Genomic DNA, 69,271 nt, shown 5'->3' with positions numbered 1-69,271 from the left:
CTGTCATGGAGAAAGTCAGATCTAATAGTTACTGTACATTGTCAAAGTTATGGCGCGGTGCACGTGTTGACATAGGTTTTATAACCAGTAAAACATATTGGCATGTTCCTGTCCCATTCAAAACCATTACAACTGATTAACAAGCAAATGTTATACACACTTTTAGCAACACATTTCTTACTTGAAATCGTTCAGAAGTGTCCAAATAAAAAACATTGTAGTAAGTTCTGCATTTGGAGCTTCTGCGTGTTTGTAGCCATATTAGAAATGCGAAAGGATGTTGCGGGGTAACGGAGCACTCTCGTAGGTAAAACAATAAAACCTGGCAATCGTTCTTTGCCGCTTAAAGGAAGAGTTTAACGAAACTTTAAGAGTAACAACAGCAAAAGTATCGATCAAGATAAGCATTTTTCCGCATCAACGCAACCAAAAGCTAACACTTAGACCCTGGTACAAGTTTGTCAAATATTTACATGCAGAACAAATGTAGACTCTAGCTATTAAAGAATGACAAATGTGTACAAACCTGACACGACCAGGTAAAGTTTCTAAAGCGAAGAGATCATTTGTTCGGTGGCGAGACGTTCGGAAACGGGCGAAAAGAACGCGCTACGGTAGCAGCCAGTTCTTCGTTTGCCTTCCTACACTAGAGTATGTGATGGCGGGTTTAACTCATTTCCTGAACGTTCAGCCCATGAGAAACTTTTTCCTGGTCCTATAAAAAGCCCACACTGCGTATAAACATCCTCCGGCGAGGTTGCGAGGTTCAGCACAAACGTACCTCACTCGAACCCATATTAAACTGTTTTCCGCTGTCTTTTGATTTAGTTCAAGGATTGGATACTTGAGCAGATGTGTGGCATGAATCGCTTTTATTGATCTTGCACTCAAGTCAGTTGCGGGAACGTTGATAGTGACTGTGTAACATCATCATCATCATCGTCATCAGCGCCGTAAGACTAGCACATTTAAAACCGATCGTTTATTCTGCCACCGCAACCATGACTGTCACTAATAATCAGAATGACATTTATCCAATTGCCGTGATAACAATAATGAAGATTGTTTGTTTGTTTTTCATATACAGAGTGGGGATTATTTGTTTGGTTTCAAAACTTACATTTTTATACAAAAGAGAGCGTCATGTGGCAAACATAGTAAATATTATTAACTGGAGTAGAATTTTGATTAGAATGGAAAAATGTAAATGTAGAATTTCACATTCTTTCTAATCTTGGGCCTTGGTCCATGGCTTTCGTCAGAATAGACTGAAACTGAAATTGTGATTGCACTTCTGTTTTGATTTTTTTTTTTTTTTTACCATATTGTTATAGGCTAAAAGGCTTTTCTGAGACACTGAAGAAGTGTTTAAAAAGTGTTCATCTGCCTAAGCCTTTCTGAAGTCTGGCTAAAGCACACGGCCTTTCTAAACTGTTGCCCGCTACCTAACTAAAATAGGTGTGGTTAGGCTTGGTTAGAGCTTGGGAGACCTCCCAAGAAAACAATGTTGCTGCCGGAGGTAGCTCTCGTTTGCCAGTAGAGGGCAGTATTTAGATCCATCCAACATTATCATTGTCATTATTATAAACATCGTCATAAACACAAACATAAACCTCCCAAAGCCAGTGGGAAAAAGGTGTAAAATGTCTCCTTCTTATGCATGGTGATCATCCAAATGGTCTGGCTGCATCCATTTTATTGTAATCTCAAACAAATACAAATAAACAAGTTGCATGTATCTTTGCTGTCCAGTTCCAGTGATAGTCTTTTTTTTTTTCAGAAAAAAACCCTCGACAACAATACAAACAATTACACTTAGAGCTTCAATTATTTTTTTTTTTACTTTATTGTTCAATCAAGTGGGTCATCAGCAACGCATTCAACCACCAACAATCCCTTAGATATATTCATGTTTGTCAATTCAGATTCCAGACTTTAGACAATACTAAACTAATTTACCTCTGAGATTGTTTGTGTCTAAATAAATAAATATAAATGTAAATGTAAAATTGTTTGTGTCTGGTAGGTGGGTATGATAAGTGATTTCCTTCAGTGACAACATGTTTATTTCACAGGAAGGGTCAGTTTCAAAAGATTATCGTTTGTTCAGGGTTTACCTCACATTCATTTCATAATTTTACCACTAGATGGCGGGATAATGTAAATTCAGGATAAATTTTGCAACCTTCGGAGAGAGGGTCTAGCTATGGAGTCTCCAAGTGCACGGCAATATTAAATACTGGAACGGAAGAAACAAAATATTTGTGTGACGTCAAACGTCATAAACCTAGGTGATGTAACTATGTTTTCTTACACCCAGCAATGTACTTTTACAAGATCATATGTACGGACATTAATGGTGAATACAAAGTTTTCCTTTTTTATTCCAGACTGTAAATATTATATCGTTTACGTGTATAAATATGTAGTTAGTATATGTGTATCCATATATTTTAAAGCCAAATACAGAGAAGAAAGAAATAAAAGATTTTATATACCCCTTTCCCCTTAATTTTAGTGAACTAAATTTCCAATCCCTCATCGAACTGGAGTTGAGTATGCTGTGCCCTTCTGGAAGCTGGAATTGGTGAGATGTCAGATATTTGAATAGAAGAGATGTAGGTGGAGCCTCTCCCAGCAAGTAAAGGTGTAATGTTAGACTTGCCCGGTCACTGATAGAAGACTACTTTTGCGTAGCTATATATCTGAAGCTTGCCAAACAGCTTTTGGATGCGTTCATTTCAACATTATGAAGGAATAATATGGAATCAATTTTACATTTCCATGGAAAGATTTGAACGGTACAGTGAGTCCCATAGATCACATTTTACAATTGCTTGAACTTGGGACATATCTATTCATATTCATTATAAAAACTGCATTGTTGAAACCATTTTCTTCGTCTGTATATACTATGTATACACAAATTATTCGCCTAAGTAGTCGAGTAGACACTGTTACAATATTAGTCTAGAATTACCATAACTGAGGTAACTAATTGAAACCGTATTCATCAACCTGTAGCGTGTTTACAATACACCATGGATCGCTTGAAATTAGTCTTGCAATATTTCCAATCAAACTCAGAATCTATTTCAAACGGCATCTGTGTTATACTGGCCTTGATCAGCGTTAAGCTGTACACCAGCTTCGACTTTAACTGCCCTTGCATTCCGCAGTACAACAAAATATATGCCTTGGGTGTCATGTTCGTCCCGCCGATAATATTGTTTTTACTGGGCGTATTAATCAATCGGCACACGGGGGTGATGATGGAGGAATGGCTCCGGCCAGTTGGAAGGAGGACAAAAAATCCAGCCGTTGTCAAGTAAGTCCTACATACTGTATTTAAACATGCTTGCAATATTTCATGTCTTTGGTTGGAGTTGGTCGCCTGAAAACAGCATTCACAGCTGAAGAAAATAGCTGTATTAATATTTTAGGATAAAAAAATGCCGTTTGGACCGAATAAAAGGTAAACTGGTATGTACCAGCAATATATGAATTTAAGTTTTAATTCTAGTGCAGTAGACCCTATATTAAAAAAAATCAGACTTATTTTGCGTGCAAACATTAGGCAGATAAGAGTTTGGTTCATATGCCACCAAACCGGTGTTCCCTAGCGTGAATAATAGGAATTCAAACACAGTCTATGGTATTGTTAAACATGTGTATGCTTCTTGATGGTAGAAAGAGTCCGCAAACAAACACTTACAAAAGCTTTAGTAGACAGCTGCCTTTCGTATTGTTCTAAATACGCAAATGCCCGGTGTAATTTTTGGCAGAAAATGTATCTTGAAAGTCTGGAGCAGGTCCACCAAAATAAATACATTTTCTCTCAGGTGTGTATGATCAAACAGCCTTGTATATTTATGTCTGGAGAGAAAAAAAAGGGTTAAGCTGGGTTCAGTGAGATAAAAGATTTAGCTTGTTCTAGCTGGTTGGGTTAGGTCTGATCAAACCTCTTTGTCCATAAACTTTCCCAGTCAAGTCAGGGCATAAATTGTCCTTTTGCTATCTGAGTCCTGTTGAAGGGTTCCCACGTGAATGCTGAATGCTGTCCCGTAAATTTACAGTAAGAGTACCACCATGACTGTGTGGCTCCTGCAGGTACTTGTGTTCGGCCATGACGCAGAGAGCTCTTCTCGCCCCGATGGTGTGGATCCTGGTGACCCTGCTGGATGGGAAGTGTTTTATCTGTGCATTCAGCATGAGCGTGGACCCTGTGCATTTTACTGGCATTCCCAACAACACCGGCCTGGACATGGTCAAAATCATGGCCAAGGTGCCCTGCAAGGAGGACGCCATCTTCAGGAACAACACCTTCCGCAAGGCTGTGTCCCGCTATGTCCGCTGCTACTCGCAGGTGAATCCCGCCTGCCTCAGGGACGTGTGCGTGTGATGTTTCTCACATAACCTTACATATATGTGGCCAACACAAATTTAGATGGTTCGTCTTTTCCTGTTTCCCATCCACAAACCCTTTGTGAGAACGGTGGAAAAGTACAAACCAACCCTATGGAGGTGTGTGAATAAGTGGGCTTTATGTTTTGTGAATGAATGTATAGCTTGCCACAGGGTGGGTAAATGAATGGTTATTATGACTATAATGGCTAACGACTAATGGAAAAATATATGGCTGTGCATAAAGGTGGCCTCATTGTGTGTAATGTCTTTCCCCTTTCCTGTCTGTTGGCAGGCCATTGGCTGGTCCATCCTGCTCTTCCTCATTCTTTTGGGCGCGGTGGGGCGTGTCATTAAGCCCTGCTTCGACCACGCCACCTTCCTGCAGACGCGCTACTGGAGCAACTACCTGGACATCGAGCAGAAGCTCTTCGACGAGACCTGCGTCCTGCATGCCCGCGTTTTCGCCCGCAAGTGCGTGGTGCAGTTCTTCGAGGGCATGCGCGATGACGTGTGGCTCAGGCTTCCCCGCCCCCCCGTCAGGACCGAGGAGGAGGAGGAGGAGGAGGAGGAAGAGCAGGAGCGCCTGCACGGCATCACCAGGCAGGAGCAGGTGGACCACATCCTGCACACCTGGTACCTGTGCAAGCCGGAGCTGGATGTGACCAAGGTGGCCTACCGGCCCAGGGTGTACGTCACCTGGGAGGACCGAGAGGGAAGGACCCTCTACACAGATGTGTAGAGAATGAGGTGGAACTCCACCTTGATCCAATAGAGGAAAGCATATGGAGGGGTCATTGTTCCCTGAAAGTCTTGTCTGTTTTAGCAAAAAAATGCTTTATGAATAATTTCATATGTAAGAAAACTTTATAGGGACATTGCAGGTGTGATTGTTGTTGACCTGAAACCTCTTTAATGATGAATTCAGATTGTTGAATAGATTCTACTTTCTGTAAATGAACTATAAAACATCATATCCTGTTACACAAAATGTGAATTTGCTGGATGCTGTCATTCTGCATGGCTTTTTCTGCATGTCCCCTGAGTGATGTTACTCTCTGCACTTCAAAATCTGTTCTGGAATCATCAGCAAGCATTTGACTTGGGCTTTTGATTATTTGAATACGCTGGGATTTTTTTACCTACTTTTGCATGCCTTACTTAGCATAACTCATCTCCATGGATACTGCAGGTTTGCAGATAACTTTGATGTCTCTTTTCCTTGAGCTAATGGAAAAATCAGTTACACAATGTATTTGAAATAGCTCACTCGTGCATTGATTCACAAACATATTTTTCTTGCATTTTTAATTCCAGCATAGTGAAACATTTACACATCCAATAATAAACAGTGATTCCTCTTTTATCGCACTACCTTTTTTACTTGCTACAGTGACTGTTTAAACATGAGGACGGCAAACAAGACAGTCCCACAATACAACCTTTCAGCAGATCAGTCTGTTCAAATAAGCTTTCAATATTCATCATTTCAATGTGTTCTGTAAAAACAAAAAAAACTACACTGACACGTACCTTCACATTCCTAGACCTCCCCCGGACAGGAGGGTAATAATCTTTCAGTGGAGAAGAAAGCATCTGAATGCTGTAACAAGGGGCAGGGTTAAACCATAAACATGTGCAGATTGATGATAATGACATATGATGAACTTGCGTTCAGCTCATTTGGTTTAGTTGCAATGACAAGTCATCTTACAAGTCATCTTACAATTGTTATTAACTTTAGCATGACATGTGCTGTTAATGAAAAGCACATATACAAACTACTATTATTTCTACAGCTGCTGCTGCTAACATTATTGTTACTATTAACAGTATAAATGTGTGTATACTACATATAAATATATGTTTACACCTATATAATTCAGTATCTGCTCGATCTGGACACTGGAGTTTTTATTTCAAATTCTGAAATGTAAAAGAAATATTTAACATACAGACTTAGACTTTTTTGTTATCAGTTGGGTTTTTTTCTGAAATCAAAACGCAAGAAAAAGGTGGCACAGGCTCATAAAAGTTCAGTGCTAGAACATGAATATCAAATACTTAGGCCTACTATAAAGCCATAATTCCTCATACACGCATATATTATATATACTTATAATTATTTTCGCTATACCTCGTGCTTTTGCGGAGGACTTCTGTTGGTACATTTTATGCGGTTGTTCATATTTTGAGAGGTCACGGCATGTTCGTGCTCACTGTTGCAACACAATTGTCAGTCAACCGCGAATAGCCTTAGAATACCTGAGAGATGGATGAGACCGGAGCAGGTGCCTTCCGAAGGCGTGGCATCAAACACACTGTTTCTCCCATCTCTGTCCATACCAGAGGGACTTAGCGTGCGTATATCCAGTTTTTTCTCCACATCCTTACCAAGTTTTTTTCTGATATAGGCCTACATCGGTTAATTACACCTTGGATCGAGCTAAACGGTAAGTGAAGAACGTTTTGTAGGATTGTCTCGAATTGTGTTATATGTGTTTGGAGCAGACAAGAAAGTAAAACGGTAAAGTTCGTGGTGTCATATGCTAAGTTTGAACGTTTAAAACAACAGCTTTTGACCTGTCAAACGGGATGTTTTGTTTGCTTCTCAGAAATGCTTTAGTCGCAGAAATGTGAATGGGGGACATTATGCATGTGAAAAGCTTATGAGCTCATGATACAACATGGGTATGGAGTAGCACATGGCGTTTCCAGATAGTATATGAAATTATAATAAACTGGAATTGTTGTTGACAATTAGAAATATCTGAAGATCGTGTTTATTTATAGTTGTGTTATAGTTGTTATGGCCGTGAGTTTTTTTTCTTCACATGACATCCTTTTTCTTTTATCGTTAGAAGACACACAAGATTTCTAAATATGGATAAATTTCGGATGATGTTCCAGTTTTTACAGTCCAATCAAGAATCTTTCATGAATGGTATCTGTGGGATAATGGCCCTGGCCAGCGCTCAACTATACTCAGCGTTTGAATTTAATTGCCCTTGTTTACCGGAGTACAATTACGCGTATGGGATCGGGATTTTGGTCATTCCTCCCATCTGGTTCTTCTTACTCGGATTTGTGTTGAACAATAACGTATCCATGCTGGCGGAGGAGTGGAGACGACCGACGGGAAAGCGGAGGAAGGACCCGACCGTGCTGCGCTACATGTTCTGCTCAATTGCCCAACGGTCCTTGATTGCGCCCGCAGTGTGGATATCAGTGACGCTAATGGATGGAAAGAGTTTCCTCTGCGCGTTTAGCATCGAGCTGGACATAAATCAGTTCGGAAACAGCAGCGGTCGCGCACTGTCGGACGCTGAGCGCGTCAAATTACTGGCCAAAATTCCCTGTAAGGACATATTTGATGGCCACGAAGTTATATCACGAGAAGCTGCTACCAGGTACCTTCGCTGTATATCGCAGGTAAGGAATGACTGGTTACGTAATAATAGAAAGAACTGGCAAATAACAAAGACAACCGTACAGAAAATTAATTAATTTTAGCTATTTATATCAGCTAAATATATTCTAACCACACAACGATGTGTCTACAGAAAAGTGATTTTTGCATTTATCAGTCTGTATGAAAGACAGTGAAATTTAGGGAGAACTCTTCTTGATATTATGTCTCATCACATCCAATACAGCCCTGTTAACAATGTGATATTTAGTAACATAAAATTATGCCATATATATCATTTTTTAATGTATACGCCAGAAGTTTGACATTGTTCAATCTCAGAGTAATGTTGATAGGCACCTAGCCGCTTAGCTTGGGTAAATGCAATTCCATGCATCTCACAGGCCTTTGGCTGGTTCTTCTTATTGCTGATGACCTTCACGGCCTTCCTGGTGAGAGCCATCCGACCATGCTTCACACAAGCCGCTTTCCTCAAGACCAAGTACTGGTCCCACTACATAGACATCGAGCGCAAGATGTTTGACGAGACCTGCACCGAGCACGCCAAGAGCTTCGCCAAGGTCTGCATCCAGCAGTACTTCGAGAGCATCAGCGGGGAGATGCACAGCTTCCACGGCCACCATTCCGGCAAAACGGACGAGGAGGAGGAGGACGGCAAACACAAGAGCGAGGAGGAGAAGCTGTTGGGCATCCGGGCCCAGGACGACATGAACAAAGTCCTGTGGAACTGGCACACCTGCAAGCCCCCTCTTAACCTGAAAAAGGACCAGCTGCCCAACGGAGACAGTAATGGGAAAATAAACGGCCTCACAAATGGCTATCACTCGCATGCCACGCCGAAGAAAGAATGGGTGGCCTACTACAGCAAGGTGTGAGCATTTCAAGTGGTACAGGCTCGGTCAAAGACCATGAGGAAGGGCCGGCCCTGCCTGGTAGCTGGATAAAGAGAGTAGGACTTGGTATTTATGTTGGCGTGTAGTGTTACATGAATTTCTCTGGCCTTAAAGACTGAAGTACAAGCTTGGAAAAATCTGGTGATGTTACATAGATTTGTTTCCCTTGTGGAAATCTAGAAGTGTGGTTGTTCGTGAGTCTGATGTAGCTGGCTCAACTAATATGTGTTTGTGATAAAAAAAAAAATGTATGAACACTTTACCTCATGCTGCTTCATGTCACTTTACCATTAGAGCACAAGAATTTGGTTCAGAGCACTGATGACCAGATCAGATCACATAACAGACAGATGGGGCTTCTCCTGTACAGCATGCCCCGAGGATAATGAAGGAGCTAGCACATCACTTATTTTAATATCGAAGTTAATGTGTGAACGATCTGCAATGTTCAATGTTTACTATACTGTGATAACTTTTCCAGCCTTAAAAAAAAAAAAAAACATAACCGCCAGTACACTAGTAACCAAGAACAGATTCATTAACCAGTATCCTCTGTTTTAGCCCACAACAGTGTAAAAAGTACTTATACATTCTGACATAGTCTAAACTGTAGTCTACAAACGTGTCTTACGATGGTTCTAAGCACAATTTGTTAAATACTACAGCTTTCTGGATCATGATATAGGAATGTGAATTGGATACTCTGGAAACTGATTGTTTGGTTATCCATTTTGCTGTCCACTTTGCTTGAAAACATACAAAGTTGTGATCAAATGATTAAAACAAATAATGTCCAGTAGATGGATGTGTTTTTCTTAAAGAAAGAGTAGTGTGTAATGTAGGTAAGTTGAACTAGGCCTACTGTAAGTGCCGTAAAATGTTTTCACAATGCATACACGTGATTTGAATCGTTCATATATCAATTGACATTTTCATAAATGGCATTTCAGTTAATTTTTTCTTTGATGCATGTTAGTATTGATAAGTAAGGCAGAGGTTAGAGGTAAAGGGGACCCTAGCTCACAAGTCTTTCAAATGCAAGTAAAAAATTGCTGACTAACCTTGCTCTTTGTGTTGATTGCTTTGCTTTCCTCTACTTTATCACTTCTTCTACTTTCAACCTTTTGTAAAGCTTCACATTTATTAACATTATTGCCATTTAGCAGATGCCCATATCCAGAGCAATTTACATAGATTACAATTCTTACATGTTACCCATTTATACAGCTGGATGTTTACTGAGGCAATTCTGGGGTAAGCATGTGTACAGCAGTAGTGCCCCAGCAGGAAATCAAGCCAGCAACCTTTTTGTGTAAGCACTGCTCCTTAACACTATACTACAGTGCTACTCAGTTACCTTTTTTAAGCACCAGCTGCCTCACAACACTTTAGTTTATGTTTCATTCATGTTCATGCCATATTGATAGTTTTTCTTGCCCAAACCGCCATGTTCATAGTCCCTCTTGCCTGCGAGAGTTTGTTGGCTCTCAGCCAGACTGGTTCCATGTTAAAGACGCTGTCCACTCCAAAATCAATAAACCTTTTAATGGCTTTCTGTTTCTGGGTGTGGTCCTGGGCTTTGTGTGCCTCCATTCATACATTGTCAGCACGAGTATGCCACTGCCCCACTCTTTGATTTCTCCATAGCAACGGTTTCACCTCCTGGCTGATACTGTCATGCTGGAAGAATCTCCGGGACAGTGGATGAGCAAGTGATTCCCCGAATTTCTTGATTCATCGACTCACATCTTTCTTTATTCTTTTTTTTTTCATTACAGCGGTCGTACTGGCTGTTAAATATGATTCCGGCCTTCTGAGATGTCGACTTTAGAGAGGGCAGTAATGATAAGAATAAATATTAGAAATTAATAAAGATCTATAAGACAAATGTAAAAATGTTTTAATTTGTTTGAAATTGTTCGAAAAAAGTTAGAACGACATCTAATGTCAGGTGACACATTAAATACCAATTAATCATTTTGGATGATATTTAATCCTAATGATTATTAGCATAGCCATAAAACACATTTTTGTTAGTGTAAGTACTAATTTCATGTTAGGTTTATATTTAACATGAACACACATTTACTCAGCTCTGAGGTCTGAAGTGATATTGTGCTGTGATACCTGATCTGTCCTGCAGCTGTTGTGTTATGAACACAGCCTTCAGCTGCTAGAGCATGTCATTGGTACACTCTGGAAAGATGTGGTCACGCGGTTGGATGCTGAAGTCTTTCGGATTTCTCTGTTGTGAGTGTTTGCATGCATTCTACATACTGCTGCCACAGAGTTGAGTTGCCAAAACTGGGTCAAACTCAATAAGAACTTTATCGCAAGCCACTAAGTCATCACCAGTCCTTGGCTTTTTAAAATTTTGAATCATTTGCTGCCAAAACAGATCATTACAGAGGGTGAGCTTCTTATTGTGAAATCTGCTGTAAGCATGAGACCCTCTTTGGTCACTACCAAACCCACACATGCAGCAGACATCACCCAGAGCATGCCCCTGGACACAGCTAGAGACCAGGCACCCTGAGATGAAGCACCTGCCTTATTTGCAAATATGAGATGAAAGCCATGCAATTTCAGCCATAAGAATTTGCATGGGTGATGAAATGGGTCAGATTTTGCATGCCTTGAAATGTGTCTCATGTTTTGCTTTTACACATCTGGCAATTTTCAGATTCAAATAGTTCCCATCGATACTGTTGATGATAACGTAGGCTGTATCTGTTAAATTCATCTATACTGATAATGTTCTGCAGAGACATATTTTTCCTGTTTCCATACAACTTTAATATATCTGAATTTGCTCTGTGCAATTGCAATTGCAATTTAAAGCAAAAAAAAAGCCAATATGTACATTCAATCTTTTATAAAAATGTTTTTTGTTCTTATTTAGTCTATTCACACATATTTAGGTATGAATAAATATGCAGGGCCCTGTATGAATTATGAAAAACATAATGAAAAATATATATCTCTCTTTCATTTCTACATTTGTTTCCTAAAAAATATGAATTCATCATATTATAGAATGAGCCTGACAATTATTTCATTGGGTTGAGGAAGCCTAGGTGAAAAGAGAATGTTGTGTTTGTGAGTATACACCACAGTGTGGAGGTGTGGAAAGCACTTGCACTTAAATAGGTTAAATGGCTTTGAATTTGTAATAGAAATAGAATAACCCAAGTGAAGGATAAACCACTAAAGAAACAAATCAAACTGTCTGGGAAAGAATGAGTCAAGCTTTTTAAAGGTGATATGTCTTTGTCAGGGTACACTTACCTTTTAATTATACAAGTAAGTAGCCACAACCTTATGATTTTCAGTTTCTTTTAATGCAGTGTTACTGCACACTCTCACCTGATATATCTAGATCCACTCTGTTACTCTGTGGCTGAGATTTTAGTTTATCTTTGCCATCACATGATGCACAAACATCTTAGATGAAAGATTTCAGGGGTTTTGGATAACAGCACTCGCATAAAGGCAGAGGAGGCAGCGATAATGGTATGATGAGAAATCGCTTTGCGCTGCCGGAACGCAATGCCAGCCATGTTGTAACTCGATCTCTCCCACATGGCTGCAGTTAAGAGCAGTGCCTCTTTCCCCTTTCGGAGGAAGCTCGAGCTGCAGTTCCTGCCCATGAATCACAGACGCGCAGGGACGGCAGAGGAAGAGGCATGTTATTCGGCTGCCAGCCCCAGAAACTTTCCCCTTGCTCCAGCACCACGTTTTAGACGGCCAGACGTCTGCTGTCTTTTAGAAAGCGTTTGTTTTGTGTAGGTTGTGGTCTTTGTGTAGCTGTGGTGAAGGAGTGTGGAATAAATGTGTGGCTTCGGGGCTACGAAACGTGAGTTCGCATGACTTCATTTTTCCAGGGACTTTATAACTGCGTTTTCAAAGAATATGCCTAGAAAGAGATGGTTGACTCTCTCAATGCATGTCTTAACTTGATTGTTTTTGCCACACCCTACCTCAGCGGAAGAGAAATCAAAGATTCGCTTTGGAAAGTAAGTCGACGTCTGTGGATGCAGAAAGATCATATGTGCTCCGCAGAACACCTGGAGGGATTCAAAGAGGCAGATGTTTACAAATGTTTCCATAGTTTCCCGTAAATGTTTCCTCTTGAGGCTGGAACAGCGTCTACACATAACCACAGTGAATGTGTATTATATATGCTGTGATAGGAATGAGAAACACTGCTGATCTAAAACATTAACTTTATCATTTTGTTTAGTGTGACATTACAGTGATCTCCAAAACAGGAAAACATTTTTTTCATCACCAGTCATCTGAGAGCATTCAAAGACAAATACAATGGCTGCCCTCATCAGCGAAAACTTCAAGTTTGTAGCCCTCTTCTTCAAGAGCAAGGATGTGGTCATCTTCAACGGGCTGATCGCCTTGGGCACCGTGGCCAGCCAGACCGCGTACAACGTCTTCGCCTTCGACTGTCCCTGTTCCTCTGGGCGGAACTACCGCTACGGCCTGGCAGCCATCGGGGTCCCAGCCCTGGCGTTCTTCCTCATCGGCATCACCCTCAACAAGCACACCTGGAACCTGGTGTCGGAGTGCCGCATCAGGGCCTGCAGGAAGGTGTCGGTCGCGGCGGTCTTTGCACTGCTGGGCTCCGTCGTGGGGCGGGCCGTGGTTGCTCCGGTCACGTGGTCGGTCCTCTCTCTCCTGCGGGGGGAGGCCTACGTTTGCGCCCTCAGTGAATTCGTGGACCCCTCCTCCCTGGAGAACTTCCCCGACGGGCATGGGCCGGAGGTCATGGCTGGATTCCCTTGCAAGGCCGTCCCTGCAGATGTGCTTGTTTACTTTGATGAGATAAACCGCCGTCTGAAGTACGAGTCCCAGGTACCCTTGTTTTTTTCTTTTTTTCTTCTCCTCACTCTTGCTGCGCATGGAGGGCTACGCTTTATAGAGCAGAGACGATGTGTTTGTGACAGATTTAGTGTACTACTTTATCTGTAAATGAGAAAACAGAGGTGCAGAGTGAGAAGTCTCGTTATTATCGTACGTTCAGATGCACCGGGCTGCTGTGTTTTTTCTGTGTCAGTTGTAATACCACTACAGGCATTAAAGGGGTTTTATAATTGGATGATTTATTCATAGTGATATGAATCAATCAAACTGTACTTGTAGCTCTTAACAAAGTAACTGTCACATATTAGAGACAATAATGGCTAAAATTATAACACACAACAAATAACATGGTGATGGACACCAAAATATTGAGACATAGACAAAGCGATGCTGCTTTCTGAACAAAGAGATGTTCCAACATGAAACCCTGTTACTGCAGTTTTAGTCAAATCAAATCAACCGGTTTAGAAAATGGACAAATCCCTCAGTCCCCTAACGGCAGCCAAAGCTGAACTATGACAATAAGTCACGCTTCACCTCTTGGCAGATTAGGGAACCAAGTTCGATTAAACCGGAATCAAGCTTTAACAGATAAGATCAATCTCGGTATCATCCTTTCCTGGCTTGTGGAAGTGTGGTCCATAGGGCACAGTATTGTCTTGCTTGCGGTGAGGGGAATTGGACATTGTGTGCAATGAGAGGGCAGAGGCCAGGATGTAGATTGCTTCAGTATGCAATAAAACTACACAGGGACGGTCTTTACTGTTCCATCAATGTGGAGCAACAGAAGAGCAATACATCATGGTGAGAAAAATAGGATATCTTTATTAAAAAGTACAAATACGCTAATGCAATCTTGCCCCAGCAGAGCAGTTCCATAAGGAATGGTATAGACATAAATCTGATTTTGAGATTATTTCATCTGATATTTTCTAAATCCTTAAGTACACAATTTAAGTACATATTAACACATATTAAGTACACAAGTCTGATTTTGAACAATTATGTTATGTACAGCAAAGCATATTTCAGATATTGAGCTTCTATTTAAATGAATAAATGTCAATTCGCTTGAAATTTTGATTTTGATTTTGTGTCCCTATCTGGATCAATATGGTGACAACAGCATTTTGTGTTACTGTTAAAATGTGGCTCACACAAGACTTTCTCATCATGCTGTGTAGTCCATACATTTAACATGAGCTCACACACTTGTCCTGCTTTGTTTCTGTGTTACCTTAGCTTTTAGGCTGGTTGCTGGTGGCCCTGAGCTCCATCACAGTCTTTCTGCTGCTTTGCCTGAAACGCTGCTGCTCTCCCCTCGGCTACCAGCAGGAGGCGTACTGGTCCCATTTCCGCTCCAGCGAGAATCAGCTATTCAATCGCACGGCCGACGTCCACGCCAAGATGTTGGCCGCTGAGAGCGTGAAAAGCTTCTTTGGCTTTGTGGCGTTAGATAAGGAGGAGAAAGACCAGCTGCAGGAGCATGGGGAAGTCAAGAACGTTATCCCGGGGTCTCAGTGGAACCAAATCACCGGCGTTTACCTGTACAGAGAGAACAAGGGCGTCCCCCTCTACAGCCGGCTCAACAAATGGTCCAGCGTCCCGACGGAGAATAACGTAGAGGCTGATGAGAAAGAGATGGTCAGGCTTACCTGAAGTCTCCTTGGCGTTTTCCCTCTCAGGTGTTCTCAAAACACACCCCCCCCTCTGTTTTCTCCTTTCCTCTCCACACCAGTCAGGGTCGACCGTGCTGCGATAACTCAGCATAAAATATGGATTATAAATAGAAAGTAAGTTATTTCAGGAACCCAGCTCCCTCTCTTAATTGAAGAAAATGCAGAGGGAGAAATGCAGTAGCAAAAAATGAATACTGTTCTGAGACAGACACAACACCGCAGTGCCTTGATCTAATGTAGTTACGGCCTCCTTCTACATCTTTCTCCATCCCCTCTGAGCTCTGTGGAAGGACAATGCTCGGGCAGCAGGTGCTGTGTATTCATCTGTCATGTCAGACATGCATAAATATCCTCGTTATCAATGCAAACGTTTTTATGGCTCTATTGCCCGTGGAGAGACATTTAGCGCACGTTAATAATTTATCCTGCTTTACACGCACAAACAGCATCGGAAAGCATCCGGCCCATTTACAGAGCTTCTCTCTGGTCCAGTGTGCTCTATCCAACATACCTCACACACCAGTCTGACTACCTCTGTGTTCAAGGGGCACAATGTCAGCTGTGCCACTTCACATTGGCTCCTCAAAAGCACAAAGCAAATCACCTTGAGGAATAATTTGTGGAAGAATTTGAATAAGAGGTGTTGCTAAGTCTTAAAGACCCTAGTAGTCACATCACTGGGATAATTGGCTAACAGTTTCAGTACAAATACAATGCTGCTTTACTGGTTATTGTGGAAGTGCCTATATTTCACACCCTTTCATACAAGCATCCAAAGCAGCCTACATCTACAATACCCTCATTTTATACACATCTGCCCAGTGGGGTGATACATCATATATTGATGTCCACTCTAACTTGTATTTGAAATGGCTCATTTCTACATCATAATAACTTGTATTACTGAGAGCTACAGCAAAAGTCTCTACAACCTGCAAAACCAATTATATTTATTTAATCCATCTTCTTTGCAGTGAAACAAAACCAAAGTTCATCGACCATTTATGGAACATTTTTCTTCTGACCTTTAAATTCCTTGCTATAGCCATTATATTAGTATTGTTCTCGGTAGAGGAGGATTCATTACGGTGTTATTTCCAGATTTACTTGCTCTACATATACTGTTCGCTGTACTGTAATGCCAATAAAGTACTTTTGGATTTGAATCCATGCTGACTTACTATCACCATATACTTAAGCACATTGATGAACCGCCTGTGTCTTTGTCATTGAACGCTGCAAGGCCAAAATGTGTCTGCATCATTCTGATTTAATGTTTATTGGTTAGGTGTTTTTTTTATTTTCAGAATTCAGACTGTTGAAGATGCGCTTCGCTATATTTAAACCAATTTTCCCCACCAGCAATGATGCTCCACAATATATCTGGAGTCAAAGTGACCCTGAACCACTGAGATATCAGCCATCTCCTCTTGAGCACTAGGAATTCAGGGTCAGTAGCCACCAGATTCTCTCTTCAGACTACACAGCTGTGAGGGCAGCACAGCTTGGTGTTTACAGAACATGAATCTGTTACCGTGCAATGTCATCATCCCTTGGAGACGAGGAGACGGGCTGATTGGTCCCACATGCCAGAGGCCTGGGTCTTTCACCCTCTGAGCTACTTGTGTGTGTTTTGTTGAAGGAGTGTATCATGTGGTTGCAATCTCACACCACAGCGGTTACACATGCTCTATATTGCAGTACAGGGCTGCTTGCTCTGGAATTGTGAGTAATCAGTCCATAACATACAGATGAGGAGGGTTACAGTCAACTGTCAGGTCAGACTGTGTGCCCGCAGCATCCAGACCAATCACAAGTGTAATCAAGCATGCTTGGTCTGCTTTCACTGTAAACAACATGTCTTCGCTTGACTTGCCCAGGTTGCTCTAGATGTCCCTGCCTACCAGCGCCTTGTACATTCTGATCCACGCGATGCACGCGGACCTTTCCTGAGGGACACGGTGACTGTACATTTTGTTCTTTCTCACAGGGAGAGGAACCTTCTCCAGTAATAAGCATTACCTGTTGGCTGAGGTCAGTGGATTGGAGTGTTGTGCATAACTAGCTATTATCGACTGAAATTTGCTTTACATTCAATTATTGCCAAAGAGGCAGATCCTAGGCATTGGAAAACTACCATCACAGGGGCAGAAAAGATTATTTAATTAAGACATGCTTTTATTGTTAACGAAGGGACATTCACGCAGTCCCAGCTGCATTAACAAACGCATTAGTTACAAAAAGCTGTGTCTCTGTTATTAGTCATTCTAAAGCACTTTGTTATTCATTACATTTGTGACTACTATATCTGCTGTTTAATTCACATCTAAATGATTAACATTATATTCCTCTCATGCATTCTTTGCATTAGTCATGAAGTCTCAGTAAGAAGATGACTATATTATGCATGCTATAAATATTTAGAATGGTTAATGTTTAGCTGTTTTAGTATGGTTTGATGAACATAATAGTACTTCATTATGTATCCTGTATCTTAGTTATATCTTATTAATTAATATGGTACAAGTAGAGTCTGTCATCAGTAGAAAAAATATCTATCCATATCATATAGCAAAGAATAATTTAAATCTTGTGTGATCTGTTCTCCTCATTTTCTATACATCTGCTCCAATTTCAGTTTAGAATTTATAGTATACAATTTACAGCTGTGCTGTGTTGTATTCGTCTGTTAGTACAGTATGCTTCATTTACGGGATATAAACTGTAGTGATTTTCATGTGGGCAGTAACAAAGTGCTGTCTGAGGTGAAATGAATTCTGGGAATTCTCCAAAAGCCAGCGCTTTGCCCCTTCAATGGGTCTGTGAAATAAATTTCCTGGAAAGCCAGCAGCTGTTGTTTCCAGGGCTGGCACATCCGCTGATACCGGGACAGAGGCTGTCTCCCCTCATCCCTCTTCCTCTCACCTGATACTGTATATAACAGCAGAATTTGCAAAGACATCTTTGTATTAGGTCAAAGGATATTGACATGTGCACACAAACCAAAAAATGCCCTCTAGAAAAAAATTGCCTCTTACCTGGCACATAACAGGGCTGTCTGTGAGCCTCAATAAGGGCAGCTTGACTCCTCTTTCACTCTTTCTCTTTAGCGTTTTAACAAAGAGGTCAGAGTTTCCAAACCATACAATCACATTTCTAGGAGGTTTCATTCTGAGCAATATACTAAAGCAGGCAAATAAAAATATTTTCAGCATGTCAGTCAGGAGATGTTTCCTTTGTTTTGCTGAATGACTTAAACCAAAATTGAATTCAATGAGGAAAAATCTCAAAATTACAGACTGTGTTGATTTTGGAAAAAATATAAGGGAGCGCTGTGTGTGCATGGGCCAGGATGAAGCGCTGTGATTTATTTTCCCATTTAGAGTTTCCAGCGCTAATGTGACATGAGCGTCTTTTCTCTCGTTCATAATGAATATTCTTTGGGTTTAACTCATCCTGCCAAATACAATTACCCCTTTCTCTTTCGATTATGCTTGAATGATGCTTTGCGTAAGAAATTCTCGCTCTCTGTCTCTCATTCGCCTACTGCGAAAGCACACAGTCGGTTACATTCTCCGCTCAACAAGGCCCGGCCTGCCTTCCTGCCTTCCTGCCTTCCTGCCTGCTGCCACTTCTTAATAGGTTACAGCTGGAAGGGGTGGGAGGGAGAGGGAGGGAGAGAGAGAGAGAGAGAGAGAGAGAGAGAACAGAGAGGGGAGGGGTGAAAGGAGAGCCGTGATGCAGACGGTAAGTCACATGAGCAGGGATCTGTTTACAAACCGAGCAGGAGCAGCAGTCGGCTCCATTATGAGAAAAGTGGGCTGAGGCAGAGGGGGGTGTAGCTGTGGCTGGCGGCTGGCTGCTGGGACCAGGTGAACGGGATCGGCTTTTTCGGCAGAACGGAGGGGAGCACACGGAGGCCGTAGAGAGAGCTGCGAGTGTCAGGCTGACGGCCGCTGACAGAGAGGCAGACGCAAACGGAGGAGGAGTCCCTGCCAGCTCTTCTGTTCCTTTGTCTTCAGCTCTGGCACGGGCAAGGGGTTTCCACTGACAGCAAGAAAAAAGGAGAAAAGGAATACCCTGTACATGTGAGAAGGGGTATCAGAGCGGGAACGCCAGGAGGATCCGGGAGCAGCAAGAAAAGGCAGAGAAGGGGTGAGGCTGGAAGGAAGTGTTTTGAAAGAGGACAAAGCAGTGGCTGTGTTCACGGTGTTATGCACGCTTGGAAAATCTGGGATATTGTCAGTTTTCATTGGGGTTAAATCCTTTTATACAGGGCTACATTATCTCCCGGTTAAGACTGAGGACGTATAGAGGTTTGCCTCTGAAGATGAATGCCGCTGATCCACTGACAATCTGTTGACTTTTTTTTTCTTAATGAAAGGACAAGCACTTGTAATAAAATCTGATCTGTTTTTCTGCTTCATGGCCCCTGATTCTCAACATGAACATAGATGTGAATAGACATATTTTAAATATTCTTTTTTGAAAGTCCTCTCACTCTTATAACCTGTCAACATCACTTTCTAGAACAACAGAGCAGAAGATATTTTCCAGGAAAAAAACAATGTCTGTGCTGACATGAATCTTAGGACTGACTGAATTATTTTTCGTATTTTATACAACCACTGGAGCACGCAGAAGTATAGACCTGGCCGTGGCGCTCAAAGGGTTAAGTACGTATCATTGAGATTGGCCAATCTGTGGAATTCATCGTGGGCACTAAGGAAATAGTCCAGAATTGTACAGCTTTTGAACAAGGCTGTCCATTGGCTCATCCTCTACTTTGGCCTGCTCCCCCTTCCCCCTCCCAGAGACAACAACCCTGGCATCGATTTGCTGAAATTACTGTTGCTGTTTGGAGTCCGATATTATACAAGCACTCCTTGGGTACCATGGTGAGTACGTATTGCAAAAATTACATAGGGGTTTGTTGGTAGCGCAAATCAACCTACCAACAAACTCTAATCTCTTCACGTTATCTTACTCTTACCATTATGTGCAATTTATCCTCCAATCTTGCCAAGACTGACGATCAGAGATTCAGTAAATCACATGCTGCTAAAACCACATGTTCCCACCCAAACACTGGGGCGTACTCGCTCTGGAACACGAGCACAGCCTTACAGCTCACAAAAGACCACAGGCACATCCTCCCAGGTTCAGGGTTAGAATTCCCTTACTCTCATTGTATGTTACATTATTAGCAGACGCATCTGGGTGACACATTTTAATAAAATATAAAACATTAAAACAAGTTATGAAACATAAAATAAAGGTGGATTGCACTCACCAACAAAAATAAGAACTAAGGCTTAATAAATGCATTTTGCATGTGTTATCACACCTGGGAAAATCTAACAAATTTCAGCCGTCATTCTGTCATTGGTGTTCTCTGAATTTTTATCGGTTGGATTTTTACAGCAGGATGTCATTACAGTGGATATTCAGGTTATGTACCTCACTCATGGGTTCTACAGCAGTGCCCTGCCCTGGATTCAAACCAACAACCTTCTGGTTACCACTCCAGCTCCATTTTCTGTATAATGCCAGTGTGTATCTCAGGGTTCCTTGCACAGAAGCTCCTTCTTCCATTGTCTCCCCTGAATTTCCACAGAGACCAGGCACTGAAATATCGGGGCTGATGAGTGCCCCCCCACCCCCCCACCCCAAAGAGCAGATGGAGGCTCAGTGGTAGCAGAGCCGCAGACGCATGTGTTTGTATTGTGTGTGGCCAACTTCCCAGACCCCTCTGGGAGCGGAGGGCGGGGCAGCAGCCACATGCTGCTCCTGATCCCCCAGGCGTCTGCACATGGCTCCGTCATAAATATTAAGCGTGTAAACACGGAGCTCCTCTGACGGGCCACTTCTAAGTGCCCGCGGCGCTTGCACTTTGACCCCATCTGTTTGTCTCGCCGGCAGAGAATACCCTCCCCCCTCCCCTCCCCTCTCCCCTCCCCTCCCCTTCCTGAATGAGGGCCGGAGCATTTAGGCAGTGTTTATTTCCTTTTCAACCATCTGTATGATAGCTGATATAGAATCTGCCACATGTGTTTGACCTTTTCCAGGATCGTTTCACTTAAAAATGCTGAAGGATTGTATGGCTGGAGCAGTACTTTAAAAGTAAACAGGACAAAGGGAAGGTGATTCATATAATGTATTTTAACATTAATAACTGTACATCATTGTAATAATGTAGGTCACACACTGAAATATGAGAATATGAAAACAACCAGCTGTGATATGCAACTCAGAGTGCCCTCTCTTCTGGCTGGGGCAATGTATTAATGTATATGAAATTATTCTCAGATTTTGTACATTATTTTTGTATTTTCTTATCCAGAGCAACTTACATAGGTTACAATTTCTCATGATATCCACAAGCCCTGCTCCTTACCAGTACACCGCCACCCCACAGTCTTATTTACTGAAATATTTCCAATTGGCATTAAGTAAAACTGGTACTAAATGCCCCCAGCAGAACTGAAATCACGTCCGAACACATTTGCCCCATTGTTTTCATGAACTTTATTTATTCCCAATGTTCCATTTTGACACATCTGACCAAAGGACAGCCTTACACGTGAATAAATATGTGTACATGCATATACAATATAATACTGAGCAAGGGTGTAGCTGAGACAACATTAAACTCTCTGAAGAGATCTGACACTCTGTATCATCTGAGCATGTCACTCTTCATGCTTTTTCAACTGACCTTACATTTCACTGCTTTTTACTATTCCTAAGATTGTGAACTTCTGTGCACTGAATAATCTGCTGAAGTGTGGTCCACATGGACCAGGATCTAAAATCATTGTGTTCAGATCTAAAATAAGTTGTAAACTCATACACTTAGATCTAAAATCAGACCTAAATACATAGGGTTTGGAGCCAAACTCATGTGTAAAGTCATCAATTTCCATTCTATATCACAAAGCTATGCAGTACAACCAAATACACTCATCGACTGCATTTAGCATCCTGCCAGTCAGTCATCAGAAGTGTAGATTTGTGGTTGAGCAGGAGAATACGCTGGCTTTGAGTGTCGATCATGCTTCTTTAATGAAGGTGCTAGAATTTGATCCAGGGAAAGTTTACAGGCAGAAATGTATACAGGCATGGCTGGGGGGCCACATGATGTGGTCATATAGAACAGGTCATTGTTGCCGTGACAATGGCAGACCCAGAGCCAGGCTTATGGAGTCCATTCTTCATGCTTCCCATTGACGCAGAGCAGTGGGTCATTAGATCAGAGCAGCTGTTGAGCACAGGCCTGGAGAGACCACAGCCTCACCCAGTGCACAACGCTATGGCCTGAGTTTGCTCCTCAGTAACCATGCTGAGGAGTAACCAAAGAGATGTCTGCTCCTAGGTAAGACACAGCCAGGTGCCGGCCTATTTTTTCATGTGCACGGGCTTGTTATTGTGTTGCATGGTACTTGACAGGACGAGTATGTCTTAGAGAACTGGAATTACAAAAGCAATTGCATGTGTCATGTTTTTTTTATTTTGAAGTAGATCTTTTATTGCGTGAATCTAGACTTCCTGTTGAGCAATCTATTCTCTGCCCTGGTGTGGAAATTCATTTGCAATGAATCTAGTCAGAACTTGTGACAATACATTCTTTTGTGTTTTCAGTATGACTAGTCATTTGAAGTTGATATTTTCAGGTATAAGAAGATACTGTGCCTTTAATCAAATACTGTCTCTTCACTGTAAAAATTTGATTAGATTGTTTTATTAAAATTGCTTTCAGTTAGTACATAATCAATGTAATGCATATTTTATTCATGTGTTTTGAATCATCTCACACACAAAAACAGGAGAGTGATGAAATGGTTTGAATTTGAATAGCACACACTTCTCGTAGGTAATGCAATATAAAAGAATGGAAGTTTCTACATATACAAATGTCATTTACATTTACAAATTTCCTTGTTTATGCACTGTTGGTAAACACCAAATCCAACAGAACTATGAACATTTCCATGATTGATAAGACAAATTGTTTTGACGTTAGTTTCTTAAATGTACTTACTTATGTATGTAGCCTAATATAATATTGTTTAAATATTATTTTAAAACTAAAATATCAACGTATAAAGGTTTACCATGAACTTTTACAATCAAGTATGCATTGGCTATATATATGTTGTCCACGTAATGACAAATGCTGGCCCTTGGATGAAATTTTAGGCAGCTGGTAAAACAATGCAATTCCTCCCGTATGTACACAGACTGGGGATTGAAGGTCAAGAATTACAACACTGCCAACGGATATTTTTAGCGAGGCGCTTTTATGCCCAACCGAAGATAAGAGCTGCAACATTAACACTCACCCTGCAATTACAGATTACACAGACTGCCCACCGACATGCGTGCGATCCCAGCACATCCTTGAATTCATATCTCCTCCCTGATATTGTGCAGCAGATTAACCATTGGCAAGAGAGGTGGTGACGCAATGCTCTCCCTTGCACAATTAGTCAATATGTTATTACTGCGGACGTGCAGGCGGTAGTGTGGCCAGAGACCCGAAAGCTTAACAGCGGAAACAAACCCTCAATTCAGGATAAGAAACATAACCAGCTCGACTCTGCGGAGAACGCGGCGTAAAAACAAAGCGGCTCCTTGTTTCATGTGTGTTCACTATCGTCACTCTCGCAGGCCTGCATCGCTCGGCCCTCCGCCTCGCGAGGGCCAGTTATGTCACTAATCTGTACATTCAGAATATTTTGAATGTTTCCTTGTTTGAAAACAACCGCTGGCTCCAGAACAATTTCATAATGGGTTGGCCTTAATCTTGTAAGGACTTGTTTCACTTTCTGGGACAGGCCGGCCTTTATGGCCCTGGAATGTGTCACTTATCTGACAGCGCTGTGTGGTGACTGGTAATGGGTGCCTGGCTGTAGCAAGCTGGAGCACCTCATGTTATTGCCCGCTATCTTTTGCCAGCAAAACCTCCAGCCTGATCTGTCGCACACCAGCGAAAAGCACCTCTGTCTCAGTGGGTGAGCAGTAATATGCTGTAAAAAGTTAATGGCGATGAGGATTTTGTTACGGGTGCGCGCCTCGTGTCGTGGCGGTAGAATGTGCAGCAGGCAGGCGATCAGGTTTGGGCCCGGCCTGGCCCTCGGTTCCTCTTGTGTTACCATGTCACGGGGCAGGGCGGGGACAATGCCTTCCCCTCTGTCTGAGCTCTGAGCTCCAGGGCCTCCTCGGTCTTCATTCCAGCTTCTGTGGTATGGAGCAGGTTGGTGTACTCTCCCACATTACCCACAATCCACCTCTCTTAATACTGAGCGCTGTGCGGACAGGAAGCAGGTGCTGATTTTAAAGTTCTTGATGTGACCTGGCAGGGGATTGAACCCGCAACCTCCCAGTTTCCAGAGGATCTTTAACCATCCATCAACCATTCAAGCCAGAATATTTTTGACCCATGCTCAATTGAAGAAATCAAAACTGATTTGTTTGCATTATATAGGGGCCATACTGATAGATTCAATTTTTTACATTTTATTCTGGCTTTTACCCAACACCATTTGCCAAGCAAAAACAGGCCTGCTTGCAGTGAATTGTTGTTGTGCCTTACACAATTATTCGGTATTTGGTAATTCTGCCCTTTTGTTCCAGTGTTCACAGCTCAGGCATGTCTTTGCTCTGTCCCGGCAGGATGTCTGTGCAGCCTAGGGGTACAGAGTTCCAGCGAATACTGTAAAATGACTTCCGACATCTACCACCTTCCCCTCAACGTGTATGTGATCATCCTGGGGATAGGCCTCTTCATCTTCATGCTCAGCATGATATTCTGCTGCTACCTGTTCAGGTAAGGCGGACCGCGGAACCCGGAACGCACAGCCAGATGTAATCGCTCGGACCCGGGCGAGCGCCGCGCAGAGCAGCCCGGTGCGCTCCGGGAGTCTGTGATCACAGTGTGATGTCGTATTTGCAGGGTAAGAAGACACGGGACGCGGGAGCAGTATGGATATAATGAGGTAGGCTAACGCGGCTCCGTGGGAGACGCCGCCGCATTCTCGCCTATCAGATAAGCGAGCTGACAGACGTGAATATGTAACAAGTTTTCACCTGCACGGCGCCTCATTAATTCCTGACCTACTTTTCATATCGCTGTTGAGAGCACATGGCAACGTGCAGAAACACCTGTACAACCAAACAATATATACATGCTTGTACACATGATTTACATACACCGGACATGAATATATTGAAATTTGTACCATTCACACATGACAATTCTATTTATTTTAAGAAAAAAATTCAGCTATTTTTTTATAATGAGTATAATTATAATGAGTATAATTTTTAATGAGTATAAGTACTGAAAAACACTGAATTCTTTTGATTTTCCTCAGGTCGTTCTAAAAGGAGCGGGAAAAAAGCTGAGCCTCCTTGGAGTAAGTTTTATTAACACTTTCCCTCAACGTTACTGTAAACCTAAAAGCACAATTTGTGCAACAGTTCCCATGGGCCCTCTTGGGTGTTATTGACCTGTCATTTCAAGTCCTGGTCAAGTGCGCAAATCTCCCAAGATTCTGATGCACTTTTTTGTTTAATTTGTAAAGCCCGATGTTTTTCCCCCTTTTCCCCCTGGTTGTGTGCACCCACTTGCATCACAGAGATGCTGCTTATTGCTGCAGTCCCCACCTATGACCCTGGAGAGCGCAGACAAACACATCCACTCCTTCACAGCACGTGATGTCAGCTGCCACTTCTTTTCAGCTCACAGTCCCTGTGCCAGGCTTGCACAGACATGTACATTGCCCAGGCAAATTTTCGGGTGCCCAGCTGACCAGTAGGGAGCCGCTGGTGCTCAGTGAGACAGACAAACCCCTGCTGACCTACTCGCACCCATCCCCTGCCGGAATTTGTTCTGCTGGCGTGGGCTCCCAGTCGTCTTCAGCCCATGACACGGCAAACCTGGGCCCTAGAGCTCAGGTTGCATTCAGAGTGAACACCTTGACCATTGAGCTACTCAAGAGCCTCTAATTTGTAGAAATGCTGTGTTTAATGCCAGACTCACTTCAGGCCATGATTGTGTTTACAGATTTAAAAAAAAAAAATAAGCCAACACTGGGCTCCGTGTGAGAACTAAAAAAACTGAAATGTTACAATTTCTCTGGAAGTCCACCTGTGAAGGAATTATGGGACTGAGATCTGTGATGTTTCCCATCTTGCAGCAGACATGTGCCGTTTGCTTGGAGGAGTTCAGGACCAGAGAGGAACTCGGCCTGTGCCCATGCTCTCACGCGTTTCACAAAAAGTGAGTGACCTCACCTCCCTCTCTCCCTCAGTGGCTCTCAGCGTGTGATTTGAGCAAGAGATACGCAGACCACACTCAGGAGAAAATATGCTCGCATGTGAATGCATTTGCTTAAACATGTGAAAGCACGCAACCAAAGAGCAGAGAAACAAGGTAATGCCTAATGTTTAATAAGTATACAGGAGCTGTGACTGGGGGATACTGAAGAAACTCCAGTAAAATGTCATGGTGTGATTTATTCCTCCTTTCCTTTGTAGAAGCTGGATGTTCTAATCCCAGTCTTCTTTTATGTATCCAATGGAACCAAAGCACATTCTCAAACTCCCAACGTCACTGGGAGACAAAGCCAACAGGTTCATTGATCTTCATGTTACCTGGATGGGTTGAGAGCTGGTGTTGCTTAAGATAAGACAAACCATCCACATCACTTAAAGATCAAGAGATTAGAGACAGCTTTATCTCCAGCTGTCAGACACATTGAAAATTTTTCAGTTCTGGAGTATTCAATCTGATTTGAAAAATGATTTGAAATATGAAAAGAATACCATCTTCCCACATAAGGAAAAAGTGCTTAGTTTATATCCACAACTTCAGCTGAAACTATGCAGCATAACTTCCACAGATAGTCATCTTGCAAACATCACTGCACTGACACACAGAGCCTTTTCTTTGATAATAACCTTTGCTCTTTCGGGCTTAGACTGCAGGACTTGTGATGTTAACTGAGTACACTGTGCAGCTTAAAGTGCAGTGCTGGAACACCAGCTATACTACCTGGTATCATGCACCAGTATCAAAATGCTACACCCTTGTACTCCTGTTTGCATAACCATGGCATGCAATAAGCCTGTTTAATGTCAAGTACTCATGCCAAGGAACTTGACCCCATGTTACCTCAGGATGTGTTGTGGTGTTGGGGGGGTTGTTGATGTACCATAGTTAGGTCACATGACCCTTTCACATGACGTCAGGATTGGTCAGGTATTAGGCGGCCTAACCTTTCCCTCTCTCTCAGGTGTCTGGTGAAATGGCTGGAGATCCGGAGTGTCTGCCCCATGTGTAACAAGCCTGTCTGCAGGCTGCAGGCAGATGCCCCCCAGGGCTCGGAGGGCCCCCAAAACCCCCAGGAGGTGTGAGGCTGAGGAGGCCCCCACCCTAACGCCATCCTGACTGGACGGCCTTTACTGGAGGACCAACACAAAACTGCAGGAGCCCCACCTGACCCCCCCCCACCCCCCCAAAGCCCCCCCGCCCCCGCCCAGCACCCTCTTTCTCAAAGGATCAGTTTTTTTACGCTGCCCGCACACGGACAAACTGCGGAAAGTGGGTGGTCGAGCGCCTGGTCTTACTTCCCGAAACACGACCGATAAACTCAGTACCACGGGACACGGGAGCCAGGAACTTGCTGGAATCAGACTTTGCAGGAAACAGACGAGGGAACCGCTCTTGAACGGGACAGATGTTGCCTGCATACCTGATCGCCATGGTTACTGCCTGACGGAGGCCGAGGAATTCTGATTTTGGTGATCTTGCTGCATTCCAGTAAAAGGGAAGGACAACTGTTTCAGACACCCTCGTCACCGCATAACTCTAATAGCCCCCTCAGTTACTTCTGACTGGTAATTTTGTATCATTATTTGCTTTCAATAAAGTGTAATGTTTTGGTGGTAAAAAAATGCTTTTTTTCTTCAGAAGAATTTTTTAAAATTCTGTACCGATTAGTGTATCAATGGCTCGACAATGAAATGTGACTGACTTTTAAAATACTTGAATCTCTGAGACCTAACTCCCTAATACAAGGAGGAAGCATGCACTTACCCTACAAACATACATTACTTGCGGCTGCTAAATGCTATTACATGCCCAATACAAATGTTATAATGATTCCTCAACAATCAACACTAACGCTATAAGAATGTACAAAAGAAGTAGACAAGCACATATTGAGATTATAAACGCAATGTTTTTTTTTCCATATTAACAACTGACAGACCGGAATGACTGGATGCTGCATCAGAGGCATGCCAACACTTTCACAGCAGTGCGGCTTACACAAGCCTGGCCTGATCTGCTGAGAGGTTCAGGCTTTTTTTCCTGCATAAGGCAGAACTGAAAGTCCTGTAAATACTCTTTCGTAAGTGGGCTGCATAAAGAAAACAACCTTACGCAGTGATTGCACAGTCTTGTGATATGTTCCATTTTGGTGCATTCTCTGATATGGTTTTCACAATGTTTTGTGTCTGTTCTATTATTTAACCTTTAAAAAATGCATCTGTACAAGTCTAGTTCTGATTAGAAAGGAACAGGAAGAGGATATTGCTAATAATAGCATCACTCTTGGTTTATAAACGCTTGGGTTTATATTTTAGAGAATCATTTTAAAGTCTCTCTACTAATACCTTTGGTCTCCTCATACTCCAGTACTTATTCTTTTGTGATTGGATGTTTTTCCCCAAGCAAGAACATGAGCCTCTTTACCAGCACGCTAAGGTGGATCACCTGGTCAGAGCAGGTGCTCAGAACAGCTAGCCAATGAGAGTGAAAAATATAATCAAGCCACAGTGGTGTAGATCTCATTTCTTCTTTACTTGGGTTCAGCATCGTAAATATCATGGGATTTAAGGGTTACAAGAGAACACAGAAACCTACAAATATAAAAGTAGATTGTCCTCTCTTTTCTTGAAACAAACAAGCTAACAAACGTGGCTTACATAACCCTCAGTTCCTCACCTTTAATTTTCATCCGCGGTTTCATGCTGCATAGGTACAGAGACTGACATTTCAAGCCATACGGTAACCAGAACATGAATTCCTTATGTCCATTTCAAATCAGGTCAAATGTGGTAAACATGCTTCAGTTTTTTCCCGGGGAAACTCACAATGTCTCAATTGTTCGCATGAGAACTCTGTGGGGCTGATGGGTACTGTAGTAGATTTGCTCCAAAGGTTTTCAAAATACTGCTTTGCAACCATACACACCCCATTCATCCATTTTAAATCTTCTTTAACCCTGACTAACAGGTCATTTGAAGGAGGTTGCTGCTGGGTTGGAACTCCTCGTGTGTGGGGGAGGGAGATACATGCTGCAGGTGAACGTCTCTGTAGTCAGTGCTTCCTCCTGTCAGGGCAGTGAGAACGCTGGACTCTTAGGGACTCAAATGATTGCGCTGTGAGGGAGCAGAGCAGGAAATCAAACACTTCTGCCGCTGCTCCGACTTGCCGTGAGACGTTTGTTGCTTTGCCAAACAGGTTCGAGCACATCTGAGCCTTCATGCAATCACTGTAAAAGACTGTGGCGGCGATTAAGTGGAAAGTTCTTAGGAATGTGGCCACAAGCAAATGACTTTATACCCTAAAGTATAAAAAGATTGAGGAAGAGAGAGGGAGAGAGAGCGAGAGAGAGAGAGAGAGAGAGAGAGAGAGAAGATCAAACCAAATCAGAGATGGAAATGTAGCATGTCTGAACTTCTACTGATAGTAATTGTTGCACCATCCATACATAGCTACACTAATCTCAAAATCTGTTTAGTTATAAATGTCAGTGTAACATCATAAACAGTGTTCATCATATGACATGGCGGTAAGGTTGAATGTGTAGGCAGTGTTTCTCAATCCTACTCCTGGCAGCCCACTGTCCTGCATATCTTCTGTCTATCCTTGCTCTACCTACCTGACTGAACTCATCAGTGGCACTTTTGATTAGCTGAGCACACCTGATTTAATCAAGCAGCAAGGATAGATAGACGATACGCAGGACAGTGGGCCGCCAGGAGAGGCTGAGAAACGCTGTACTAAGGCACTTTCAAGTTCCTGAAATTCAGGCCTGTTAAACTAAATTTGGTACATGTAAAAAAAAAAAAAATTAAAAATGTAATGGAACTGAGTTAAACTCAACCTTGATCTGAGAAAATGGAATTTGTGAAGATGATTGTCCAACTGAAGTTTGTGTGTGACACAGCTCTGATTTGGGAGGCTCTTGAGCGCCTTCCACACAAGACTATGAGTGAAGTCAGTCTGGATCTATTGAAGGACTGAGATGTCTTTTAGTTAACTTAGGCATGTGTGCCCCTCCTGGACAGAAAATGTTTCAGTGTCCATGAACCAACCCTCCATACCTAAAGAAACAACCAGACATCAACCAGAGAAGGCGGTTATTGTAAGTACCAGTTTTGATCAATGATGGATGTGAATACCAGAGGGATGCTTTGTGGAGCAATCAAAATGAGGCATGCCACAGAGACACATACCACCAATTCCTTTCTAAATCTCCACATGAAGAAAATGCTTTGTGTCGTGACTGATGCAAACCACACATTAATCAACTGAGACAAAAAGGACTGTGAGATTACATAAGAATGACAGGATGTGTCAACGACCTGCTAATACAGGGAAATGTTTTGGAAAAACAAAAATTGGGGCTCCACCCCTGTTCTCTCCACCCTTACTACAGTGTACTGTACGTATGCTTCTCTGGGGTGCGCTTTTCCTTTTGCGTCATTTTTATTCTGTTTAATTGTTTAACAGCTGGTTGATCCTGTGGGGGAAGGTGACACAGTGAGAAGAATGCTGAACCTCAGACAGCAAATATTAAGACACCTGAGTGGTTTCTGTTGTGTACATGTTTATACGTTTCTTAAAGTGACAGTGTCAGGGGGAACTGGCTTCAGCAAGCCTCCCATCACACGTTAATCTCAATGGCCTCAACTCAGTGAATGAACATTAGCTTTGAACATCCACTACCGATGTCAGGTAGGTGCTGTTCACTTACTTACTCTTTGGCCAATCCCTTTTTACTGGGAGAATCTTTGGCAGGAGAGTCTCTGGCCATGTGCGTGCAGTGAAATTACCATTCATTGGTCACCCTCATTGCACTTCAGTTTGTGAGGTGATAGCAATTTCGTAGAATGTTGATCTAACCAAATGTCTTTGTAATACAAACATAGACCAATCTTTCCAATCTCGTACTGGTGGGACTGGTTACTTCAACGTTGAATTGAAAAAAAAAATTGAATTGTCAAATTTTTCATGCATTTTTATGAAACATGAATTTTCATCAACATGAATTTTGTATTGAAAATTATTATCATTATTTTTTTTACTACTCTTGTACTGCCTACCAGCATTCGTGTTTGCATTTCAAACATCACCGGTAAACTGTCGCCACCATGCGGGTGAGGACAGCCACCAAACGACAACAAAGGAGATTTTACTTTTTTACTGTCAATAAATTGTATGTAATGTGGCCTGTGTACCTAGTAAGTGTACACAAAAATCATATTGCTTATATTACAGTAGGCCTAATAATTGTAATTTATTTTATTCGTTATTTCTATGAGCATTCTTCATGAAAATGTACGTGTACACGACATCTAAATTTATTCATACCATTTCTTATTGTAGTAAAATTTGCATATTGGCATATTTTAGAACGGCTTAATGCAAATTTATATAAATATAATATTAAAACTACAAAGAGCAACCGCATCCATCTTCATAATAATAGCATGCAGGTAGCTGTTACGAGTGTGTATCTTGTGCCTGATAGGCTGATGAGTAGAAGGGCGGAGTTTTCTCAACGATCCGCCTGACAGTTGCGGCTCACAAGGTTGCAAGGTGATGAAATCCTACCAATTTGGATGAACGGCCAGGTCGCCGTCCAGATGAAAAAACATATAATTTGTGACGCTATAGTAAGATTCACATCCGTGTTTTCTTTGCAACCAGTTTTTGCAAGAGGAAGCCAGGTGTTTTTTTTTTTTTGACAAAAACAATCTCGTCTTGGATTTGAAACAAACCTGGCAACCCTTGTTCTGGCTCGCATGCCCCTCTGACGTCACTTGTCCGGACATCCTTGGATTTGCTGTACTGGAGACAGCTCGCTAAGCTGCCTGCATTGTAAGATTCCTCCGTCGCAGTGTTAAATCGACTTCGAGAGGGTAAATACACTCGGCCAAATAGCTAAAATTGTAATGAACACGACAGGTAAATAGACACTGATTAGCTACCGTGCAGAATGTACTCAGCTTAGTTAAAAACATAGCAGGCAAACTAGCCTAGCAAGGTATGGTGCGATCTGAGAAGGCGGTTCTATACGTGATGCTAGCAGGTTGCAGCGTCCTAAGATCAAACACAACGCAACATTAAATGATTACAGCTGCAAGTATAGTACTTATTCATTATTGCTCTCATGCAGAATGATGTACATGAAGTAGTAGTATTATTGTAGTTTGGTTGGTAAATGGAATCGGACTTCACTACAGCTTGATTAGCTGCCTAGCCAGCTAGGCCTGTTTGGCTGCAAGTCGCATGCTACGAGTTCATAGCGAAATGGTTAGCCAGCGAATTGCTTTTTGCAGTGGAGTTTTTCATGTAGTATGTTTAGCTAACTAACGTGCATTGGTATGAAATGAGCAGTGTGCATTCCGTCTGCAGAATAACGTTATAAGCGACATTAGTCTGTTTTTGAAAGGTAACCAAAGCGCTTTACTCTTACTCTATGTACAGGTTAATTGATCATGGCAGGACACGATGCTGGAACCCAGCACCAGTTTACTGGTTTCGCGAAACACTTCAATGCGTACACCATCACCGGAAGGAGGAACGTAAGTCTTTCAGACCATCCTAGTCTTTGTTAAAGCTTAATTGAGCGTAAGCACCTCGAAGACCGATTGGGGAAAACAGTAGTGAGTTGGACTTAGTCGTTTGTTTTGAAATTAAAAAATAAACTAGAAAATCGAACGTGACGTGCATTTAACCCTATTAAAGGTCATTTTCTTGCCACTACATCTCAAACACCCTGAATCGAGGGGACATGCATAGAGTTAACTGTGCCATTTGAGTCCTCATTAACCAACTAGCTAGCTATTTGGGAGATGTTGATCTAACCAGTAACTCCTAATTAGCCTCGCCTTGTGCTGACCTTGCTGTAGTGTATAAGCTCTCAATAGATTATCCACCCCCGTAAAATAAATGAATGACCTATTTGCATCATTGCCTTTCCAGTGTGTCCTGGCTACATATGCAGGCATCGCTACAATTTTCCTCTTCTTCAAGCTGAAGCCCAAGAAGCAGAAGCAGGTCACAGCAAAGTAATCAATGGTGAGGAAATATTTGCTTATTGGTCTAGGCTGCCATTCACTTGCATTCTGATCATTACCAAATTTTTGTGTGTGCTTGATTAGTATGGATAATAGTTTGCACCACCTTGGTATTACACATGTAATCATGTAAATACTTAGGCCATCACAGAGGTCACTGGTTATCAGCTGGTGCACAGTATGGTTATAGTACTGGAACAGGGTGCTGTAGTCATAGTAATCTCTTCAGCAGCCATTGTACTGACGTGATTGTTCTTCTTCACCTTATCACAGGTTCTTCCCTCTCAGTGCTCTTTTGGACTGAGTGAGCTGGTCGCTGGCTTTGTGTATATGGATACGGCAACCTTTGTGAATCCCTAATTTATGCACTTCAGGAAAATAAAGAGCGTAAAAAACAGAGAATGTGTGTTATTTACAGTGATGTGCACACAGTGAGGGGAAGAGAAGTTCAGGATCCTGGGAGTGGTTGTGTAACACATCCAACACCTAACATACAGCTTCAAACAGGAGTGTCATTCCCTGAATCGAATCTCAGTATAACACATGTTTGAAGCAAATGTGTAGCATTGCGGTTGAATAAATGTTTTCCTTGGCTATAATAGTGAGAAAATACTTGTTACATGTACAATACAATGTTCACAGTACAGGTTGTATTTTGGATTTGTGAGTTTGTATGAAATCCCAATACCCCAGTTAGTGGGGAACCAATATACACACAACAATTTAAAAGACAAAGCAGATTTTGTCCACATGTAAGCACCTGTGTGTGAGGTGAAAGTGAATGGCAGGTTTGGATTGTTTGTGTGTGCTCCAAGCAGAAGCTCCTGGGAGTCCTTAGGGAGGTGACTGTGTCACTTGGCCGATATGCAACCATCTTCTTTCTCATTAAATGTTTTCAGAGACCTACAATGAAACTGTTGTTATTCGGTAGTTGTGGAGGCGTGACCTGCACTTTTTTTATTGAAAAAAACTGAACACTACTGTGGCAATCAATGGTAAGTGTGAACCCTATAGGAAGATGTTGCCACTGGACATAATGAACTGTACAGTTCTATTTTGATTTTTTTTTATCACTGAAATTGGTGGTTTAAAAATGGTATGTTCAAAGCACAGACCTGAGAACAGGATCTCCACTGCTGAGTATCAGTGTACCCTGTCAGTATGGCCATACAGCTCCCTGGTTATAAATCCATGGTCATTGTCCCCACTGTGCCACAATACTCCCAGTGGGGGAGAAAACCAGAGAATGTATTGCTCCTAAAACAGGCATGCTTAGCTACAAGAAACCAATAATACCAGTATCAGAAACTGACACAAATTGTTTAACTTACATCTGTTTAATACACATATGTATGATTTGCACAAGCTGAGAGAAGAAAACAGCTGTTTGACAGCCACAAGGTCCTGACTTCTCCCCTAAGAAAAGCCTCTGAAAAGTCAGTGCTCTAGTGTTAATATATGACACGTCTGAGTATATATATGACAATTAATAATAGGTTTACACTGATGTGCAACTAACTGCCAGCTGAGAAAATGCAATTTATTCTGTCTGTTACTCTGTCGTGAAATCCTGTTTTGAAACGGCATCCATACAGAGAAAACTGGGTGTCCCGAACAGGTTACGTTAATTGCAATTACCGGAGAAAAATATATTTCAAAATCTTTGATGAACCCGTTAAGAACTGTTTTATTTTTCTATGTTGACCTTTAACGTAGCGTTATACATAAAGCATACTTTAACACCTCTAGCTAGCTCTACACCTCCTATCTTTATTCTCTATAATCACCAGCATGTCACCTATTTGACTAGTTCTATATTCTTCAAACCTACATGCTAGGTCGGACTGAACCGCAGATGAAATACAGAAGTACGCAGGTATGGTTGTCTGATGACCGGTGCTTAGTGACAGAAAGATTTAAAGCCAGGCACATAGTGCATGACCTTACGACCATGACGCAGACGCGAAGACCACTTTCGCGGAAACACGGCCTTGTATCTGCGTCTTAACAACCGATCCAGGGTCAGTGTATCCCGCCAATATCCCGCGATTCTAACCATTTCCCCCCTTCGCACGGCGGCTCTTGCATTGGGCTTGGTGCAATGTAGCTGGTTAGTTGCAGCAACTGATGAAACCTTAAAGGATCCGCACTCTCTTTACGACTGTCGTACTAAAGCATACAGTAGCCTGTTGCTGTGGGACGTTGTTTATCCTTTCCTTTTCCAACTTTTCCCACGGGCATTTGTGTGATCATGGCATCGGGGGACAGCTCCATGAGCGGCGGTGCGTGTGAAACGCACGCCGCGGCACTGCAAATGACCGGGGAAGCCATGGAAGAAATGCGGGAACTCGGAGATGCCGGGTGCACGACGGCGCACGGTAGCAAGCCCGAATCAGAAGCTGGTAAACCGGCCGATCATTGCGAAACGAACTCGGAACCGGGCGAAACCCGTGGTTCAGATGCAGCTGACGACGGCGAGTCCATTGATGATACAGACGATGAGGTAACTTCGTTTGCCAGCATTGTCTTGCCTTCTAGCTAGTTAACCAGGTAGCTATCTAGCTAAATGGCGACGGAACTGTATTAGCTAGCTTACTTAGCCTGTCTAAACTAGCAGTTGTAGGATTCTGGCACAATACATTTCGCTTTCTAATCGAAATAAGTTTGGTGGTGCAAAATTATTCAGTTAGCTAGCCAGCTAACTGACTTATTTTATTGCACTGGCACTGCGAGAGCAACCTCGGGAAGGTTAGCCAGCTAGCTAGCTAACGCATAACGACTACAACAAACGCATGCAAATTAAATGGTAGTTAAAACCGAAATCTGGACCCTCATAAATTGCCGTCATAGTTCATGTTGAATTCACAAATTTCATTGATGACTGTCGTTTAAACGTATGTGGCTTTCAAGCTGTTTGTTGTGTCAGGGTATTTACAATGAGCACTCTGGCAAAAAAAAAAAAAAAATCTAAAGTAGTTAAGTCAAGTTTAGTTTAATTGTAGTGCCTTACAATGAAGCTACCTTGGTGTTTAGACAGTGTTTCGCGAGAATGGCAATTGATTGCACAATGTTTGCAAATACTGGTGTAACATTAAACCCTTACTAGAGTTAGTCAGCTACTCTTGTTGTTACAATGTTGCTGTATATTGTAAGAGAAGCCGGTGACGGGAGGATGGAGATGTAGGCTATCCCGTTCGTCTAACGTTATCCCTTCTGCTGTTCAGCGATCAGTCCCTCTTTCTGAACTGTACCCCTACATCCGCTGCGGCCTGTGCAGCGGTTTCTTCATCGATGCCACCACCATCACTGAATGTCTGCACACTTGTGAGTCCCAAATTTTTCTGCTTTAACTTTACATGGTGTATGTTTTGTGTAAGATTTCCGATTAATGTTACGGATTGTTACGCATCGACTGTTGTCAGTGTAAATTAATGTTCTGTGGAAAGGCAACCTCATTTTATTGCATAAGATATGTCTGGTAATAGTCATTGTCAGGAATTAAGCGAATTCATCTGTAAATTTTTTGTCTCATCACATTGGTTGAATGTTCCTGCTTCTGAAATGATTCCTTAAAACGTGTCTTTCCTCACGATGATTTCTCTGCGTCCTCAGTCTGCAAAAGCTGCATCGTGAAGCACTTCTTCTACAGTAACAGATGTCCGAATTGCAACATTGTTGTTCATCAGACTCAGCCACTGTACAATATCAGGTACTTCACGGTTCTTGATGCTGCCCATCCAGAACGGTTCCACGGTTCCTGTCCAGATTTGTGTCTCGCTAGTGACTCTTTTCTGAGGGCAGTGTATGAAAAAAGCACGATGGTCATCATTTTTTACTTTGATTTATTCAACCATTGTAGAATGGAGTTAAGTTACCTTTTACCCATGCCCAATGGTTTTTATTTATTTATTTATTTATTTATTTATTTATTTATTTATTTTTGATCAGTTAATTTTGAATGCCCCTTTTAACTAAATATATTCTTTCTGCCTTAACTGCAGTAATTGTACACACAGAGTCCAGAATTTTGATCAGATGTCAGAACAGATGTTTAATTCCTATTAAGAGGTTTAATTACCTCGTGCTATTGTAGACTGCTTATTGTCTGTAGTGAGCTTTAGTGAACCCATGAGAATATTACTATGGTGATATTAACCTGAGGAACCACACCTAAGCATGCATCAGAGACCTAAATAGGGCAGTGTTTATATTGATCATGATGAGAAGGTGATTAGTTCCATGCTTTTTTTAATGAGAGACATGCGTGCAGGTATAGTGGGCTCTTACGTGAGTTTTCTATTGGTGTTATAAAACACCCCTTTCTGCTTCTCAACAGGCCAGACAGGCAGCTACAAGACATTGTGTACAAGATGCTACCAAATCTAGAAGAACGTAAGTACATAATGTATTCGTTTATTTGTGTAAGTTATAATGGTCAGTCGTGTCTGTATACTTTACTTGAAGTTATTGTGTGAGTTTGTGGGAAAAAATCCTGCAAATTAGAATCAATTGAAGTTGTTGATTTGGGAGGCACATTTAACCTGTTCAGCACAAAGGTAAATTACATTACATTACATGTATTTAGCACACAGTCTTATCCAAAGCAACCTCCAGCACAATAGAACACGAGTGTATGCATCCAAGGTAAATGTATAAGTGTTACTTGCTCATTTAATTGGTGTTACTGTTCTTTGTTATATTTTCAGATGTCCAGTGGCTTGCAGTTGATATCCATTTTAAAGTCATATAATGAAGCTCAGCCTATTTCTTTGGTGACGTTTTTTTTTTTTTTCTCAGCAGGACTTCAGTTTCTAAAGCATAGGACAGTGATGCTGAAGAACCCATCACTTACTGCGATTACTGTCTGTTATGAAACTTGTAATGTCTGGAAAGTCGTAGCTCAGTGGTTTTCATGCTGAAGTCCAAGTAGACCTCTGAGGAGCCATTTTTGTTTTAGGAGAAAGAGAGCAGATGTATGCATTCTACAAAGAGAGAGGACTGGAAGTACCCAAGCCAGGTGGGGCTGTGTTTTTATCGCACAGTGTTTTTAAAGTATTTTTCTGCAGCTGTGGGGGTGAAACTGGACAGCGGATAAGAAACAATATTTTTTCCTCTGCTGTTACTGATTAATTTTCAAAAAGATGTCAGCCATTTGTCTCTGCGAGAATATTCTTTTTGAGATGACCCCAGAACTTTAAATGCGAGGCTGTGGCGTGTCTTTGGCAGCCCATCGGTTGTAACTGTCAGTGCAGTAATGGCTGCCCGTGGATGTGCTTGATCTTAATCATTGCTGTCTGGCCTTGCAGTGGCCGTCTCCCCGGTGACCGTTGCCAAGGCCAACAAGCAGAAGAAGGACATGCTACCCCAGTCCGTGTTCACCCTTCCCTCTGAGCTGGACGTCTCCCTGCTGCTGGAGTTTGTTGGGTCAGTGCCGTCATTTAACCCTTAACATGCAGGGACCCACCGGTGTGTCTTGAATTTGTTTTTCTGTTGATTATCCATGTTGATTATTTTAAACTATATTTGCCTTCTCGCTGAAACCAGCTTTTAGGTCATTGCATTTCTTTGCTCACTGTCTGTCATCCAGCTTTTTCTTCTGTATAGATGGAATGCGTTGATAGGCATTAAATCTGTTACAATGTTATTTCCGAAAATAAAAAGATTTTTAGAAATCATTTTTAAAATTTGATGCAGGCACATGTGAAAGTGTGTGTACATGAAGTTAGTAATTGTAAGTTTGATTTTTTTGTTTATTAAATCTCTTTTGGAAAAGTAGTCTATTCTTGTCCTCAAAAATCATGACATCTCATCGCGTTTGTCACGGTGTTGTACAGTATGTTGTGGAGTGTTTGACATTGTCTTCTCATCGTCGAAATCTTATTTACGCACGTACCATTTTTTACCAGTAGGTGGAGCTTTGGTCACATTAACATTTTTCAGGGGATTCCTGAGAATGTCTGCAAGCTAATTTTCCAAATACGGATAAGCCAGGATGACCTATCTGGTCTTTATTTGCTTTTGTGTTGACCACTAAATTCTGGCTGTAATGAATGTTGCTTAACATTTTGACAGATAAACCTAGAACAATATTAAATAATATGCACAGTTCTCTTTATGAATATGTTGTTTTAGCTAGCAGTACACATGAAATGCAAAGCTCTACCATGCCACATACTCACAAACCTATCTTAAGCCTATTCTATTGAGAGGTGTGACTCTCGAGAATGATGTAATTATCCACGCTGTTTTAGCACCAGGTATTGTTTATTATCTTTTTGTAGCTGTGTTGCAATACCCTGTCACAGATTGGCCACGCCCTTTTGCCCTTTTGAGGAAAGGCTTTAGCCGAAACATATGCACCTTTGTTGCAGTACCTTCTGTTCTGCTTAGCATGTTGGACGTGTTTCTCATTCAGATCTGAGGTGACCTATTGAGTGTCCTTTGCTGTCTCTTTAACATTCGGATCCTGTTGTCTTTGCGCATCAAGTGCAAAATCGGAAGATAGCTTTCCTTTATCATTGCTAACTAGGGGGAAATTTGTATCGATAAAATAAGCAGTCAGATGTTAACAGAGGCGTAGGAGTACTTCGCTGTCACAGTTCATCATAGAGGACTGTTGCAGATGTTGTTTACAGAGCTGTGTGTCCATTCGACAATTTGGTTACTATAGTGGTATATATGGTATATATGGTATATATATTTGATGACTGTAGTGTGTCTCATATGGACCTCACTATGTTGGTGGCTCCTTAAGTCAGTGTAAATCTTACACATTATGATTGCAATTGAAAAACTGGAGTTTGTTTCTCAGTGTTTGTATAATAAAAACATGCAGGGACTTGCATATTGTCCAGCTACAACATTTGACACATGAAACTAATTTTCACCTGAGTAATGGCTCTATGTTGGTGTTACTTGAGGAAGGGCGCTGCTCCCATTGGGTATTGTTATGTAACAGTGCCGTATTGCGTTGTAGTGCGGGCTACAGACATGCGTCTTCTTCAGGGTGTGGCTACCAGGGTGGGTGCATCTGAAATGTGTGGGGTGAATAGGCTTGCAGTTTTTCTTTTTTTCAGTGTGGGAAATCAACAATCAGTTTTTACCACCTACCACCCTCAATTATACACCAGTGGTGTGAAGTCAGTATTTTTTTTTTTTTTTTTCAAGAAGTCCCTCTCAAATACAAATGCTCAGTCACAATTGAAATCTTTGATATTCCAGACAAAAGGCTGAAGGTCACTGGTCTGGGATCAGCTGCGGTTTGCACTTCCAGACAGATTCCAATTATAAATGTGTGGCTGTCTGTGAGAGGAGGTGTTGGTGGCTGGATGGACAGCCAGCTGCGCCTCATGCTTTAAAGATGAGCCGCATCATCAGATGGCCAGTGTTGATAAATACACAGGGCCTTCCGGAAAGTGACAGGAATGTGATGTTATACTCGTGGAGTGCCACCATGTCAGTCAGTGGAACTAAAATGTCTGCTGCTCGGCATGAAAGCACCAATCTGTCATTTATGAATTTTTTTATTCATTTATTCATTTGCTGGATAGCTGAAATGAAAATGTTTTATTTTAATGGATGGATTTTGGTAAAGGTTATCTTTACATGGCGTTTTAAGGCATTTTTATTTCAATTTGTCTGCCTTTGGGAATAAGCTGGGCTCTTATATGAGAACTTTCAATCGATCAATTTTCTGCTAAATTTTGGTTGCTTTTTTTTGGTCACAAGTTTCATTCAGGTTACAGATGTCTGGATATGAAAAGCATTGAAATCATGTGATCTTTTTTGTTTGCTTTACAGAGCGGAAGAAGGCATTGAGAACTACAAGGTAATGACTGTTTCAGATTTATTTCAAATATTACATTGCGTGCCAAATGATGTTACACCTGCTGTGGGTGTGATGAGTGTGGGAGTTGCAGTGTGAATCCTCTCTGTGTGAAAGAGAGGCTGCGGGGACTGCAGTACTGGGTGGGTCAGAGTAAACGCAGGCTTGGCATCCGTTAGCGAGGATGTGGATGTGTCTGAAACACAGACCCAGTCAGTGCCCCCTGCAGCCGCCACTACTGCGGGGGAGGAACTCCTCGGGCAGGAAGAGCTGTGGCCTCACCTTCTGACCCCTTTGCTAGTTTGCCTGCTGTGATGCAAATTCGGAGATCTGAGTCTGTAAAGTCAATGTTCCGGGAGGAAGACACTTATTGTCAGTGAAGTTACATTAAAGTGGACCTAACTGTGTGATACTTAACACAGTGGGGAGCTTATTAAACAATGAATTTCAGACACTTTGCATTTAAAATTAGTTCTGGCCTCATCCCAGTGCTGTCGAAGATTTTTTGCTTATTATTCACCAGTTGAGCTAATTATGCCACCAGACACTAATTGAAGCTCCATCCTTGCTTTTTGTAAGATGATGCATGATAATCTTTGCTGTTGTATCCACAGGGTGGAAAAACTCTTTTAGCTGCATGTTCTAAAGAGGCATGCTGAGTGTATAGTGTTATGGAGAAAGTCTCTCCTACCTCAATACATGTCTTTTTTTTTTTTACAGGAAACCCACTGCGTTCTTGCGTTATATGCCAGGATTTAATTGCTGACTCTTGGTTTGAGAGTGAGAGTGAATGTATTTCAATGAAATTAACCTACTTCCCTAGAGAATGTAATGCTGTACAGTTGTAAGCAAGTTTTAAGTACTGAATTAATTTCAGTTGCTGTGTAAAATACATTTAAAATCTCTGTTTAAATTGAAATTCCGGTAGCTTCTGTGCTGGAGGGCGTAACATTTTCACACAGTCTGTGTCAGCGTGTCCGCTGTGGAGGGTAAGGGCTTGATCGGCAGTGACCTTCCAGCAGGAGGAAGGGCGTAGAGGAGCAGCAGGGCTGTTAGCAGGAGGCCAGAGAGCAGGAGAGGAGAGGAGCTGTCAGGAAAACACAGCAGCTTACAGCTCAGCCTGTGTTTATGGGAGATGAGCATCAGTGGAAGAGCTGTAGATATGATGCAAGTTCAATATGTAATTTGGCATGTTTGAATTTGTTACAGCTCATTTTTGTTATTCAAACAGTGTGCATGTGCTCCTTTCAGTTTGGAAGAAAAACTGAAAAAGTAGACTTAAGCATAATGGGATTCTTGGGAGCTGGATTCTGTCTGTGGCTGGCTGTGGAGGTCAGGGCGTGGAAGCCCGTGCGCAGGCCAGCCTTCTGATTGGCCTGTTCGTCCCCACGCAGCCGCTGGAGAGGAAGTACATCCGGGTGTCGGGAGAGGCCACCATCCGCCACGTGGAGCTCTTCATCAGGAGGAAGATGGAGCTGAACTCCGGCTGTCAGGTACGCCTTCGGCCGCAGCGCTGCCATCACGCCGCAGGTGTGGGAGGGACCGCCTCCCTCGCAGTATTTACCTGTGTCCTCGTGAACAGATGAGGGGAACCTGCGTGGTCTGTGCAGTAATCCTGCTCAGACACATCGGTAAGGAGGTAACGAGAAGGTAACAGGCACATTTCATGGGCTGTTTTTTGTGTCACTGCGTTGGCATGGCAACAGATGCAGGCGGTCCCGGGGGGGAGGTGGCTGCAGTTTGGGCGGTGCCTCAGAGGAGCCCTTGGTGTCAGAGCGCGCTGAGAGACGGTGCACTGCACACAGATTCTAACCCAGGCTTAGAGACAGAGAGACTGGGCCCCGGGAATGGCATGATCATGTATCACATCAGCCAGGAACAGTGGGGCGGGGAGTCATCCTGAGATCAGGCAGAGTCACGGGGAACGCCCCTCTCCACCGATGCGGCAGATTACACAGGCGGTGTGGGGTTTCGTATTCTGCGATCCCCTGAGGGGGCACTCTGTCTCAGAACAAAGCTCCGTGACAATATCTTTATTTTCTCTACCTTTGTGTAATCAAAGTTACAGTAATTTGGGACACTGTGCCAAATCTCTGTTTTCTTAGATGCATTCTGTTTTGTTGATGTGATTAGCAGATTTTAAGGCCTCGCGACTTTCATCCTTCATAGAAGACTTTAAATTACGTGTTCAGTGCAGGCAGCCCCCTAAAGACACCCAGGCCTGTGGGAAAGTAGAGCTTTTACAGAACATGTGAAATCAGTCCCTGTATGCTAGGATCTGCACAAATCGGGATTCAGACGGGGGAATGCTCTGTGTCCAGCACTGTCACAGTCAGCGCTGTCTTGCTCAGGAGGCGCAGGGAGTCCTCCGATGGAACGCCGTGTGCTTTGAGAGATTTTCTTTCTTGTTGGAATGCAGTAATAGAGTGCCGCCCCCCCCCTACCGCGCGAGCGCAGCTGAATAATTCATCAGGTGCGAGTCGCGGATGAAGGCGGGAAATCGCCCAGGAGCACAGGAGCGGCGCTGCCTTGTAACGCGGAGAGGTTGCAGCCTGCGGCACGCAAACCCTGCTCGGCACACAGCCGATTCCCTCAGAACACGCACACGAGAGCACCTCCACAGTGTCATAACGCGCTCCCGACCCTCCTCCTTCAGAATTTAATTACAATTTACCGTGTACATAGCACTGCTCTCGGAAATCAAGAGTCAAGTCAAGAGAGCTTTTATTGTTAGCCCCTCTATATACAAGTATACAGTAGGGTTGAAATAACATTTCCCTGGCACCTATGGTGCTACAGTGAAAGACAAAGACAGCATAAGGGGCAAAGCAAAAAATCAATAAGTAGCAAGACAAATGAGCGCGCTCTCATAACTATGCGTAAAGACACGTGTATGTATGAGAAAGGGTGTGTCTCTTTACATATGAAGTATTAATATGGCGTGCACATGGGGAGGCTGAGGCACACAGGAGCATATATGTACATGTGAATATATGAAAAAGTAAACGCATGTGAGCATATATGCGGAAACAGAGACACGTGCATGCATGAAGAAGCATGAGAAAGCACAGACACATGTGTGCGTGAGGACGGGGGCGAGGGGGGGGGCGCCCTGGTCCCGAGCTCTCGCTGTGGAAAGCGGGGTGTCTGCGTTCTGCGTGCAGCCGAGCGTGACGGAGGCTGACGGGGTTCCGCAGGGCCCGGGTTTTCGGGAGGATGTCGCTTTGCATTATTCATTCCTGCCTGACTGGAGCGGCGGCGGAGGCTCGGGGGACCGGGCGGGCCGTACGGGCCGTACGGGCCGTGCGTCGGGTGTGTGTCGGCTCTCGCTGTGGCACAAGAGGGAGCTGGCTTACCGGAATCCGGGTTTTGTTCAGTTAAGAGGATAAAAGCAGACAGTGGAAATCAGACGGGCCACAGCCTCCTTCTGGTCTCTTTCCCTGGCAGGTTCTGTGACCCCCAGCAGGCCCTGAAGTTTTATTTTATTACTCCCAGTTTCTGTGTGAAACTTGAGTAATAACGCTGTGTCACATTCACGGGGTGTCTCTGTTAGGTTGGACAGTGATGTGTTAAGCTGTGCCCTCTCATTTTTCTGTCATAGTGGCAGGTGTAGTAACTGTCTCTGAACAGTGGCATAGCAGTTTCTCTTTTCTGTCTGTAATGTCTCTTTTTTTTCTTCCCTCAGTGGTGTAGCTTTTCAATTCAAATTTCAATTCAGTTCAATTCAGTTTATTTATATAGCGCTTTTTACAACGTGTTGTCACAGAGCAGCTTTACATCGGTATTCCAGGCCTGATACCCCCTCAGAGCAAGCCAAAGGCGACAGTGGCAAGGAAAAACTCCCTGACTGATAGGAAGAAACGTTGAGCAGAACCCAGGTCAGAGGGGGAGCCCATCTGCTTCTGGCCGGCGCTGCGTGGACAAATAGAGTAGTAAAGAATTTCCTGTGAAGTTCTTAATAGTACTTAAGAATTTTAAAACATGTGGGTTGTAAGACACAGCAATATATGGTGCATAAGACACACCTTACTAAGACTTAAATCTAAATCTTAAATCTTAAAAGTTATACAGCAGAATATGCATGGCGTGTAGTCCTCGAGGGTCCAGTTCTTGATGCATGGGGGGCTGCTTTTGCTTTCAGCAGGGATATAGCAGTTTTAGTGGTGGACAGTGTAACGTGGCACAATGGCTTGTGTGGGACTTGTAGAGGTGTGCATCTGTAGGTTTAAAGAGCAGTCTGCAGATTAGGGGCTTAAGGAGCTACTTTCACTACCCTCCTGAGGATGATCCACCCAGGTGCAGCGTGGGATACATGGAGGCCAGGGAACACCCGGGGCGGGGCTGTGTGAGTGTCAGTCAGGCTGGGGGCGGGGCGGGTGGGAGTGTCGGTGTTGGGTCTCAGGGCCATGCTACATTAGCCGCACAGCTCAGTCTAATCTGTCACTCCCGTCACTCATGTCTAACCAGAGGAGCGGATGTGAAGGGATCGTCTGAAATGCATTTCTCCCACATTTCAATTGCATTTATTACAGGGAGTATATCGACCTGGCGGCTACTGTACCGACTCTCTGTCACTTACAGTTACCAGGCTGGTTAATATGTGCATGACTTTCTGCCTGAAAGGGAAGGCAAAGAACAGAAAACTGCATAGCCCGTTGTAACACCATAAATCCATTATCTCTGTGTTAGCCCCCCCTGTGAGAGGACATGGCTGTGAGCACCGCTGTAGCTGAGTAAGGCACTGACTGTGCTGAAATTACCGTGTGCTGTCTCAGTAACATGATGATCCTGCAGCATTAGAACACACAGCACGCCGTTCCTGATTTTGTGTGTGCGTATGTGTGTGTGTGTGTGTGTCATTGTACAGTCCCACTGAGGGAATAGATGGGGGGGGGGGCTGTTGAAAGAGTGACTTTCAGCCGTCATTGAGCTGCCCGGTGCTGCTGCAGTTCCTCCCCACCCCCCACCCCCCCACTTCTCTGGCGACCGATCGATTGAAAAAGCGTGAAAAGGTGACCACTTCCTCTCCCCTGGGTGGGACTCAGAGGGTTGACACAGGGCCTTGTAAGTGGCTGAGATGTGAGGCTTGAGCAGGAAGCGCCAGATGGCACCAGTGCAGTGGCTGTACGTGATGAGAAATAGCAGGGAGGCTTCAGCACTTAGTGAATGTATGGACGTCCGTACAGCGGTCCCTGCATGGCCTCATGGATTGAAGGTCTCCCTCCCTCATGTTAAAATGTCCACTTTTCCGTGTTTGAATTAGTAAGTTAAGAGTAAAATAAATATTTAAATGAGTCTGGCTTGTAAAGAGGACAGTTCAGTAAAGATTCTAGGAGAACTGTTCTGATCTGCATCTTGTAAGCCTAGAACCCAGCTTAAACGGGGTTTTGTATTTCTCCGTTTCCTCTGATGCAAGTCTTATTGTAAAGCTGACTTGGTGTTATTGATTTGAAGGGGAGGGTTACGTTCTAAGCTTACTGGATGCAGGTCTGAATTGGTAACTGTGCATGTAAGTACTAGTTTCATATCAAAGCATAGAATTTTGAGAGGATAATAGAGGATAAATTGTAAAAAGTCAAGGAGGAAGGAGGGGGAATTGGATACATGAACAGACTGATTTGAAAAACATGCACATTTACATTCATCAGTACTTTGATTAGCTTTGAGTTACCATTTAATAAGTGCTGATGATAAATTATTAGTCTCTCCAAGTGTCCATATTTTCATATGCTGCTCCTTTTTTAGATTAATGGTCATTATTTAGCTGATTTATAAATCATCTGTCTCATACTCAAAGGTTAGTTTGTATTAAGTGTGTATTGTTTAAAACAAGGCATTTTGTATTTTACCACAGCCCAACTCCAGCCTTCTACCCTGGTCTGCATGTGTGGGCTAAGATACCTCTTAATCCAAACAGAGCAATGCTACAGTGACGGCTATGGTAATTAGACAACATTTCCTGGTGGTTATTGACCTCCCTGGTGAGGTCACATGGAGACCTTTCCACTGTCTTTAACATACTAAATGTCATTTTTTTTCAGATTTTTGGCATCACAGCTAATGCAATTTTGAAACCCGGGTTAAAAAAAGAGACGTGTGCCATGACACATTGGTATTCGGCCCCATACACATAAGATTCATGCAGTGTCAGTCGCTGGCTCATGCGTGATTAGTTTTTCCCCTCCCCTGACCACGTGGAGTGATGAATTATCCCGCACGGGCACGGTCAGTCTCCACGTGCTGACTGCGCGCCCCTCCAAACCGCCATTTAATTAATAACTCATCCCGCCATCGATCCACGCGCTAATTATAGCGCTCTGCAAAATGGTATCTCCATTTGAGCCGCTCCTGCCGCGCCGCTGTCCACCAGCGGTAAATATTTTAACAGCAGAAACAGCGCGGCTCAGCCTTTTCTAAATGGCCCTCACTACAGTATGGATCACCGGGCCTGGCAGCGGGCTGGCCTCTCTCCTCACTCACGCCATACAGTATCACGGTAATGAAATGTGTGTTGCTTAGGGATCGATGGCTGTTTGAGCGCGTCGTGCGATTACTCGGTTAGTCTCTCAGGGTTTTCATGCTGTTGATGCCTCCACAGAGAAGGTGGAAGTGAGTGACCATATTTGGGCAATAGGGGAGGTCTGGTGGGTGTGGCAACAGGGGGCCATATGGTGGTATCCTTCCTCTGGAAGCTGAAAGCACTCATACTTACATACTAAACCTGATTTAGATTTTATAAGCTTATGTCTGCCAGCCTCACTACCTTACATCCATTCTTGCTCATTGATTGTGTGCGCATTCACTTGAATGTATAGCATATGCATGCACACACACATACATAAGCAAAGCCATATTGTTTGCAAGTAATGCATTTTATTCCAGAAAACATTGATTTTTTTTTTTCTTATTTATTCATATGTTTGAGGAATCTTTTAAATAAAGTCCAACCAAAACAAGTCTACACAATCATGCAACTTGTGCAAGTTCAGTAGAAGCGTGAGGTTTTTCATCGGCATGGAGTGGCCCTGCAGCCACATTAGCATTTGTGCAATCTGATTATCCAGCCGCAAGCTGTGGAGAGAGCTGATCCATGAATGCTTTCCCGTTTGTCATTGTGACAGGTGGACGTCGTCTGTGGAGAGCATCTCCTGGACGGGTTCCAGTCGCTGAGAGAAGTTCAGAAGACCATGGGAGAAAGTGCCTTACAGGTGCGAGTCCAGAGAGTGTCAAGCAGCAGGTAGCTTTGAGCCTGTGAGGGACGCAGCAGACTCCCTGCTGAAGGGCTCAGTCTGGGCTATATACAGGCTGCTTTGTTACATACAGTATAGTTAGTGATACACTGCATGTCTTATGTGTAACCTGCTGTAATACAGGCTGCTTTCTCTCAAGGGTTCTTGCAATACCTTACACAGTTTCGGCAGTGTTTCAGTACGGTGTATTGTTTTGTGTGTGTGTGTGTGTGTGTGTGTGTGTGTGTGTGCGCGCACGTGTGCGTATATGCACAGGGATATTAGTCTACAGAATTTCTGCAGTTCTCCAGTTAGTGGCCATGTTGTTTGAAATCTCTGCCACTTTGTCATACTGCCTGTCTAAAAATAACTTTCTAGACAGGTAATACAAACTGTGCCAGTTACTCCAGAGGGTTCGGGTTGTTCTGTTAGAAAGGGAAACGTGAAGGGCAGGCAGTCCTGAAAAAAATCCCAGGTCTCCCACTGGGAGAAGGGCCTTATTCTGCAGCGTGGCAAAATGCTCTCTATTCAAACCCTGTGACAGAAAGCAAGGCCCCTGGAACAGAGAGAGCTGGGAGAACCATTCTGCAGGAGCTTTATGTAGACTGCTGAATTCTGCTTCAGCTGCAGAATCTTTCTCTACCTGAACCTGCCAGCCAGAAATGGTTAATAACCGCAGAACAGATATTTAAAAAAAAAAAAAGGAACACAAAATGCTTGGGAGCAGCAGTTTTTTTGGTCTCCACAAGAGTTCCAGCAGAATCACTTGCAAACCTATTACCTTACTGCACCACCTCTGTGGATAGATAACCTTATTGGGCGCCTTAATAAGTTACCCTTGGGATTGACACTGGGTTTAGCTTGAAATTAGAAATGTATGGAGGTGGTCATTATATTTTATTCATTTAACGCTACTGATAAGGCAAGCATTAAATGAGCACCAGAATATCTGACCTTCCCGATGCAGGGGAGGCTTAGGGCTCTTGAGTTGGAAACAGAGTCAGGGCTGGAGTATTTCTGCTGGACCATCAAGCAAGATGGTCAGCAATACCTCATGCCTTGCTGTGTAAATGGAAGATGTGTAGGAATCGCTTTGAGTATCGGCATATGCAGTGGAGATACACAGGACATGTTCTGGAGGACTAGATAACGGTCACGGTTCTTTCTTTTTTCAGTGTCACCGTATGAAGAGGTTGATTTCTATTGTCAGCCTGTCACCGATTTGCCCATTATCTGATAAACTCTAGCATTAAATGCCCTTTCCACGGTGTAGTGCAGAAAGCTGATAAACTTTGAAGGGCATTCAAACCGTTCCAGTCAGAAGGCAGCTCCTTGTCTTGTAAGCAGCAAAGCAAGGAGTTATAAGAATAATGCAGATGTAATTGTTGCTTGGTGTCATGCGATTTATGAGTGTGATCTGCACTCAGCTGAATAACCAGAAGCTGATATTGAGTTTGTTGTGTGGCGTTCTGTCGCGCTCTGTAGCGTTGCAGCGCGGCGGACGGGGTGTAAGTGCAGTGTTTGATAAGCGGTGCTGACTCTGCAGTCCTGAAGGACGGTGCTGCAGTCACACACATAGGACACACCTCTGCAGAAGAACATGTATGCTGCAGATTTAAGGTGTGGCCAGTGCAGATCCACGCTCACGTCAGCACACAAATGCACCAGAGAGGGAGGGCAGGGCAGATCTGAAACATGCAAGCACACAGCAGCTATCGGGGAGCGAGGAGGGGGGGGGAGCTCAGAGAGAGGGGAAGAGAGCCATGCTTTTAGAGGAGGAGAAAGAAGTCCTTTGTGTTTTATTAAGAGAAGTGGAGAGTAATTTGCTGTTTCTTGAAAGGGAAAGCATTTCCTAGTTTCTTATTAAGAGAAAGAGAAAGTAATTTATTGTTCCTCATGAGAAAGAGGGAGTAATGCATCATTTGTTATTAAGAGACAGAGACAGATGAAAGAAGCAAAGCAAGTCACTGATGTTCATCGTTCATGCAATGTGTGTGTGGTACGCCAGTTACACAACACACTTTTTCCCGTCAGCTTATGATGCAGTGGGTTTATTGAGCAATTAACAACATCCCTCATGGTGTGTAATTGCCTTTACTGCAGCATTGCAGGCATTACACTGCAGTACGTTACAGCACATACATTTATACGATTCGTGCGTGTGATTTAATGACAGTTGCAAAACGAAAGCTATTAAGACGTGGCCACACTTGATGCCGAGGGACATTGCTGGGTGATTATCAAACTGGATATTATAATTATCAATGCACAAAACAAATTGTGAAGGCTGTACTAAATATTTCATCTGTAGCACAATATCAGCTCAGACCTCTGAAACACGCACTGCTGTTTCTGGTTCTGACATCACCGTATCCATTGACAACATGCAACAACGTCAGTGCGCACTGCTGTGTTGGAAGGTGGGGGGGGGGGGGGGGGGGGGGGGGGGATCATCCGTTTGTTTCCAAAAGAGAGTTTCAATCTGAAATCCTTAATATGCAGTTGAGGTAACGTAATTGAATTGTACCTCGTCTTATCTGAGCCCTGCAAAGCTGGCAGACAGTAAATTAGCGTGAAGATGATAAGATTCTGGCTCCTTTGGCAGCTCTTGCATCCGCTGCCCTCACTATGTCACCTTGCACCTGCACAGCCAGCTGGAGGGATCTCAGCCAATTACAGCACAGGAAACAAACCTACAGTAAGTCCTTATACCAGAGAGAGGGAAAAGGCCTTGTACCAGAGAGAGGGAAAAGGCCTTATACCAGCAAGAGGGAAGAGAACTTATACCAGAGAGAGGGAAAAGCCCTTATACCAGCGAGAGGGAAGAGAACTTATACCATAGAGAGGGGAACAGGCCCTAAACTGGAGGGAGGGAAGGGTGCTTATACCAGAAAGAAAAGCGCACTCTTATGCCAAAAACATCCAAAGCACCAGTGCTCTGTGACTTCACAGAACAACATAACCTGAGAGTTGGCTGTTTTAGTCAAGAATAAAATTGATCGTTCATTTCTTCTAACGTTAAAGTTCCGGTGCTTCATATCATCGTTCTCTTTAAACAGGTTTTCCCTCTCCTCGTACAGAAATTGATCAGTTGCATTGATTGTGGATAATCCACTATATCCTTATGTGACAGCAACAGATGTGACAGTATATTAATGCATAATGCTCCCAATGTCCTTTCCAACACTGAGTGCTGAATGTTTTTCAAGGCCAGTTGAGCTGAGGGTGATTTTTTTGTTCCCTGGTTTATTTCCATTCTGTGAGCAGACTACACTGTCCTCAATAATGTGTCCTAAGGGTGTTCTTTCATAACTGAAGTGTCTGGACAGTGGGGTTCTCTCCAGCACCCCTGCTCCCGAACACTGTAATATCCTTCATTTGCCCTTTAATTTTTAACCATGCATCAGCTCGTAGACAATATGTCCGAGTCTCATTTACAGGTACTTACCCCGTGCCCTATGGTCCAGTGCATTTTGCTGCTGTTCCATTTGTGTGATGCTTCATATGCAGAAATTGTATATTTAATGAATGTATAAAAAGAATATACAAAATGAAAAGGCAACCAATCAACTGGTAAAAGAGCTGAAAACCTATTAATAGACTATATTAAAGTGCTGGGAGTGGGGGGTTGAATTATTCAGAGGCCAAAGAAACGCTACTGTGGAACGAAGCTAAAAAGAAAAACATAAAAGTTTTGAAGCTGCCCTTTTGAAATGCATGGGAAAAAGAAAAGAGATGAGACACTTTAAAAAAAAAAAAAAAGAAAGAAAGAAAGAAAGGCCAATGTAATGAGAAGTGACTTGTCAAAGGACATGTGCCCCCATTAATCATCAGGTTCAGCTCCACAGAAGCGTCCACAGATCAATCTGGGCTGGTTCCAGACTCTACCCTGGCACCGGCCGCAGTGCGTCCCACAGAAAGCCTCTCCGCACTGGACGGGAAGCCCTGTCACTTCGGCTTAGCGTCACTCCGCACTTCACCACAGTGTTATTTCTGCTGGCTGGCCCCGTCGGCCGCGCTTGTTTAGACACTGTTTTTGCTAATGCGCGATGTACCCACGGGGTGCGGAGCCGTACCCCGGCCAGGCCGTGGTGCGGGGGAGAGGAATGACCCCGCTGTGCTTTTCGGGCCTGCTAATGCACCCGCCTACTTATGAACCAGACTGACCGCAGTCCGTCTGCAAACACGTCCCCGAGCCAGAGAGAGCAGAGCCGCAATGCTCACTTTCCTCCACGATCGGCTAACATACATATTTATTTATTTATATCACAGCTTGCACAAACGGTGGATTATGGTTGGGTGAGAGGATGCGTATCCATTTCCAGCAGTATGTCTGTAGCGTTTTACTGCACGACAAGAGCTTAAGGAGATTGAATGGCCTGATTGCAGGTGGAGTTTAAAATGTCTTGTTTGGTGATGCATGGTACGTGAAAGGTTGTTTTTTTTCAGACATTTAGCAATACGCTCCGTTTTTACTATTGAAAACTGCTTCCCGCTGTTTGACCCTTGGTGATTTAAGGTAACCGTTACCGGAGGGATGTGCTTGTGCATGGCTGTTAGGAATTACATGAGGTTGTATTTCTCCACTGCTTGAAAACACAGTAATTAATCTCCTCTGAGAAGGGAATAAACCACTTTGACTTTTCCCAGAATCCCAGTGTTCGCATGAACACTCTGGGCAGCAATTATTAAGCAAGCGAGGGGCAACTGTTTGGTTGGTTAGAGAAGCTTAATTATTATGGCTTTGAAAAATAATAATTCATATAACACATATACCACATGAATCCACTCACTCGGCATACTGCTCTGTGGGAAGGAGAAACAGGATTTAGAATTGGATTGAGAATTCGTGATAAGAAAAAGTTACCCAAAAATTTGTGAAGAAAAGGGCCAATGTTAAAAACAAGATATATCAGTTATAACACAGTAGTTTTATGTATCACATATCATCTTTGAAAACCAAGTTTAGAAAATCTGCCTTTGGCCATGGAAATGGAAAAAGTTTTCCTCACAATTGCTTACTGAGAGCCAAGAGAGTTTTTAATCAGCTAAGGAAACGGAACAGAAGCCCTCACAGATACAAACGGTAGTGAGCACCCTTCTGAAATTCTGCTTCCCTCAGCTTTACCTGGAGCCATGCAGGTAGACAGGCTGCTGAAAGGCGGTGTGTTTGAGTGTGTCTCCCAGCTCCAGGATGGCCGTGCCGCTGGCGGGGGCCGCAGCGGAGAGCGTAATGAGCTGCTTCCCTCGGGGCGGCAGGAGCTTGTTAGTGTCAGACAGACGCCGTAAATAATATCTCACAAGGGAGCCGCTTTAAACATTTACAGAGGAGAACTGCTGCTGAATCTTTTCAGGTGCTGGGGGGGAAATGTGAAAGAAGATTTGGAGTTTTATGCTTTAGTGTTTTTCCTCCCCCTTGTAGCCAAAAAGGGTTCCACCCTGATTCGTTTCACAAATGGAGTCTAAGGATCTCCCAGTGGTATCAGAGAAAAATATTAGCATTTACCGCCGCAAGTGAAAATGATCATTTCACTTGGCGCCGCATCGCAGGCGCACACCTGTTGTCTTGGGCAGAGCACATCAGTGCGTGGCAGGCAGAGAGTGATTGGTCGGGTTCGCGGTTGTGTCGGGGTCGGGTGGGCGGGGCGGTGTCGGGTTTCGGTGGAGAGCTGGCGCTCACGTGGCCGAGCCTCGGGCTGCGTCATGCAGGGCGTCGCACAGAGGGCCTCTGCTCCAGCGAGCACAGGCTCCCACGCGCACAGCGCTCTCTCTCAGGACTGCGTGTTCGCCACTGCGTCAGGCGCAGTGCTGTGACTTCCCCTGGGAGTCGAGGGAACGCGCTTCACACAGACAAAAGGAAAACGCCCTTTCAGCTCCTCAGCTTCACATTCTCCTCCTGTACACATTCAATCCCACAGCAAGCTAATGCAGTGTGCAGAGCTAATGAACAACTAAATATCCTCATCTGCAGTATTCACATTGTTATTTGGCAGACGCTGTTATCTAGAGCGACTTGCAATTTTATCCATTTTATAGCTGGAAATGTACTGAGGCAACTCTGGGTTAATTACCTTGCCCAAAGCAATAACAGCAGTGCCCCAGCGAGGAATCAAACCAGTGCCCGTTTGGTTACAAGCCCCGCTCCTTACCACTACACCACACTGCTCTATTGATTATGTTTTTTGGCTTTGTGACGCCTGGAATGCCCTGCCCATGTGTTAAAATCATGGTTAAAGCTGTAAGGTCCACGCCCAGCTAACATGAGTATTCTCATGGCTCCTTCCGTCCTCAGACAACCTTGCCTGCCGTTATGTACTGCTGGTTTGTCTCAGAGCCTTTTTGGTCACCAGTATTAAAAAAGCTTTCTTCCTCCATTGAAGGAAATGAGAGCAGTTTGCATCAGGTTTTGTGAGACTGAATAGCTCTGTCCCGCTGTTGTTGTGTCTGCTCTATTTATAGTGCTGTGAGGAGGTAGTTTTCCACCAACCGAACCATCCTGGCCACTGTGACATCAAACAGCTGCTCTGTGTACCAGACTAGGTAGAACTGGGGGCACATATGAAATTGAAATTGTGCGTTCTAGTTGAGAGGCACTTCCTAAATACATACAGATCTTTAAACAAACCCCTCTCTCTCTCTCTCTCTCTCTCTCTCTCTCTCTCTCTCTCTCTTTCTCTCTTTCTTTCTTTCTCTCTTTCTCTCTCTCTCTCTCTCTCTCTCTCTCTCTCTCTCTCTCTCTCTCTCTCTCTCTCTGTTGTGTTGTAAGGATGGACTCCTGGTTCTCCACTTTGGCCTCGTTCTGCCCCCCCAGGCGTAGAGAGTGCGGTCGATAGGCTGGTCTCTGGAAGGATGCTGACAGCTCGGACTCTCCAGCCCTCCATCACGTCAGCCCCTCCCTGTGCTGAAGACCAGGGGAGGATCACCTGCAGGAAGCTGCCCCTGAGTGACACAGTCCGGTCACAAGAGCCAGGAAAATCCCAGCATATCGGGATTCAGCCTGTCACCCAGGCCCCTTTTGCAAGGGAATGTTCGTCTTTCTTCACATCTTAAACTGTTTGGATGATTTGTTATTTTGCTAGGCTAAGATGACATTAATGAGTTATGAGAGTTTGGGCATAAGAATGGGGCTGCTAAATTAATTTTGAGCCCTTAAGGCCTGTATCTTTGTGTTTATTGTTCTTTGTTTCTGGGCCTGGCTTCATACGCTGATGTTCAAAGAATTATCGTAGGCGTGTCATACTAAAAACTGCATCATTAAAGTCTTTATTTTACATTTGCATTGATATGGTTGACAGTGAATAGAAAACGTTATTTTGTACAGCATGTCTTTATTAGTAATATTTATTTGTTTCATGAGAAAGTTTCCTTTTTCTTGTGTGATCTTTCAGTCAGTGTAATTAAATGTAGCTGACGCCAGGCAATGAGTCCTTCTTACAGAGCGTATGGCTTTCATAGGGCAAGCTATATTTGCTGTTTCAGGGAATGTCAGTACTAACACCAATAAAACATTATGCAAATGTATCAGTCTCTTTGCTCTGCAGTTTGAACTCTCTGGGGTTTTGAGGCTTTACTAATTAAGTATATTTGCTGAGTAAATGCAAAGCGTTGAGCCAGAGCATCTCCATATTCTTTAGTACAACATCCTCCTGTGCTCCTGTGACAATCTAGTATATTACACTACATTGCATTATTGTCCTTTAGCGGACGCTCCTACCTAGAGTGACTTGCGTATGTTACAGCTTTATATGTTATCCATTTACACAGCTGGATATTTACTGAGGCAATTATGGGTTAAGCACCTTGCCCAAGGGTACAGCAGCAGTGCCCAGTGGGGAGTCGACCCAGCAACCTTTCAGTTAAAAGCCCTGCACATCACTACACCACACCACTGCCCTTCAGTATGTCTATACAGCATGCCAATCTTATTTCCCGATTGACATTAGGTCATTCTAATCTGATTTGTGGCGATATTGACGCCAATCTCTATGGCGAACTCGGGCTCAGTCGGCCGTGACACACAGGGTTAACCGCCCTGAACGCGGTGCGTTATCCTCTGTGTCCTGGCTCGGTGACTGCGGTGGCGGGGCCCGCTCACCTCACCTAGCCGTCTGGCTGCGTCAGGGCCGCGGGGCTGAACCAGGCTGCTCTCTCCCGCTGAGAGACCACAAGCCTGATGGGACACGGTGCGGGCTTCACACCGGTATCCAAGGCAACAGTCACTGCAGTCTGTTTAACACTTTGTTTGCCTGTAATATGACCATAATATGAATTGCTGGGGTTTTATTTGAAGATTGTTGGGTAATGGGACTTATAGTTTTTATTCTGAAATGTTGAAGATTTGTGGTAATAATAAAATAATATAAAAATAGCATAATAATACTGCTGTTTGCAGTTTTTGCTCTGTAACATATTTCCAGTTTGTCAGTGGTCTGATTGGTCATGCATAATATTTTCTTGATTTTTTTTTTTTTGCCCTTCTGCATGGAAGGTGAAAGATTGGAAGATTTTAGAGTAAAAGGCGAAACTCTTGGGAGCAGTTTGAATCCCTTAAAGGTGGGAGGGTAACGCAGGGTCTGGTCACCTTTTTAAAACAGCAGCACGCCAGCTATGTCACAGGTGGCCTGAGAGATGCTGAGTCACAACTGGTGCGGCCTTGGTGCGTGTGACGACTTTCGCTTTTCGGTAGGAGGTGAAGCGTGAGAGGGGCGGCATGAATTTTTCAGCAGCAGCCTCTCTGAGGCACAGCCAGAGTCCTGATTCCTCTGAATGTCGGAGTTTGGGGTGCGACAGCCTGCCGAACTGCACCGATATGCGGGGGGGAAATGGGAGCAGAAAGTACCAGGCCCTCTCTGCGACCGGTGAACCTGAAACCTGCTAGACGACTGAGCACTTTGCACCAGTGGTCGCAGCTGTGGGTGAATGCACCCGGTCCTCCCGCCCAGCTGCCGTAACGCGGTTGCAGGTACTGCATGTGGATGCCATGCCAATAAACACGGTCAGGGTTAATGTCATGCAGGGACCTGCTGAGTCAAGCTGAGAGCTGTCTTTTCAGAGTGGTGCTACAGCTACCTCAGGAGTCATGTCCCGGTTTGCCACCACCTGTGATAGCCAGTTTCATGCACAATTAGTGTCATGAGAGAGTGTGATCTGGGACATGTGGTGTAAATATTCTAGAACAGCTGTATTCTAGAAGCTCACACTGCCCCACAGTCACCCAGTGAAGCACTTAGGGTGTCCAGAGTTTTATCAGTGGCTTATTTACCACCAGGAAAGAAGTCATTCCTTTCCTGTATTTTTTTTAATCTTCTTTTTTTAGTATTTTCATTGGTTTAACCAGACAGACATTAGTTAATTATTTAAATAAGTACACTTGACTAGTCATTTTAATAGGCCAAATAAACTCATCCCTCTCCAACCCAGCCAACATGTGGTGAGTATACTGGGTCAAAATGGCTGATATAAATTACTTTTGATATCTTTGAAAAGCGCTATGTGTAGTGAATGCAATAACTTTTTACAGTTTTTGTTTTTTAAACACACTTTTCCACTTTGAGAAAGCATAATCAGGAGTTTAATCTGAACTGACTGCTGCAGTTCATGCTCTCCCCGGTGCGGGAGAGAGGAGACAGCAGGAGCCGGAGCAGGGTGGAGCTGAAATGAGGGGGTAGGAGGAACAGGGGGTGTTATTGTAGCGTTGAGTGTGGGGTGTGTCAGTGCGCGGGCCTCCTTCACCTACCACAGGAAGCACTGCAGGGGTATAAATCTTTAAAGATCTGCAGAGAGTGCGTCACGAGTCAGTCCGCTCGGCCGCCCGCGCCCCGACAGGACTGGGGGGGGGGTCTTTCGGTCAGCACGGCAGACCCATCCCCAAACCCACATGCTCCCAGCAGTGAGTGTGTCATGAGCCAGTCCACTCGGCCCCCCGTGCCCCGACAGGACTGAGGAGGAGGGGGGGGGACCCATCCCCAAACCCACATGCTCCCTCTGCTCCACCTGTGTGCGGTGCTCTAGCATGGAGATGAGGAGTGAGCGGGGTCAGGGGAATCATGGCTTTAAATCACGGGTGTGGCTAATTCCACTCAGGGTCACAGAGGTTTTTTGTGATGGCTAGATTTATTTTCTGTGGGTTTTAATACGGCAATGCAGGCAGAAATTAAACAAAGTCAATGTCATGATATTATCTTTTTAATAAATCTCTTCATTTGATAATTAGTCATTAATAAAGAATTACTTAAAATATTTGTTCAGTTATGGGAACAACTTTGAAAATCTTGAAAGGAAAACCTTGTCCAAATGTTAAAACAGCTGGAACTATTTTCTGTTCCATCTATTTTTTTATGAAATTGAAACTTTATATCAATCTATCATGTTGCAGTTGGATCAAAGATAGCGCAACCCCCCCCCCCCCCCCCCCCCCCCGGCAGATTTACAGGAAAGAAGACTGTCCACCCCCACACTCAGGGAGCGGATACCTGGAGCAGGTATGCCTGATCTTCGCCTGATCATTATTCCATCTGAGCCCATAATGACCTTAGAGTTTATTCATTCATTAATGTATGGTTAATCGAAGCCTATTGTCATGATCAAGAGTTTTGCATCCCTGTTGCAGGTGACCGAATGGTTGAGAAAGGGATATTTTGGACATGTTTATGAAGAGCTCCGAAGTTCCACTGTCATAGGCATTACTTGCACAAAATGGGGAGAGATCCATTTTCCTGTCTTGATTTTGTGGCTAGACAGCACAAGATCTGAAATGTAATCCATTCACTGGAAGCCAATGAAAACTGGGTACCAGCTCAGATGTCCAAAGTAAAGCTGTTCCAAAGAAGTCCATATTGACTGGACTACCAATAGCTGGCAGGTCATAATTCACATAGCTGCCATAGCTGCCATATTAGCACAGTGTCCTCTTATGTAAACAAACTGAAATGGAGTCAAAAAGGAATGACACGATGGGCTTCTCAGTGTCAAGTCTTTATTGATATGTGCCATACATCAGAAAGAATAGAGGAAGAAGATAGTTCATGTGTTCATCTATGTTTCACATCAGGCTTAATTCTAAAGAGGAGAAAGAACAGTGCCGTTAACTAAGCACACAGGCTGCCCGAGTCAGAAAGCTGCTGGTGGTATTAAGGCATTTTGACAAACTACAACATTCAGTCTTTTTTTTTGTTTTGTTTAATTCATTTTTGGTGACGTGTGTTTTTTTTTTTTAAGAAACCTTTTGATGACAGCTCTTAACACAAGTTTTACAAAAAGCTTTGGCCGTGGCATCAGAGCGGTTTTTCAGGAGGGCTGATGCAACGCTGTCAGCCACCAATCATCCTTTCCCATCACTGGGCATAATGAACACGTTACCCAGACACACTGGCCACACTGCCAGTCACCCTCTCACACGGCCAGGCAGACGATGGCTGTCTGACTGCTGTCTTTAGCGTTAGCAGCATTGCACATTGTAGGGTGAGCCAGGTCAAATACAGAATGACAGAACTATCAAGGGCAACCAGAGGTCTCCCTCAACCTCCCTCCACAACACGCACACCCTGCAGACTCACAGGCTGTGCATACTGGATGATATGCACATGCAACTATGGTGTGCAGGTGCACAGTCAAGTCTACACCTCAACCCTAGACTCCTCTGGTGAGCTCCCAGAGAATGATGTTTCTGTTTTAGATTTCGCTAAATCACAGCGGTCATGGAGCATGCCGATTGTGTCACGCGTAGACATAGAATCAAGTAGGGTCTGCGGTGTTAACCCTGGCTAAACGGCTCAATATTTTAACCTGGAGAGTAAAGGAGCAATAGATATCTAATTCATACACAGAATACATGCATTGTTCGGCTTGGCATTAGCCTCAGTGCTGCTACTGCTGGTGACCCCAGCACAGTTCATTATCACCTTTGGGGTGACCAAAGACCAACAATTCATAGTGATTTAACAGCATATATCAGTGCACTATTGACCAGCATAATGAAACATCATCATTATCACGCTGAAGTCTTATCTGATGAATGGTTAAAATAGATGCCATCCAAATACACAACCTCCAATTAGCCCACACTAAAACTGCCCCTGTTTGTCTCTTAAAAGCCTAGTACCCTGCCATAAGATCTTGTGCATTCGTCAGCTGAACTGACCGTTTCTCCAACATGGAACCGTTCCTGAACAGGCCATTGCTTTGAGCTTCTGTCAGAGCTGCTGTTGAAACTGGGCAAGGTGAGACACATAAGGTTGCTTAGCTTAGCTTTCTAGTGACTAAGGCTTGGTTTTTTAATACAGAGGCCAGTCATTAACATGTGCTTGAGGCATCAATGAAAATATATTTAGAATGCCAGTACGCAGACAATTCTAGAAACCCTTCCATAACTACTTTGATTAAATTCAAAACTTTCAGCTCGCCAGTGCATGCGTTCGTGCTAAATATAATTCTTCGTCTGAAAGCATAAAACGAAATGAACTGAAAGCCAATGTCATTGAAGTTTTCACAAGGCTTTTTTGCCTCTAATGTTTTTTTTTTCTTTTTTGCTTTTTTGCTTAGCATCCATGAGTCAGTGCTAATGAGATTACCTTAACACACAAGCGCCCGCAATGAAGAACTTTCATGAACACTTAAACACTCACCACTGTTGTTAAATGTAGTGACAATGTGATAGACATCAAAGCTACAAAAATGTCATTAGTTACTATAATCTCCTGCACCTTTTCCCTCTTCTAACACCAGCGTTAAGCCTTGAAATGAGTAATAACAATAGCAGCAGAATAAATGAGACATTGAGGAAACCTATGGTCATGTGGGAACAGCTGATGGCTGGCATACAGTCACCATGCAAACATGAAATCAATATACGTCATGCAGCTTACAGGTGGTTATATTTAATTTTTGCCTTTTTCATGAGAGGGGACATAGAGTTATATCTAGAGCAATCCTGAAGACCAATACTGCTTCTGAAGCTATACTTTTGGGAATCAGAGAATGCTGTTTTTCTTAATATTAATGAGGAATTCTATCTGAGAAGTGGATGCTTTACACACCGCAAACTTGGAGATGCAAAGCTGACTGACTCACGTATGGTATCAACAGACAGGAGCTATACCCAGTGACAAGACCAGTTTGAACAAGCTCTCGAAAGCATTCTAAAGGAATGTACTTGTGTGATCCTGTGTGTTATTTTAAAACATGAATGTTGAAGTAATAATTAGCAACATGGCTTAACAGTGCTTACAATTATGGTTTAGAGCTTGGTTTGAGATACTTTTGTGTTATATAAATTGTTTACTTAAACTTGCTCATGTCTTAGTCTGTGAAAAGGACAACTGTTTTCTTTCTTTGGTTCTGTATTTGTGGACCTAAAAATGCTGATAGAAACTGTAGATCTGATATGTACTGTACTGACCACATGCACCACATGCGTGCACACACACACACACACACGCACACACACATACACACCGTCTGGAATGTGTGAAGAGCCATTTGTAGCCTGTGGCAGTGCGCTTTGAATTGAAATACGTCCGTGTATTTGACAGCCGTGTGTAAACTGGTTCACATTGTGACATCCTCAAAGTGTACGCGGTCCTGCTGTAAGGAATTAGGGTGTTAAAGGATATTTTAGAGGTGCGTTTTCCAAGAGATTGCTATGTGAGACGGAGTATTGTAGCTGTATACGGAGAGTGTGACTGTAGGGTCGCAGATTGCTCTCAGAACACTCTTAAGGGTGTGTGAGGGGTTTTAGTTTTTCTGATTGGTGGAGTAGGCATCTGACGACTCATTCTTCTCCATCTTCTTGGAGTCGTCGCCGGAGTCGCGCTGGTTGCCCGCCTTGGACGGCTTGCCCTTGGGCTCCTCCTCCTTCTCCTCCTTCTTGCTGCCCTTGGAGGAACTGGTGTAAACCCGGGTCTGGTATCCATAGCTGAGCCCGGGGCCGGAGCTGATGTTGGAGCTGGGGAAAGTGATCCCGGTGCTGAATCGAGTCTCCTCCCCCTCCAGCAGTTTCCTGCGCAGGACAGACAGACGGACGTTAACTTTTCCTAGGTAAAAAAGCCGGCATCTGTACTGACAGTGAGAGTCAATGAGGCCTATGACAAAGCTTGCTTCTTTGCCAAGACTCAGTATATCCTTTTGGGAAACGGGAACTCATTGCCTGGTTATACCTGAGAAGATATAGCCACTTTGACTGATGTGGTAATGTACAGCTAAACTTCTAATCACAGGAAAACAACACCAGCTACAATAGCTATCACCTGCTACATTTTAAGTATGTAATTGCAACTAAAAAGACTTCTATATGTTACTTACAAAAACATAGCAATTGCAGGCAATGCATTATGATGTATAATATGATTCAGTCTGTGATATGATGATCACACCCCAGCCTTCTGCACTTTGAGGGTAGGGTGGTGTATTCCAAGGTATTTCTGTAGGTCAACAGCTTATCAACAGCTTGGTTCAGACGGAAAATATGAAACCAAAAAAATCTACCTATAGGCTGCAATTTCGATGTCCAAAGCCATCTTGACATTCAGAAGATCCTGGTACTCTCGCAGATGACGTGCCATCTCGCTCTTGGTGGTCCTCAGCTCGTTATCCAGCTGCGCAATCGTGTCCTGGACAAATAAAACACAAACTTCACTTTACAGTCGTCAGCTTGCGTACTTCTTTTCCCACATAAATTTGCCTGCATGATGTGATTTCACTGTTTACCTAGAGCTTTATATTTGAAATGATTTACAAGATTCTGCGTATTCTTTCATAAATTGTATCAAACGGTCGCCTTTGTTTTGTCTTTGTTTAAAATGCTCTTGCATGCCATTTCAGTGGATCGTGGCAGCTTTCGAGCGCAGCGTGAAGCGTGCTCTCCTGCTGTGTTTTACCTCATCGATTTAAGATCTTTGTGATAAAACATTACTGTCAGAGTACTGTCAGTACTGTAAGAGTGGTCTTTTTCAACGCCAGGTTAGTTCTTCCTGGCGTTCATTTTACGTGATTTTGAATGACAGGGGATTAGGCTCTTATTATACTATATTTTGTGGATTACGGATAGTATTTTGACCGATGAAGGGCATGGACTATCAAGTATATTGAATGTTTCATTTCTATGTCAGAGAGCCAAGAAGTTTAGTTGATCGCATATATTACGTGTTGAAAATTTTGTGTTACGGTACGTTCATGAACACCCCGGTTTGTTGTATTATCTGGAGGCACAATTCACCGCGAGGGTTTATCCCTATGACTTGTCGTGACTGTATGCACACGTGGCTAAGAGTAGATGAGTCCTAATCTGATTTGCCGTCGTAGCAGACCGCATGCCATACTCCGTTGGTATAAATCCACCCTCTGTCCCGTCTTCTCTATTGAAAATAAATCGACGTGTAGGCTAAAGAAGATTATCAGGTGGCACATCACTTAGCATTGTAAAAAGAAGTGGAGAGTACGCACTCACGTCACTGGAAGGCATAGACCTTCGGGAGTTTAGGACCACCTGTGTTGCTTCCGCAATATATTGACCTCGTAAGACTTATCTGGAATTGTCTTTAGCTGTCTCAGAAGACGGTATTAACCTCGCCCGCTAACCTCCAAGCGAGTTTGGTTCAGCACCATGGACAGGGAAGGGGATTAAGAAATCGTATCTGCCCTTGCCGTAAAGGGTGATCATTTTAATTTTTTAGCCCTCGTGTCGTTCAACCACATATTCCACTTTCAACATCTGATACATATTATTTTTAAACTATATTAGAACAACCTTAAACACTACGTTAATATTATTTAATAGGTCTTGTAAGCACCATATAAATGAGAATCGTCAGTGCAAGCGAGCCAAAGAGAGAGAGAGAAAGATTTCAGACAGGATTTAATGTTCTGTTTGTATTCCATTACTAAAGTAGGTTATCTGATATATAATTATTGCCACGGTTATATTTTAAAATATTATGGAACATATTATTTGTGGACAATTGCTACCGGTGTGTCCGTCTGTGTGGCACGGTTGATTTGAAAAGGTTTCATGGGTGAAAAGTAATTAACTGTAAGCACGCCTCACCTGGAACCCAATGACCTCTGAATTGTGCCTGTCCTCCATCTCTCGGAGCTGTCTCTCCAGGGACTCGTTGGTTCCCCGGAGGCTCTCGATCTCAATGGTCCTGGCCTGGAGTTGCCTCCTAAATTCGTTGATTTCCTCCCTGTTCGCACGCATCGTCTCGTTGGTTCTATTGGCCTGCTCGTTCAGGCTGTCAAACTTGGACTTGTACCACTCTTCCGCGGACTGCAGGTTTTTGGACGCCAGGGACTCGTACTGGCCACGGATCTCCTTCAGGGCTGAGGTGAGATCCGGTTTGGCTACCTCCATCTCCACCGACACCTGGGTTGCCTGGATCATGCTCATCAGCTCCGTCACCTCTTCGTCGTGCACTTTTCTCAAGAAATTTATCTCATCCAGGAGAGACTCCACTTTCTTCTCCAGGTCCATTCGAACTATAGTGGCATCGTCCACGTCCTTCTTGTATGCCTTCAGGGTTTGCTCGGCTTCTTCGCGAGCCCTCATCTCGTCCTCGTACTTGGCTCGGAGTTTCTGCAGGTCGTCCTCGATATTGTCCCGTTCTATGAGTATCTGGGACTTCTCGCCATTGAGCTCCTCCAGCTGAGAGCGGAGATCGCGGAGCTCCTGCTGGTACACGTCGGCGAGGCGTGACGGCTCCGTCTGCCTCTGGCGCAGGGTCACCAGCTCGGTCTCCAGCACCTTATTCTGCTGCTCAAGATTGCGCACCTTCTCGATGAACATAGCGAAGCGGTCATTGAGCCCCTGCAGCTGTTCCTTTTCATTGGTACGGATGACTTTGAACTCATTGTTGATGACTGAGGTCTGGGTCAAATCGAGGGATTCGCTTGGCACCGGCGAGAATGAGGACCGCGCCGATTTCCTGTAAGAGCCAAGGGAAGAGCCGAGACGGGAGAGGGACTGGGACCTATAGCCGCTGGAAGAGAAAGAATTCCTTAAGGAGTAGGCGCTGCTCCTAGAGGGAGAGGCAGAAAAACGAGGGGAGTCCCCGAAAATCTTCCGGTAGGAAGAAGAAGTGTAGTGGTCAGATCCGTACATCTTGGCGTCTAATGAGGAGGAGAGAGCTGAGCGTTCTCTGCGTCTGCCTTATATACCAGTGCCGCCCCAAACAAAAAATCACATCACGTGGTGCTCACTTAAAGTATTCCACACTGCAGATGTATAGATTTAACTAACGTTAGAACTAAGACAGTCCTTTCTTCATTTTACGCATTTCGTTTAATAAAAAGGACTCAAGAGCAACATTCTCGACGATTACGGAATGCATTCAAATAGTGCGCACTTTTCCCTCTAAACTGGGCGTAACTCCAAAATGGAACTGTCCATTTTGGTGCAACGCTGGTGTCTGCAAGAAATACTTTGAATGGCACGCTTCAGTCAGTCACCTCTAGAAAGACATCAAGATCATTTTGTCTTTATGACATTGCAATTTATTTTTATTTTCTTAAAACAATTTTCTGAAATGACCTGCTTTTTGGCGATGGTATTCGCGAAATTTAAGCAAGGGTACCGCAACCTAACGGTGTGGCGGTACGCACTGACACGTTTAAAATAAATTAGTGTTAATTACTACGACAGATATTATTATTATTATTATTATTTTGCAAAAGCGCACGTTTATCAATATATCATATCATGCAATGATTCCCATGCAAGTAGCATATTAATATATCAGCCAGCTGCGGGCTCATTGAGACAATGTGCTTTATATTATATGTTACTTTCTTTCAGGAAAGGGTAATGGTCAAGTGAATAGGCTTATGCTTAAGCTTCGAGGGTAATATCCATATATATTGGCGTAAACTGAAAATACCTGGAAGAGTATATTGTCCTGCAATAAGCAATAATACACTTCAAAACACAGAATTATAAACACAATTTATTAAATTACTCATTAGGTAAGAAGTATACATATGGTCAGTTAGTTTTAACTTTACAATATTACTGAAAACCCTTTGAACGTAAGCTTTCCAAATTTAGAAACGACACGATGCAACTGACGGAAATTCATGTACGTTGCTGCCCCCTGTCGACGTGAACAATTTCTACAGTATCTGCATGGAGTGCTCCTGGTTTGGACGAGTAATCCTACTTTACAGTGAACGTCTCCTCTGTACAGAATTTCATTTCGGAAGGATGGATCTCCCTGTCAGATCTGAAGCCTACTTAAGGGGAAATAGTACGACTCAGTCTGTTGACAGACTTGTCCTGTGTTGGAAGACATAATCCAATGAATCCGTTCTTAGGAGTAATACTAATGTGCACTACTGTTATTGTTTGTGAAATTACACTTAAATTAACTGGATTAGCTGGATTAACATTTTAAATTTTCTCAGACTGTAATGAAGCCAAATGAGTGCTGAGTGCTAAAATCACCTGTTTTTCTCCTTTTTTTACCCTTACCCCTAAGAAACCTCATGATGAAATCTCCGACATTGTGCATGATTCATTCTTTATTTCAAACAGCTTTCTGTATTATGATGGTACATTGGGTCATTCTGTAATTATCCTAATAACTGACGTTAAGAAGTGTACCCACCTCTGATCAGCCCCTCCCCTTGCATTCAGCAGGGGGAGAAACCAATGATGGATTCTTGTATTGTAGAGAAATGCCACCTGGTCTCCCTTCTTGCTCTTCTCTCCAAAACACTTGAACCTGCTGTTTTTAATCACCTGCCCCTTCTTCTTACTTAGAACGACCTGCAAGGTCTGGCTTCAAGGCTGGCCACTGTACCAAAATGACTCTTCTCTCAATCACAGATGAATTTCACTTCCACGCCATTCCCTGATTCTTCTAGGTCTCTCTGTAGCCTTCAGCACAGGGAACCATCATGTCCTTCTGTCTATCATGGCAGCTATGGGCATCTTGGGTACTGCTCTTAGCTGGATTTCATCATTCCTCTCTGGTCATTCCCATCAGGTGGCCTGGAAGAGGTCTGTATAAATCTCTGGTATCTTACAACAACAGTCCCCCAAGGCCCTGTGCTTGGCTTCCCTCTGTTCTATTCAATCATCACATCTCCCTTCCAAGTGCTTGCCATCTCCCTGGGAAACACTACAGTGTCACACCTCCAAGACCCCCAATGTGACATATGACAGTGGACTGACCTTCGTGGACCGCATAGCAGTGATCAGTTGGGCCTTCAGATTTTTCCTATACAACATCACAGAAAAAACACCTTTCCTCAGTACCTACTCAACCCAGAGGTTAGTCAAGGCCTCAGACTTCTTCCAGCTGCAGTACTGCAATACCCTCCCTACTGGCCCCCATGCATTTGTGATGCAACCCCTGTAGCTCACCCAGAATGGCTTGGCTGGTCCACAGTTTCCCCAAATTGCCCCACATCTCACCCTTCCTGATCTTCCACCACTCGCTACTGTTAATGGCTGACATCTGTTTAAAAATGCTGTTGTCTGTCCAACCAACCAGCAAGGGGAATGGCTCCTGCTTCATCTTTCAGTCCATCATCAGACCAGACCCTACACACTGGTCAGGTCACCCTTTTATGCCACTCCAGGAAGCTTGGCAGTGGCTGCATATTCTAGTATTGGCATCTGAGTGTTCTGGTCCCATTGTGCTCAATCAAACTTCTCACAGCAGTCAGGATGTCAGAGCTTCCAAGATTCTACGCCAAGCACTTCCACTTCCTGATTCCTTTAGTATGGAATCACCTCAGAGGACTTTTAAAATGATAATAATGTCATAACAGTAGTCACCGAGGTGATCCATTCGCACAACATAACCCTATGAATTTTGAAATGATGAAGTGTACATTCTGTAAATACCACACAATGGGAATTTTTGCTGCTTATGAAACTCTGGCACCCTCTGTTTGTCAGGTACATGGATAGCATGGCAATAGAGTGATAAGAACTAAAGCAATTCAAGTTATGTACTTTTCTCAAGGATACAAAGGCAATAATGAAGAAGCAGAATTTGAATCTGCAAATTTCAAATTTTCATGAGGCCCAGATCCTTTCCTACTGTCACCTGTAAAAGTACCAAGTGCCTGTGGAAGCTGCCTTGGAAAAGGGTGTTTGTAAAAGACACCACGTTGTTGGAAATATCTGAGACCTCGCCCATCTTTTCATAACTGCCCCTTCTTGTGTATAATCCTCGAACCTCAGGTCTCCCCTCTTGTTGTCCCCTGTTACAGACAGACGAGTCTGAGGTAATTTCTGCATATTTGCTTAATCTCTCTATCAACTGATCATTTCAGACCACTGCTGTGTTATTTAACATCATTTCAGCCACCATGAATACATGCTCTGAGCAGCAGCTGCAAGACAGGCAGGTGCTGAAAGCCGATCTGGGACCTGGTGGAACAGCAGTAAGTCATGTGGGTCTATGTACCCAATAGTCATTGAAGAAAATGAAGCCAGACGAAAGCAGGCAATCTTTTACCCTACTGATGACATAAGGTTGTAAATGTAGCGCTGGATCAGTATGTCTTGTTCATTCAAACCACAGCATGGTCCCTCCACCAGCTAATTAGATTTA

The 69,271-nt window shown here is 43.4% G+C and overlaps 8 protein-coding genes across 10 annotated transcripts in view; 6 read left to right on the top strand and 2 right to left on the bottom strand.

Moving 5' to 3' along the window:
- LOC118789990 (inositol 1,4,5-trisphosphate receptor interacting protein) overlaps positions 1–658 on the bottom strand; it is a 5,974-nt gene extending 5,316 nt beyond the window's left edge. The window contains exon 1 of the mRNA XM_036546769.1: positions 527–658. The gene's annotated coding sequence lies outside the window, so the exon portion shown is untranslated. The remainder of the gene's footprint in view (positions 1–526) is intronic.
- Positions 659–3,041: 2,383 nt separating this feature from the next.
- Positions 3,042–5,146, top strand: calhm3 (calcium homeostasis modulator 3). Its single transcript, XM_036546171.1, has 3 exons — positions 3,042–3,328; positions 4,111–4,366; positions 4,700–5,146. Exons 1-3 carry the CDS (start codon positions 3,042–3,044, stop codon positions 5,144–5,146), a joined length of 990 nt encoding a protein of 329 aa, XP_036402064.1.
- A 2,141-nt stretch (positions 5,147–7,287) lies between these two features.
- Positions 7,288–8,709, top strand: LOC118789647 (calcium homeostasis modulator protein 1-like). Its single transcript, XM_036546138.1, has 2 exons — positions 7,288–7,836; positions 8,218–8,709. Exons 1-2 carry the CDS (start codon positions 7,288–7,290, stop codon positions 8,707–8,709), a joined length of 1,041 nt encoding a protein of 346 aa, XP_036402031.1.
- A 3,695-nt stretch (positions 8,710–12,404) lies between these two features.
- On the top strand, positions 12,405–16,296 carry LOC118790192 (calcium homeostasis modulator protein 2-like). Of its 2 annotated transcripts, none has more exons than XM_036547069.1 (3): positions 12,405–12,583; positions 12,971–13,593; positions 14,845–16,296. In XM_036547069.1, exons 2-3 carry the CDS (start codon positions 13,051–13,053, stop codon positions 15,259–15,261), a joined length of 960 nt encoding a protein of 319 aa, XP_036402962.1. In that variant the 5' UTR covers positions 12,405–12,583; positions 12,971–13,050; the 3' UTR covers positions 15,262–16,296. The 2 variants fall into 2 exon arrangements, with proteins under 2 accessions (XP_036402962.1, XP_036402963.1); XM_036547070.1 differs by lacking the exon at positions 12,405–12,583 and adding an exon at positions 12,683–12,743.
- Positions 16,297–19,008: 2,712 nt separating this feature from the next.
- Positions 19,009–27,794, top strand: LOC118790509 (RING finger protein 122-like). The gene is made up of 6 exons (XM_036547445.1): positions 19,009–20,179; positions 24,957–25,110; positions 25,237–25,279; positions 25,658–25,699; positions 26,483–26,565; positions 27,581–27,794. The coding sequence occupies exons 2-6, from the start codon at positions 25,004–25,006 to the stop codon at positions 27,699–27,701; spliced, it is 396 nt and encodes a 131-aa protein (XP_036403338.1). The 5' UTR covers positions 19,009–20,179; positions 24,957–25,003; the 3' UTR covers positions 27,702–27,794.
- Positions 27,795–32,394: 4,600 nt separating this feature from the next.
- LOC118790460 (ATP synthase membrane subunit DAPIT, mitochondrial-like) lies at positions 32,395–34,059 on the top strand. 2 transcript variants are annotated; one of them, XM_036547375.1, is made up of 4 exons: positions 32,395–32,547; positions 33,070–33,167; positions 33,568–33,663; positions 33,936–34,059. In XM_036547375.1, the coding sequence occupies exons 2-3, from the start codon at positions 33,081–33,083 to the stop codon at positions 33,655–33,657; spliced, it is 177 nt and encodes a 58-aa protein (XP_036403268.1). In that variant the 5' UTR covers positions 32,395–32,547; positions 33,070–33,080; the 3' UTR covers positions 33,658–33,663; positions 33,936–34,059. The 2 variants fall into 2 exon arrangements, with proteins under 2 accessions (XP_036403268.1, XP_036403267.1); XM_036547374.1 differs by having other exon boundaries at positions 32,396–32,501.
- A 1,472-nt stretch (positions 34,060–35,531) lies between these two features.
- On the top strand, positions 35,532–56,209 carry pcgf6 (polycomb group ring finger 6). The gene is made up of 10 exons (XM_036546441.1): positions 35,532–36,165; positions 36,887–36,986; positions 37,275–37,371; positions 37,999–38,054; positions 38,620–38,679; positions 38,969–39,086; positions 41,463–41,490; positions 42,882–42,980; positions 48,609–48,695; positions 55,483–56,209. The coding sequence occupies exons 1-10, from the start codon at positions 35,914–35,916 to the stop codon at positions 55,531–55,533; spliced, it is 948 nt and encodes a 315-aa protein (XP_036402334.1). The 5' UTR covers positions 35,532–35,913; the 3' UTR covers positions 55,534–56,209.
- Positions 56,210–59,688: 3,479 nt separating this feature from the next.
- Positions 59,689–68,164, bottom strand: inaa (internexin neuronal intermediate filament protein, alpha a). Its single transcript, XM_036547178.1, has 4 exons — positions 68,071–68,164; positions 64,756–65,816; positions 63,198–63,322; positions 59,689–62,712 (listed from the first exon to the last, which is right to left on the bottom strand). Exons 1-4 carry the CDS (start codon positions 68,162–68,164, stop codon positions 62,448–62,450), a joined length of 1,545 nt encoding a protein of 514 aa, XP_036403071.1. The 3' UTR covers positions 59,689–62,447.
- Between the last annotated feature and the right edge of the window lie 1,107 nt (positions 68,165–69,271).

Source organism: Megalops cyprinoides, chromosome 15 (assembly GCF_013368585.1).
Source record: "Megalops cyprinoides isolate fMegCyp1 chromosome 15, fMegCyp1.pri, whole genome shotgun sequence".
In the NCBI taxonomy this organism is placed as follows: domain Eukaryota; kingdom Metazoa; phylum Chordata; class Actinopteri; order Elopiformes; family Megalopidae; genus Megalops; species Megalops cyprinoides.
The sequence above is the reverse complement of the archived record's forward strand: the minus strand, read 5'-3'. Positions and strand labels throughout refer to the sequence as shown.

What these genes read in the sequence shown, in the direction of transcription:
- LOC118790192 (XM_036547069.1), top strand. Translation starts at nt 13,051, where the DNA reads ATGGCTGCCCTCATCAGCGAAAACTTCAAGTTTGTAGCCCTCTTCTTC. An exon ending in GTCTGAAGTACGAGTCCCAG is followed by an intron (nt 13,594 to 14,844) that starts GTACCCTTGTTT and finishes GTGTTACCTTAG; the next exon opens with CTTTTAGGCTGGTTGCTGGT.
- LOC118789647 (XM_036546138.1), top strand. Translation starts at nt 7,288, where the DNA reads ATGGATAAATTTCGGATGATGTTCCAGTTTTTACAGTCCAATCAAGAA. An exon ending in ACCTTCGCTGTATATCGCAG is followed by an intron (nt 7,837 to 8,217) that starts GTAAGGAATGAC and finishes TGCATCTCACAG; the next exon opens with GCCTTTGGCTGGTTCTTCTT.
- LOC118790509 (XM_036547445.1), top strand. Translation starts at nt 25,004, where the DNA reads ATGACTTCCGACATCTACCACCTTCCCCTCAACGTGTATGTGATCATC. An exon ending in TTCTGCTGCTACCTGTTCAG is followed by an intron (nt 25,111 to 25,236) that starts GTAAGGCGGACC and finishes TCGTATTTGCAG; the next exon opens with GGTAAGAAGACACGGGACGC. An exon ending in AAAAGCTGAGCCTCCTTGGA is followed by an intron (nt 25,700 to 26,482) that starts GTAAGTTTTATT and finishes CCCATCTTGCAG; the next exon opens with CAGACATGTGCCGTTTGCTT.
- LOC118790460 (XM_036547375.1), top strand. Translation starts at nt 33,081, where the DNA reads ATGGCAGGACACGATGCTGGAACCCAGCACCAGTTTACTGGTTTCGCG. An exon ending in CCATCACCGGAAGGAGGAAC is followed by an intron (nt 33,168 to 33,567) that starts GTAAGTCTTTCA and finishes TTGCCTTTCCAG; the next exon opens with TGTGTCCTGGCTACATATGC.
- pcgf6 (XM_036546441.1), top strand. Translation starts at nt 35,914, where the DNA reads ATGGCATCGGGGGACAGCTCCATGAGCGGCGGTGCGTGTGAAACGCAC. An exon ending in CACTGAATGTCTGCACACTT is followed by an intron (nt 36,987 to 37,274) that starts GTGAGTCCCAAA and finishes CTGCGTCCTCAG; the next exon opens with TCTGCAAAAGCTGCATCGTG. An exon ending in CTGCTGCTGGAGTTTGTTGG is followed by an intron (nt 39,087 to 41,462) that starts GTCAGTGCCGTC and finishes TTTGCTTTACAG; the next exon opens with AGCGGAAGAAGGCATTGAGA.
- inaa (XM_036547178.1), bottom strand. Translation starts at nt 68,164, where the DNA reads ATGTCAGCCATTAACAGTAGCGAGTGGTGGAAGATCAGGAAGGGTGAG. An exon ending in CAGAGGTCATTGGGTTCCAG is followed by an intron (nt 63,323 to 64,755) that starts GTGAGGCGTGCT and finishes TTATTTGTCCAG; the next exon opens with GACACGATTGCGCAGCTGGA. An exon ending in ATCGAAATTGCAGCCTATAG is followed by an intron (nt 62,713 to 63,197) that starts GTAGATTTTTTT and finishes TGTCCTGCGCAG; the next exon opens with GAAACTGCTGGAGGGGGAGG.
- calhm3 (XM_036546171.1), top strand. Translation starts at nt 3,042, where the DNA reads ATGGATCGCTTGAAATTAGTCTTGCAATATTTCCAATCAAACTCAGAA. An exon ending in AAAAATCCAGCCGTTGTCAA is followed by an intron (nt 3,329 to 4,110) that starts GTAAGTCCTACA and finishes TGGCTCCTGCAG; the next exon opens with GTACTTGTGTTCGGCCATGA. An exon ending in ATGTCCGCTGCTACTCGCAG is followed by an intron (nt 4,367 to 4,699) that starts GTGAATCCCGCC and finishes GTCTGTTGGCAG; the next exon opens with GCCATTGGCTGGTCCATCCT.